The sequence below is a fragment of the Cupressus sempervirens genome, chromosome 9 (assembly GCF_028749045.1).
Source record: "Cupressus sempervirens isolate cs-2001-9-10 chromosome 9, ASM2874904v1, whole genome shotgun sequence".
In the NCBI taxonomy this organism is placed as follows: Eukaryota; Viridiplantae; Streptophyta; class Pinopsida; order Cupressales; family Cupressaceae; genus Cupressus; species Cupressus sempervirens.
In genome coordinates, this window is record NC_143126.1 from 730,514,218 (window position 1) to 730,583,530 (window position 69,313).

At 33.6% G+C, this 69,313-nt stretch overlaps 1 protein-coding gene across 2 annotated transcripts; it reads right to left on the minus strand.

Moving 5' to 3' along the window:
• Positions 1-24,766: 24,766 nt before the first annotated feature.
• Positions 24,767-39,951, minus strand: LOC149540790 (putative prolyl 4-hydroxylase 3). 2 transcript variants are annotated; one of them, XM_089801872.1, is made up of 8 exons: positions 39,602-39,951; positions 35,525-35,606; positions 35,165-35,262; positions 34,954-35,051; positions 34,316-34,445; positions 33,963-34,150; positions 33,605-33,694; positions 24,767-25,036 (listed from the first exon to the last, which is right to left on the minus strand). In XM_089801872.1, the coding sequence occupies exons 1-7, from the start codon at positions 39,826-39,828 to the stop codon at positions 33,621-33,623; spliced, it is 897 nt and encodes a 298-aa protein (XP_089657998.1). In that variant the 5' UTR covers positions 39,829-39,951; the 3' UTR covers positions 24,767-25,036; positions 33,605-33,620. The 2 variants fall into 2 exon arrangements, with proteins under 2 accessions (XP_089657998.1, XP_089657999.1); XM_089801873.1 differs by lacking the exon at positions 24,767-25,036 and adding an exon at positions 33,384-33,518.
• Between the last annotated feature and the right edge of the window lie 29,362 nt (positions 39,952-69,313).

Genomic DNA, 69,313 nt, shown 5'->3' on the forward strand with positions numbered 1-69,313 from the left:
GGAAGTACTTCGCCCAGCAGCCAAAATACCTAAAATTGGTGTGGGGTTTCGCATGAGAAAGTGCCAAAAGCCATGCAAGAAAATCCAACACACCACACAAGCTTTTGCATTCTCGCGCAAGAATGGACAATTTCACGCGAGAATCCAAAACAGCACACCAGAAGATAAAAAGGTAAAAGCTAAGAAATAAAGTTCCTCCACACCTGGGAGTACCAGGTTCACATTTCGAGGCAAGAACACTCAAACTAATAACTGAAAGATGGAAAGCCATAATCTAAACATGTAAACAAAGTAGTGAAGGAAAAAAACTAAAGGCAACATAGCAATGAACTGAAACAATGAACTAAGTGCACAGTTCCTCCCAATTGTAATAGCATCATGAGACCTCAAAGGTCCTAGCCATCCCCACGCGTAACATCCCAAACCGCCAACTAGATAGCCAGAGCTATTTTATAAGGACGTCACTACCAAAGCGTAATAACATCATAAAAGTAGGAAATCTAACATGCTATACAAAAAACAATAAATACTCCAACTAAGTGCAACGCCCTACTCAGGAACCCAAGAGAAATAAACATAACATATAACAATGTTTAGTGAACTATTTTTTTTTAATAATTGAAAACAACATCAAAGTAACAATGCAAAAGTAATATACACATTCACATCAAGTACACATAAGCAATTACAAATACAATTTCAATTCCTCAAGGGTTCCTTTACGTTGAGTCACATTTAAGAAAGTTTATTAATGAGTTTAAGTCTCAATACATTGTTCATAATCAATGAATAAACACAAATATAGGCATCTAAACAAATGCATTAGTACAACTAATAATATGAAAGCACATCTAATGAATAACATCCACTGCACGTGTCACAGTGTATGTGAAAATAGATACAAGTACATCAATATACAATACAATATCCCATAGGATCTCAAAACACATGATACATAGATACATCAAATGAATAGAAGTCTTCAAGATAATAGGAAGAGTGATAATGGCACCATTGTATTAAAGAGCATCCAACAGCTGTCAATCTGAGGGGAACCCAAATGGTAAGAAAACACTCATAAATATTTTTCTATAGTTTTTTCATAATTTTTCTCAGTCAAATTTTCTTGATTAATAAGTTTTTCTTTTCAAAATCTACAACATAATTCCTTATTCAACAATTAATACAGTAAATTAATAAGCAATATGCAAACACCAAAAAGACACAAAGTAGACAGATCTTTCAACAAAATTTTACAATGGGTTTTCAAATCCTACCTCAAAACCATAGTAAAATTTGAGACAATATGTGAACACATACAAATCTTGACCCCTTGAAACTTTCAACAATTCTTTTGATCCAATTTCGAATTTTGCTCCCCAAAACCTGTGTGTGTAGAAATGAGCTTGAATCTTTTAATGAAGAGTTTAACTCTACCTAGGGTTTCTAGTGTTTGAACATGCAAAGACCTCTTCTTAAAATAACCTTTTATTATTTAATCCTTTCATGCACACTTAAAGAAATTTTTAATTAAAATATTATTTTATATTTTCTTTTCCTCCAGTTTATTAATTAATGTAAGCACTAATTAGAACATAGTTTATTATTTAAATTAATAATAATAACCAAAGCTCATTGTTTAAATGCAACTCTAATTTAATTATTATTAAATAAATAATTATAATAAAGCAATATTAAATCTTTAATATTTTGCCAATAGTGGCATGTTGTGATGGCTAAGTTGTTGAGTTGTTATCCTTGCCATCAAAGTTCAAATTTAATGAGGTTGAGGTCCCCCGTTTGTGGCCTCATTGGTTCATAGCTCTAGGTCAAAGTGTTTACCCCTCTTTAAAAAAAAAAAAAATTAATATTTTAATATTTTAATTCTTTTTTTTGTCCAACTTCTTAAATTAGACTTTTAAATTAAATCTTTTAAGATGAAGTACATATTTAATTACTTTATAATTAATAATTAATTAAATATCATCATATTCTAATTTCTCTTTAACCAATTTTCTAAATTTAGACTTTTAAATTTAAGCACTATTTAATTAATTAAATATTCTCATGCTTTAATATTTTCTTTTTAATCAAATAATTTTTAATAATTCTCAATATTATATGATTAACCAAAATATTATAATTAAATCATTTACCAAATAAATTACATAGCAAAATTCACATAAAAGCAACATTACCAAAATAGACCAAAGCTCAAAATCAAACAACACAGACAAAGATAAACTCATGGGTTTAAAAAGAGTGGAAAGTCAAATACATGTCCTCCTTAGGACAAGTAATTAGGCTATGGCTGGGATTGAACCTGAACATTATCTCCCCATTCTTACCATTGAGTTATTGTGATAAGGCATGCTCATCCTAGCAATTCAGGGAAGTCGATCTTCAGTACCTACATTCTGTATAAAAGACGAGCATGTGCACGTATATAAATATATCTAAACGAAACAAGCAATGGCAAGGGAGTGGTATATCGTGTAAATCATGACTAGCAGGTGACTACAACTCCCTCCCTTAACCACATCAAACACGTGAGACAAAAAGATAAAATAAACATGCTCACCATACACATGCAAGTATGGGGTAAGTATCATAATAATCACAAATCAAACATCAAATCCTCATGTATAACAACGCATCATCATGAATATGAAATAGTCATCGTTAACAACATCATCACACATCACTATGAAAGAAATCTCATTTATTAACTACGAATCATTAAATTATCATTAATGCACTAGTAACCACAATCATTAAACAACATATGAAATGTAGTCAACCAAGTAATCATGATTGATATATCACTAATCCAAGTCATGAAATAATATCATAAAACTATAAATCCAGTATCTCTAAAACTATTTAATAAATAAAATTGGCCTAAAAGAATTTGCAAATTAGAACATAAAAGAAAATTACGAGTGGGCATTACATCCACCCCCCTAAAATTAGGCTTACTCCTGGAAACCCAATACAAAGACACGTGAATCAAAAAAAAAAAACTCAAAACTCAATGTGCGGTTCCTCTTGGACCATTCCCTACTGTTAACTCAGAGGTTGTAGGCCTCTAACTTGAGAACTGAGGTGCAAGCTTGGGGCAGTTGGTCGCGTTATGACCATGTTGTCCACAAGAGTAGCAATCTCCACTAAAGCCTCCCTCAAGTGCCCATGACTAATGAAAACTACCAACACTAGCATCCTAATTGTGACCCTGGGGAGCACGATCCGACCTATTGTGCATACTACACTGCTAGTTGTGATAGTTCCCTGATTGTGAACCACCACTGTTACCATGGAAGAACTTTCTTCCCTATTTCTCCTGATTACCCTTAGAGAATTTAGGAGGATTCTTTGAGCTTCTAACTCTCTAAGAATGGTTATCCTTAGATGCTCTTGAATAAGATGACTCTCTAGCTTGAACACCTAGTAGGCCACCTCGACCCAAAGTCACACTCATTTCAACCAAAGTAGCTCACAATATTGCATCCTTTAGGGTTTTAGGTTGGAAAACCTTAACACCCCCAATGATGTTAGCATTAAGTCCTCTAATGAAATGTTGGATCATCAATGGTGAGCTATTAACGATTCTTACATAAGACATAAGCTCGAAGAACTTATGCTCATACTCAACCATAGTCTTGGTACCCTGTCTCAAGTCATGAAACTCATCTACCCTCTGTTGTTTCCACTGCTCTGATAGAAATCGCTCATGGAAGTGTTCGAGGAACAACTCCTACATGACAGTTTGCATATTTATCCCAAGTTTCTTCTCTTCTATATTCCACCAAACCGCTGCAAAGACCTCTAAGTGGGTCATGGCATATCTTACTTTAACATTGGAGTCAAAGCCTTGCATGGAAAAGAACCTATCCAGTGGGATCAACTAGTTCTTAGCATCATATCCAGTACCTTCTCCATTGAAAGGTTTGACTTTGACCCATAGTAGGTCCTTCATCTGGTTGGACTGGCTAGATTGCCTTTTGCTCTCTAGGTTCCCTCTTCTAGGACTATTGGACCTATCTCTCTCTCCATGCTCTAAATGATGAGCTCTATTCTGCAGAGGTAAGTGCTCTAGGATCTGCTTGAACAAGTCTTTAGTGACTGGTCCTTCTATCTCAGCATGTTGCTTAACACTATCATCCCCTCTAGCCTCTTCCTAAATAGGGTCCCCTAAATGGACCGAGGAAGGGCTACGATGACTAGCTCTCACACGACTTCTACTGCATCCTAAGCTACGACCCCTAGGAATAGATCTAGAACTAGAATTCATCTCTCCTATAATACCCAAACACAAGAATGACATCTCAAAATCCATCATAAAACATAAGTTCACAACTCATTGACATAAAGAAAGAATCTAGAAAGTGTTATAAGTTTTATAGTTCCATGTTCAGAGATCGAATCATTTCAAAGTTTGTTGTTCAATTGTTTGGTTTCAAGTTTGATATCAATATAAGTTTTTTGTTTCACAAGTTGTAAGTTTACTAATTGCTCCAGTGATGGTGCACATTATGAGTTCCCAATGTTGAAACTTAGGCTCTGATACCGGATGTAATGCCCCGCTTAGGAACCCAAGAGAAATAAACCTAACATGTAACAATGTTTAATAAACCATTTTTAAAAAAGTTTAAACAACATCAAAGTAAAAATGCGGAAGTAATATACACACTCACATCAAGTACACATAAGCAATTACAAATACAGTTTCAATTCCTCAAGGGTTCCTTTACGTCGAGTCACATTTAAGAAAGTTTTATTAATAAGTTTAAGTCTCAATTACATTGTCCATAATCATGAAATGAATAAACACAAACATAGTCATATAAGCAAATGCATAAGTACAACTAATAATATGAAAGCACATCTAATGAATAACATCCACTGCACATGTCACAGTGTATGTGAAAATAGATGCAAGTACATCAATATACAATACAATATCTCGTAGGATCTCAAAACACATGACACATAGATACATCAAATGAATAGAAGTCTTCAAGATAAGAGGAAGAATGATAATGGTACCACTGTATCAAGGAGCATCCAAAATCTGTCAATATGAGGGGGACCCAAATGGTAAGAATATACTCATAATAATTTTCTATAGTTTTTCCATAATTTTCCTCAGTCAAGTTTTTTTGATTAATAAGTTTTCTTTTTCAAAATTTACAATATATTTTCTTATTCAACAATCAATACAATAAATTAATAAGCAATATGCAAACACTCGAGAAGACACGAAGTAGACAAATCTTTCAATAAAATTCTGAAATGGGTTTTCAAACCCTATCTCAAAACCACAACTAAAATCTGAGACAATCTGTGAACGCATACAAATCTTGACCCCCTGAAACTTTCAACAATTCTTTTAATCCAATTCTGAATTTTGTTTCCCAAAATTTGTGCGGGTAGGAATGAGCTTGAATCTCTTAATAAAGAGTTTAACTCTACCTAGGGTTTCTGATTTTTTAACATGGAAAGACCTCTCCTTAAAATAAACTTTTATTATTTAATCCTTTCATGCACACTTAAAGAACTTTTTAATTAAAATATTCTTTTATATTTTATTTTCCTCCAGTTTATTAATTAATGCAAGCACTAATTAAAGCATAGTTTATTATTTAAATTAATAATAATAACCAAAGCTCATTACTTAAATGCAACTCTAATTTAATTATTATTAAATAAATAATTATAATAATAAAATATTAAATCTTTAATATTTTAATTCTCTTTTTTTGTCCAACTTTTTAAATTAGACTTTTAAATTAAATATTTTAAGCTAAAGTACATATTTAATTAATTTATAATTAATTAAATATCATTGTATTCTAATTTTTGTTTAACCAATTTTCTAAATTTAGACTTCTAAATTAAGACTTTTAAATTTAAACACATATTTAATTAGTTATTAATTAGTTAAATATTCTCATGGTTTAATATTTTCTTTTTAATCAAATAATATTTAATAATTCTTAATATTATATAATTAACTGAAATAATATAATTAAATCATTTACCAAATAAATCACATAGCGAAATCCACATAAAAGCAACATTACCAAAATAGACCAAAGCTCAAAATCAAATAACACAGACAAAGATAAACTCACAGGTTTAAAAAAGGTGGAAAGTCAAATACATGTCCTCCTTCTCAGGATAAGTAATTAGGCTATGGTTGGGGTTGGACCTAAACATTATCTCCCCATTCTTACCATTGAGTTATTCTAATAGGGCGCTCTCATTCTGGTAATTCAGGGAATTCAATGCCCGGTACCTACATTCTACATAAAAGATGAGTATGTACATGTATAGAAATATATCTAAACTAAACAAGCAATGGCAAGGAGTGGTACATCGTGTAGATCCTAACTAGTAGGTGACTATGACTCCCTCCCTTAACCACATCAAACAAAGATAAAATAAACACACACACCATACACATATAAGTATGGGGTAAGTATCATAATAATCACAAGTCAAACATCAAATGCTCAAGTATAGCAATGTATCATTATGAATATGAAATAGTCATCAGTAACAACATCATCTCACATCGCTATGAAAGAAATTTCATTTGTTAACTACGAATCATTAAAGCATCATTAATGCACTAGTAACCACAACCATTAAACAACATGTGAAATATAGTCAACCAAGTAATTATCACTGATATATCACTAATCCAATTCATGAAATAATATCATAAAACTATAAATCCAATATCTCTAAAACTAATCAATACATAAAATTGGCCTAAAAGAATTTGGCAATCACAACATAAAAGAAAACTACAGGTGGGCATTACACCAAGTAAATAACAACATCTATCAAATACTAAACATCATAATAAGGGAATGTGTCAACAACTAACATCATCTAAACATGATATACAAGTATTCCAATGAAAGCATAAATCACAAGAAAGCATACTCTGGAACCCGAAGTGCCAAGTGAAAACATCCAACAATGGTCGCACTGGGACAATAAACTATCTCTGTACACCAGTCCCCAATAGTGGTGAAGGTAGCTATGCCTCCTAACCATGTGGAACCCGCAGGTCCACTCCCACTATGCTAATGGAGATAATGATCCAACCACAAACACACATAAAGCAAACATCCATGACTAACACTCACGCTAGACAATATGATGACTAAAACCAAGAACAGAGACAATGCATAAACTTCAAGTCCAAGTCAGACACTCAATGGGCTACTAAGTAGGGGTCGACATCATGGAGAGTCACTTGGCATCGACAAGCCCAAGCTAGTTTTGGCAACTGCACTCCGCAACAGAAGATGCAAAATACAGGTGGTAACTCTTCCCAATGGAAGGTATGCTTCCTAAATTTTTAAACCACCCAGTATTTTAATTTAGTTATCACTTATATAAAACTTCCTCTACCAACCAATGGGAAATAATCACTAGGTTGCAAGATAGAAGCCCCTCTATGTGCTACCCAACCCTACCCATGCTCATCCAACGATAAGTGCCCATAGGCATGCATATTCTCAACCCAACCCCAATGATCACAACTCCCAGAAGTACCACGGAAGATTGAGCCTCGCAAGTCACTCGATAAATGTACGCACATGTACTTGTGTGTGGTGCACCACCATCACAAAGATCATAACACAAGGACTAGATGAGGACACAATACAAAATATCACTTAACCAAAAATAGTCTCAGGAGGACAAATGTGGCACACATCCTAATGCAAAAACAAAATTTCAACAATGGTCTGACTAACATCCAATCGGATGATCTAGGTCCACGACCAACGTCATGCCAAGAAAACTCGAAAAAATAGGGTCACGCTGAGGTAAAAAACCCCAAAAACTAGAAAACTCTGAAATTAAAACCCATTTGGTCTTTGAGAACAAAAGTCTCAAAAATCCAATAAAAATTGGGTTCAAACACCATATGCAAAAATGATCAGCATAATAGTGTAAAACCTCAAACCCTCATCCCAAAATAGGAAAAATGTTCATACCCGACCAATCAAGTAGAATCAACAAACAGAAACGAAGGGGAACACTAGTTCTTAGCCTCCAAACAAAGAACTACCAGAAATAGATACAGAAACAAAGCTGAAACAGGAAAACAAAAGAGCCCTACCTGATAGCAAAAGGGTTTGAAATGGAAAATAGCTAGGTAAAATAAATAACCCACAAAATACAACCGAAAGTGACAGCAAAGCAAGGTCTTCCCAAGTTGGATCCAATGAGTCTGTCCTCGCGAATATCCCATGCCCATAGCTCCCACAACGAATAGAAAACCAATCCTTCGTAAAAGGATTTTAGGAAAACTCTCAAATTGTAAATTACAAAAGTGAGAAGTGAGGAATTAATTCCTCTTTCCATACTTATTCACTTTTCGAGTGAATAATGGATTAGGGAAAATAGCTAGCTAAACTAGCTAGACTCCAAATTGACCCAAACGAAAACAAGCTATTCCTAAAAATAGGAATTCATCTATGAGAAAGCTACCAGAAATTAAATTCAATAAAAATTAAAGCCCGAAAACCCAAAATCACATAAATTTCTTAACAACTTTTGCAACAATGCAAACCTCTAAATGCACAGACACACTTACTAGTCTAATCACATAATGCAAATGAGTTTGGATTTAATAATCAATGAAAGGTTTTATTTAAATAATTAAAATCAGGATACGTCGACCATATAGGGACGACATTGGTAAAATATGAACAACTGAATCACTAACTCTATGTGCCACTGCCAGGGATATAATTCCTACACACTAAAATAAATGTTCAAGTGCAATTGCATATAATAACATAGTTGAAGCAATGAATGCATTAAATAACTAATTTAACCATTTATTCAATTATACCTAAATAATCCATTTACATCACTCATATTCACACAAAGTATAATGAGACAAATGAAGCAACTATCCATAGCATAAATCCATCACATAACAGAATCACAGATATGTCCATTTACCAAATAACCAGATATCATCAAATACCTACTGTCATCTCAAAATGGCATCAACATGCAAATACGATAAACTAAACAACATAGTAGTATAACATCTATGATATTGAAATCAAAGTATAACATCCAACCCTCAAGTCATCTCAAAGAACAATAATAAGAGTATCAAGTATCTCTCAAATCAAAATATAACAAGGTTAAAACTACAAACATGAGAGGCACTACAATTCAATGCTTGGATAAGTTTCAAATTGGAGATTTAATTGGATGATTAGATACTTTGTTGACAAGATGGGTGGATTTGAAGAACATGAGTGTGTCCTCAAAGTGAATGAAATTGGTATTATTAAAGAAGTGAGTAGTTGTAGATTTGAGTGATGAAGGGATTGAAAATGAATAAGAAAGAGAGTTAAAGGATGATTGTTGAGAAAAATGGATAAGATGGACATGAGAAGGATGAGGATTAGTGTATGCATGTTGGGATGGAGAATGAAATGAAAATTTAAAATTATATTGGGTGGGGCTGATGGATTTATTCAATTATTATGAAGGTGAGTTTTTTTATGACTCATGATGATTGGAAGTAGCATGGTATCTTTTCTAAGTATTTGAACATGGCTACATGATGAGCACCTACAACAGGACTCAACTTTTGTTGAGATATTTTAAAATTTTATATAAGCATTGTGTATCATGATATAATAGACCATGAAGATGATGATGTGGAATACACATAGAGAACAAAATAATAATAATAATTCAAAATATAAAAGAAATCGAACATATACAAATGCATGAAAAACAACAAAGAAGATTAAAATGAACAACAATTTTCATGCTCCAATAATCACAAAGTCAAGATGCAACATAGTTTGTCTTGGCTTTTAGTTTGATCATGATGCAACATAGTACAAAAAACTAAACCAAAAATTTTGCATTTTTTATTGAATAATTACTATAAATGCAAAGGGAAAAAAGAAGAGACACAAAAAAGACTTTACCCCTGATCAAGCTAAAAGCCAAAAACTAATTGATTTGATAGTGATTATAATGATATTGATGAGATAACCATATATCCTAAGAACAGTACAAGATTGAGAAGGATATATCTCTAAGATGGTGAGTGGTTGTTTTAACAAGGTTTAAATTTCAATGAAAAGAAGGTGAAGCTCATGGATAATTTTGATCTATACACTAAGTTTATGGATAGTCTTGACAATATTGTTCTTTGATTCTAGTTGGCATGTGGATAAGTAGGATCTTTGGCTTAATGAATTAGATTCAATGTGGGATTTAGAGGCTATTAGCCACATGAATTGGGTACTAGACAGGGGATCCCAATATTTAAGGTTTGATCAACAATATGTGACTGTGGGTCTTTTGTCAATCTTTGGATGACACTTTGATTGTTGAAGGATAGAACTTGTTATAGTACCAAGTGTGAGTTTGGAAGGATGAAAAGAGTCAAAGAGAGTGATGAGGGATGTAATGTGAGATAAGAATTGTCAAGAGATTCAAGATGTGGTTTCAGCGAGAGATGCAAGATGTGGTTTCTTAAAATTAAATCAAATATAAATAATAAACTCCAATTAGCTGCATGCCACTTATGATGCTCTTAAATGCTTCCCAAAGAGGTGAAACTTTATCCATTAGTTGTTACAATATAATGGAGTGTGTGGTTGTAAATGAGTTGACATAAAGAGATGTCCCAAATCATGTTTCAATATTTTTATCCCATTTTCAAGTTCAACAATAATGGACGGGTATGATATGGATATGTAAATGTAATAAATATATATAGATTCAATGATTGTGGCTAATAAAATGGTTGTGATACAATACCATGGACTGTGAAGGATCAATATCATATATAGGCTCTAACAATAACATACCCTAAATTTAGAAACCATACAATACCAACCCTCCCCAAAATAAGGGACAATCACCTAACTACCAAATTAAACTACACAATAAGATGATTGGAACAATGGGATTTGAAAAGGCTACCATAACCTTCAATACATCTACCAACCTAAAAAATATACACAATAAACTAACTATATAAATAGTTTTTGAAAAGGATCCCATAATCTTCACTTGATGCAAAAAAATTTCCAATCAAAGACCTCCATCTCCATCTTAATAGGAGAATAAAGAAATTGAACAAGAGCAAGGGAACAACAATCCTCTTGCAACCAAGATTTAGAAAAAATGGTAGCAAAATCCACCTTGCAACAACTCCAAAAATCTCTCACACAACCACTTTCAACCTCAATAAGAGAAAGCTTCACTTGAGTAGGATAATCAATAGGAACCATAAGGACCAACATAACCCCAACATCTCCCATACTATTATTCTCAACCTCCATAGACAAAAACTCCACTTCAATAAGAGTATTATGAAAAGAGGACAAGAAAAGACAAGCAAAATCTCTTCTAAACACTATAAACTTAAAATATAGGGCTCCATCATCACTTGCCAAAATAAACTTCTCCATACAACCTACAAAAGAAACCTCCAACCAAAAACAAATAACAAATCTCTCAAAACTTAGGGGCCACCAATATGGGCTCAAAGAGATCCACAAGATCCATCTAAACAACATCAATACAGGGAGCATTAAGAACTTCACTAACTACTAGAAAATTATTGAAAAGAAGTAGGATCTATAATAAATAAGATCTAGGCAATGAACATCCCCTTTAAAAAGTACCAAATGCAACAAAGAAAACCACTTCCAAAAGAAAAACTAGGAGAGGTCCCTAACAAATAGATCAAACAAAACATCAAATTCCTTACGAAAAGAAAGGTGAAAGTTAGAGAGAACCTTAGCCTTAACCATAAGCTTATAAGATAATACAAAAATGCACTCTTCAAAAATAATCTCCTCTATATTATTCTCCAAAGGAAACTCGCCAAAATTAGCGATCTGTCAATCTCCCTAAAAAATAAGTAGAGATTTCTCACAGGATAAATCACTAAAAGGAACAAATGAAATAGGAAAAATTAGGAAATAAAATAGAGTACAACTATCTTCCTTCCATACTCTTGGTGGAATGGTGCCTCTTTTCAATATTATATGATGAAAAGGAATGGACAAGATCCTCCAACTCCTTTGGATCCTACTACTAATAGCATACCTAGTGATATTGTGAATGTGGTTGTCCCTCTACTGGTATGAAAGCCTCTATCTGTTTCATTTGTCTCCCTTGGGAGATCAAATGCTTATGTTGGTACTACCCCTTTTGTTGACAGTGATAGCGCCCCTTAGGCTGCCTCTACTGATGTTGCCCCTACTACTGCTTTCCAATCAAATTCTACAAGTCAGACTGTTGATACTATTAAAGTTGTCCCTAATGTGACTAATGTTTTCTTCCAAACATGGGATGATAGTTTTGTTTTTATTGTACTTGTTTTATTTTATCCTATTTCTATTACACCTATTACAAATGTTGGCCCTTCTAGAGAACATATTCTTAATGTATAGCTCTATCAGGTTAAAATTATTACTGAACAAATAAATATATTGTTGTAATATATTATCAAAATATTTTTAATATATATCATTATTGATATATAATATATTAGAGTGTTATATATAATTAACCTATATTGCTATTGTATTATATTATACATCATAACAAAGCATAATATCACTGATTGACTTTAATAATGGTTTGAGTGACTAACTAAATAAAGTGACTGAGTTTGGTCTATGTTTTAATTGGTAAAGTAAAACATCAGGAGCCACGTCCTGATAAGACATGACTCTATAGTGGAGTCATTCAAGGACATGGCTCCCCATACTCATATTAATCTTGCACTTCGATTATAGAAAATTCGTTGAACACACACACACACACACACATATATATTCTAAGCCAATAAACACTTTTAAAAAAACCAATGTTCTACGTGAGTAATGAAAGGGTCACTCTGTCATAAATTATAAGTACGAACTTATATATAATTGTGAACATACATCTACAAAGATACATTTGCAACAGTCTTCGGTGAATGTTATTTGGTTAGCATCTTGTAACATATTCAGTCTACCATTGTATGAAGAATATAAATTTAGTCTGCACCAATTTTAATATATTCAGTTTATTAGCATACTTTATCACTGTGATATATATTAAAATTATAGTTTGTACTCAAACTCATAATCAAGTGCATTATATTTAAAATAGAGAAAAGTATATCAACCTCATATAGAAAATAAATATAAATCTGATCAACAAATTTAACATAGTATCAAAGCCAAGTTTATCAAAGCCAAGTTTATAAGATGATCTTATCAGATTTATTTAGTGCATTCAAATATTCTAAATTCCTTATCTATCAAAATGGTAAGCAATATGAAGGTAGAGGATAGACTTGAAAATTACCTAAATTACATTGGGTGGAAATTACAAATGAAGTTAACCCTAAATGAGAATGACCTAAAGCAATTCACTAAAAAATATGAGAAACCACCAAAGGGAAGTGGTGAATTGAATAAATGGGAGAAGGATAACACTAGAGCCATGAAATTTATCGTAGATGGTGTTAAGGATCATCTAGTTGCTATTATTTTTGAAATTAGACACATCGCATGAAATGTTTAAAGCACTTCAAGAAATGTTTGAGATAAACAATACTGCTCAAATTCTTACTCTGAAAGACAATCTCTCCAACATTAAGATGAACAAAGGAGAATCCATCACTTCATATTTCATGAGGATAATAGAGCTAAGGGACCAACTTTCTATGATTGGTCACATCTATGATTAGAAATAATTAGCCATGATTGCTCTAAAGAGACTTCCACTAGCATGGAAAACTTTTAGACAAGGAGTATGCGCTCATTCCAAGATTCCTAAACTTACTCAACTAAAATTTGATTGCTTACAAGAGAAGGGCATAGCAATGTCTCAAGGTGATACTTCTACTGGATGTGATGTTTAGGCTCTCACAACCCAAGTTGATAAAAGGAAGAAACCTAAATTCAAAGGGAAAAGGAAACATACATATTACTCTAAAATATAGTTCATTAGATGTGACAACTATGGTCAACTAGCATCTCAATGCCCTAATAGACTAAAACATCAAGCATCCTTTTCTAGAGTCAACAATCTAGATATAGATTCAGAGAGACGTCTATTCTAAAAGAACTTCAAAATGTCCATAACATTGGATTAAGAGGGAGTTCTCTATTTGTCTTATCATCTTCATCAATTTGTGACATAAATGTGAGACGCTTTCAAAGTGCACTTGGCATGGTTACAATTTCTAAGATAGAGTCTCAGACTACCAAACTAACATAATATTATTTTATAAATCTAACTTTAAAATTACATTTATTTGTTTGTATTTTAAATTCATACTATAAGAATGATGTGCCTTGATCTTGTTATTACAGGAAGAGGAAATCTGATACTTCTTCAAAGGCAAGATATTCACCAAGTATTATCAACACTTGATACTCAATACTTCTAGAGACCATTACTCAAAGTATTTGGTGAATGTCATCTGTTGGTATTTTGAAGGCCTCATGATATCTAATGTGATATCAAATCGATGGAAATATTTTGATGAAATATTTCCTTAAAAGCATGTCATTATCAATGTTACAAATGGTGTAATATTTATCCTTCTAAACTAAGAGGGAGTGTTAATGTATAGTTCTATCAAGACAAAATTATTATTAAAAATATAAATATATTGTTGTAATATATTACCAAAATATTTTTAATATATATTTTCATTGATATATAATATATTAGAGTGTGAGATATATATATATATATATATATATTATATTGCCAATGTATTATATTATATATCATAACAAAGCATAGTTTCTATTCCTGCTCCTGGTTTTCCTGTTGTTGTCCCTATTTCTGGGGTGGATTATGCTTCTGTTTCTTTTCTTTCCCCTCCTCTGGCTCCTTCAATGGTGACAACAGGTCCATCTCTAGACCCGATTTCTAGATTGGAATCTGCTCCTGTCTCTATTGATCTGCTCTCTCATGAATTCTTGTCGATGGATCCACTTATGGCTCCCTCAGTTGTGGTAGCTAGTCTTTCTTCTAGTATTTCCAAGGCAGTTCCTCCTGTGATACCTTTGCTAGGTGCCACTATTCTGTCTCAGGTTTCTACTGTCACTTCCTCTTCTTCGTCCTTTTCCCTAGCATCTGGGGTTTTAGGCTCTGGCTGTGAGGGTGCTGATTTTTGGTGGCAGAAGGCTTCTAGTTTGGTGGAAGATGGATGGACTACAGTAAAAGGAAAAAAGGAAAAGTCACCCACTCCCTCTTTTGACATGGCACTGAGGTCTACCAAGAAAGGCTCAAAAGGGAAAGTCTGACTCACCTGGCTTTTGGCCAATTGTTCCTTGGCTATTTTGGCCTTTTGCTCTTGGCAGTGTGTTTCATTTTGGGGTTTTAGGAGCCCAATAAAAACCTATTTTTGTGGCTGTTATTGTCTTTTTTTATGTTTTGCCACTTTGGTCACCTTTTTTTTGGTGACTTGTTTCTCCTTTGTTGACTCATATAGGGTTTTAGGCACCCTTCAAAACCTGGTTGTGTGGCTGATGTGTATTGTTTTATTTGTGATGCCACTCTGGTCACTTCTGTTTTGTGACCCATTCTTCCTTACGACTATATTTTGTTTGGTTTGGGCTTCATTGAAAAATCTTGATTTGTAAAGGGTTTCAGGGTCCCTTCAAAGCCTATTTATCTTATCAAAAACAAAGCATAATACCGCCAATTGACTTTAATAATGGTTTGAGTGATTAACTAATAAAGTGACTGAATTTGGTCTATGTTTTAGTTGGTAATATAAAACACCAAGAGTCACATCCTAATGGGACATAACTCCATAGTGGATTCATTCCCATCGGAGATGTGGCTTCCCATACTCATATTAATCTTGCCCTATAACTGCAAACATATATCTATGAAGACACATCTGCAATAGTCTTTGGTGAATTTTATTCGGGTAGCATCTTGTAACATATTCGATCTATCATTATATGAAGAATATAAAGTTAGTCTACACCAATTTCAATATATTCAGTTTATCAACATACTTTATCTGATATATATTGAAATTATAGTTTGTACTCAGACTCATAATCAAGTGCATTACATTTAAAATAGAGAAAAGCATATCAACCTCATAGACATACAATATAAATTTGATAAACATATTTAACACATGCCCTCCTAGGGAGGGGTACTCTAGTATTAGATACAATTCTTGGCAGGATGCTACTACAAGGGTGGAAGAGGGATGGATTAGTGTAAAAGGAAAAGAAAAGAAAATCTCCTCAATCCTCTTTTGACATGACCCTGTGTTTCCATAAGGGTAAGATAAACATGAAATCATAGATGGCTAGTTTGTTATGGGTTGCAATGTGGAGTCTATTATATAATTTTCTACTTGCAACATTTTGTTTTGGTGGGAGTGCTTATTGGATTGCTCTCCTTATTTCTATTGGCTTATGTCTTTTTGCCAGTGTCTCTCTTATTTTTCTTTGTCAAGGTTGAGCTTCATTGCTTAGTTTCTCTTAATCTTTTGCAAAATGGGTTTCATGGTCCCTTCAAATCCTTCTTTCCCTTAATAAAAAAAATCTTCCTTACATAAAAAATAATACCAACCATCCTAGCAAATTGAGCTCAGAAGAAGGAAACTCCCAACATGAGAGAGACCCTACATTAAAAAGGGGAGTCCCCAAAAGAAATAAAAATATTGGGGAAGACCAAACCTAACAATAATAATGAAAATAAGCAAAATAAACATTGATAAACCAAGCCTAAGATCCTACACACAAGTTATAGGCATCATAACCTCTAAGCCTATGCCACATTAAAAATGCCCACACCCAAAAAGCTCCAAATGTAGAACCCCTAGAAGAACTAGCTAACTCCACAAAAAGAAGGCCATCGAGCAACAAAAACCTAAAACCAAACTCCTTAGCAATTAATGCAAACAACCTTCCAACAACAACTTAATAAGTAGCAAAAATTTAGCAAAAATAGAAATAGAATTGATAACACCTATAAAAAGATCCAAATGCCCACACTAACCAACATCAACCATAGTTCTTACACATCCTTAATATTTAATATCCAAAGAAAAAGAAGAAAGAAAAAATTTATGCCAGAAAGGGGCAAGATAGTCCTTCCAACTGGGAAAAAAAAACATGTTTATGGGTCTCTCTTGTCCTCAACATTTCCATCTTTCCTCTTTGAAATCCTATTACATTCTCTCTCATTCCCAATCTTGTACTCTACAAATTCATATGGATACTTCGACTTATCCACCACCCCTCTCTCCCATTCTCCCTTTATCATAGGTATGTACATGTAAGTTCATACTTCCAATCAAATTGGGGCTAAAAATAGTGTTGTAAACTATAAGCCTTTTATAATTCTACACTTTCTTTTGGGCCCTTTCTTTAGTGTTCCCTCTCAAAGATAATTTCAATCCTTAATCTAGCCTTCTATAATCAGTCTTTTGTCACAAACTCATAAGCTGACCAAATCCCATATATGCCCTAAGATCTTCTACTTTGTAGGCATCTTTCTCTACACCTATTTTAGGTGAGCTAGGATGCATAAAGCTATAATCTCTCCAAAAGGGCCCAAATTCAAATATGTCAAAATGTTGCTTACTTCTATTTGTTATCTAATCCTAATATTTTGTATACAACCATTGGAAGTAATCCTAAAATAGGAAATACCTTGAGAGCCCTATATAAATGCATTCTTCCTCATTCATTTTCATCTCAACACATCCCATACATTACAAGAAAGTTCATAGAGGAAGCATAATTGAAAAAATGTCTTTAAGTTTGATCATTATGAAGCTTCAAGCTACAACAACCTTTACATAACTATGTTTTCACAATTGGTCCTTTTATGTATTTTTGTGTCACATTACTAATCAAAAATTAAGATATACTCATTTCCTTTACTTGAAATAATAATATTTAAAGGAAGCATAATTTCAACTTTGCAATAATTAATTCTACATCTATTTCATTCTTCTCGTTTCAACATTATACACCAAATAGAGAGATTTCACAAAAGATAAGGCTTATATTCCTAACTCGTTAAAGTAAAAACCTTTATCAACTATGATCACAATAAACCTTCTTTTTATTTACATAATACAATATGATAAACAAGGCACAATAGAACTCTTCTTCGTTAGAATGGTAATTTTGAGATTAATACAACTACTTAAAGCATGGAGCATACCACCCCCTTTTCCTTCTTTCATCTTGATCTTAAATTGACAAATCTACAAATAACAAAAGATAACCATGGAGAGCTTAGCTCCCAACCTAAGTCTCTATGAGACCACCCTTGAGCTTGGAGAACCAAGGCTAAATGGGATACATGCAAATAAAAACCTCAATATGCAACATTCACCAAAACACAACATTAACACCCATCCCTTTCAAGCTTTTGCAAATGGGTCACCCAAGAACCCATTAAAGATTGTAAAGGTGGAGCAATCCCAAGAGGAAATGGCATACATAAAATGAACAAAGATCATTCCTTCACAAGACTTCACAATACACATACATTTTATGTCTTCTCACAACATCGCCCCTTATAGCCCCAAAATGAAATGTCACAAGGGTAACAACATGGAGCCCATACTCCATGTTAAATCCCTCTTCTCCAAGAGAAGAGATTCTACGCTTCAAGGGAAGGCCCAACTCACTCCTTCACCCATAAGGCCACTACTTCCTTCCCAAGGGTGAGTGATGCCTTAAACACCCATAACAACATAGAAAGAAAACAAAGTAAATACAAAATACAGAAGGCATACAAATCATAACCATTCTAAGCTACTTTCATGAATGCGAGAACAAATCTTCCTTGTGGTAAGAGCACCAACCTTAATCTAAAGCAATGCCAAAATTAGTTTGTTTAAGTTTGTTGAAGAGCCTCCCTCTCCTTCTACTTGCTAAGCCTTCTCCAAATTTAACAAGTCTCTAAAACTAGAGAGTGGGTGAACAACACCTAAGTGTCACCAAGTCCCTCTAAAAGGACCTCCAATCCATTACCCAACATCTTTCCTTAATGAGAAAATAATTCAAGTTCTTTTCTCTTGCACCCTTGTTCCCCGAGATTAATGTGAGGTAAACCAAAAATGTGGAGAGAGGAAATGGACTTGATCGCTTCCTATGCTTGACAATTTTGAAAAGTGGTTATACTTTTAGAGGGTCATAAATGTGATTTGGACACTTCAATGGTCAAAAAATAACCCCGAGCAATAGTCCATCCATTGGGCTAGTAAATTTTGACCTAAATATCTCTTAAGGTCACTTTTAACCCTCTCTAAAGTTTACTTGAAGTTAACCTATAGGTTTATCTTGATGAGACCTCACACAAGGCTCTCTAATCAAGTGGGTTTTCTTGGGTAGGTCATTGGGTCCTACCCTAGGTTATGTTTCTCTTTGTCAAACCCTAAGTGGACATGTCACTACCACATAAACAAAATACAAGCATCAAGTGACACTACAAAATTACACTTTACAATTACAAGTGGCATGTCAAGTTACATAATGAATTTTATTCTAATAGCATTCATCCACATTACATTTACAAATAAAATACAATACAACAAGATTTCAATCTCTTCATTAGATTAAACCTTGGCTTAACTTATTCACATAGGTCTAGCCTTAATTTTCTAATTTAAATTCCATGGTTAATTTCTTGCATGCTAAATGCGAACATTAGTAATCCAAGAAAATCGTACATATAAAATTAATACTTCATAGTTTAAGTCAACATTAAAATGTATAATACATATTCAAATAATCTTTTACTTTCGAAGAAATATTTATAATTCAATTATCATATAAAGTACTTGCAAAATTTAAAAACATTAGGTGCTAGTCTATCAACATAAATTTCAATTTCAAAACTTAATTCATGTGTTAGTTCCAGTACCAGAATAATGTTGGAATGTATAATTTCCCCTCAAATGAAATTGTAAAAAACATACTAGAGGAATCTAGAAACTCCAACTGGATTAACGAGATTACCTAATAGGGTTAGGTAAAATTAATATTTAGTTCTGTAAAGTTCTAGAAGTCATTTATGTGTAAAATTAATATTTAGTTCTATAAAGTTCTAGAAGTCATTTATGTTTAGATAGCTCTAGAAAAATCTATTTTTTCTATGCCGGTTAATTTAGATGTTTCCGAAAATAATCAAAGACCTCTATAAATGAGGCACAATGTAATGGTTTTTTATTATCAGGCAATGAAATTATTCTATAATTTCTATAAGTGTTTGTAGTGTGTATTTTGTGTTTAATTATCATTGTGGATCCAATCCATCCACCTCCATCAGTTTGGTATCAGAGCCAAGTTATGAAATTCATATGGTGAAGATAATATCTTTTGAAACAAAGAAGTGTATGATTGTTGTTGTCCAACCAATGAATCAAATCATGTGGAAGTTCTAAAGAATTGTTGGTGTGAAGAAATTTGTTTGGAGAAGAAGAAAATCATTGCTCCCGTCAAAAGAATGAGTGAGCAGTTTGTGGAGGATATCTTTTGTTTCCATGAAAAAGACTATTGTTGTGAAGAAAGCATTGAAGTGTTTGTAGAGCGCATTAAGTCTATGAAAAGAGATCACAGTCGCTATCATCGAGGAGTGTCGATATGAATCATGGTAAGCATGAAATTTGATGTTAATAGTTGATGTTGACAAAAAAATTCAGCTTTGTATTTTAAGAGGGAGCTTGGATTTTCATTTGAGTTTATTAAAATGGGAAAACAATTTAAAAGAGTGTTAAAGGAAAATATAAATTTGACTCTTGAGATGAATTGTTTAAACGAAAAATTATTGAAACTAGAGACAGAAAAGTTTGCAATGATAAGAGAGAGGTCAAAAGAAAAATGTAGACATTTAAATGAAATTAGTGAACATAAAGAGAGAATGGAAGAGCTAGAGGATAGGCTAAAATTTGTGGAAGAAGTACGTAATTGGTAGGTGAAGGAAACATGGAAGCTTAGAGAGAAAAATAAAGAATTTGAAGAAAAGATAAAGTTGTTTGATGATGCTGAGAAAAAGAACAAATTTTTAGAAGAGAATGTGAAGAAATTGGAAGAGGAAAATAGTATGTTAAAGAAAGAATTGTCTACTCTAAAACAAGAGAAAGAATGTTTGAATGCGAAACCATTTGAATGTGATGTATCATATGACAAAAATGATTTAAGTGATTATACAATTAAGAAATGTGATTTTGTTGAAGCTAAAGGTGTTTATGAAAAGTTTAAGAATGAAAATGACAAGAAGTTTATAGATTTTGTTTGTTATGATAATAATAGTATTGGTTTGAAGATTATGAAAAGAATGGGTTTCAAAGGTAAAGGTCTAGGAAAAGATGAACAGGGATTAAGGAATCCGATTGAGACTATTGGTAGGCCAAAATATGCAGGTCTTGGATATGACACACACAGTGGAAAGATAAATAAAGGTTCAAGAGAATTAATTGAAGGCATAAAGACTATGCAATGTTCATGTTGTAATAGGAAAGGGCATACAAAGGATAGATGTTGGGATTTAAATCCCTTTAATATTTGTGGTTTGAAAAATCATTGTGATAAGACATGTTGGAATAGAGAGTGCAATAAAGATTTTATAGCACGTTGCATCAAAATGGATTGTGGATGGAGCTATGGATCAAATTGGCAGAAAATTGTAGGAATGATTAGAGATTCATTTAGGTACAAATGTTCAAGTGTAAGAACGAACGCAGCAACATTCAGAAAGAGATTGGAGAAAGGCATCAAAGAGGCAAAAGGTTTCAAAGTTGTAGGCTTGGATGTGGACACAAGAAATAGGCAAAAGTAAATAATAATCATGGCACAATGGAATTTTTATGCAACAACATTTGAGGTTGAAATTAGGGGGGAGTGTTGGAATGTGTAATTTCCCCTCAAATGAAATTGTAAAAAACATACAAGAGGAATCTAGAAACTCCAACTGGACTAACGAGATTACCGAATAGGGTTAGGTAAAATTAATATTTAGTTATGTAAAGTTCTAGTAATCATTTATGTGTAGATAGCTCTAGAAAAGTCTATTTGTTCTATGTCGGTTAATTTAGATGTTTCTGGAAACAATCAAAGACCTCTATAAATGAGGCACAATGTAATGGTTTTTGATTATCAAGCAATGAAATGATTCTATAATTTTTATAAGTGTCTATAGTGTGTATTTTGTGTTTAATTATTATTGTGGATCCAATCCACCCACCTTTGTCAAATAATTCAACTTTAAAGCATATGCAAGAATCCAATCATTGTATACCATCTAACATCAATCTCCACATTAACACACATTTCACCTATTTAAATATATGTAGATCTCAACATATGCAATTAACATTAGAACCCTACATCTCTTATAACCCTAATCACATTTCAATATAACATGCATTCCCTTATCATTTTCAAAATCTTCCTATCCAGATTACCAGTTCGTAATAATTATCCAAAACAATTAAGTATAATGTAATAATACGAGTATCCAATTAGCATCATGTAGTGAATTAATAATAAGCTAAAGCACATAACCATAAAAATCACATAAGTTAACTAATAAAAAAATTATGTATAACTATGTTGACATAATTTTAGTAACTATGCATAAGATGAAACACATTACACCTTATGCTTCCATTCCCTATCAATGCAGTCTAAATCCATGAATCATTGAAATATTAATTTTTAACTTCTCACAACATATTATCCTCTTATTACTACATACAAAACGAGTCATTTATAACCTCGAGCACTTCTCATCCTACTACATAACACATCTACAATTTCCTACTAATTTTATCATGCTCGAGAACTATATGTATATTAAATTATATGAAAATAAACATAATTTACGCAATTTTAGCATTTGATTACCATGTCTACATCATCAAATCATAACTCACTCAAAGGAATAAATTAACACTTTCCCAAGGTGACTTCCACAATAAATAACATGTGCATATAAATGACTTTTGAGTGTTTAACATTCAATATCCATTATGGTCACTGCTAATTATAATACAAATTCAAGTGTCATCTTCAAATAGATTTTAGTAAAGATAATTATTCAACTAGATCACCAAAATAAACCCTTAAGCTAACTATTCATAATGCATACATAAACATAGGAGATGATCAACCTTAAGCATATATCATTTAAGTTACATCCACTCAGTCATTCTTATCTCATCACTTATACCCAAATCAAAATTTCACAAAAGAAATCCACTTGAATCACCTATAGGGATGTGCATTAGGAGAAATTCCTTTAGTCACATATCACCCAGTTAGCCTCCAATCTCCTCCCAAAACATACTTCAATATTAACAATTCAATGAAATTCAATACTCCTATTGTATCAGCATAGTAGCCGTATAAACTAACAAACCATGGTACATGAAATAATGTGTCACAACATCATCTTCATAAGTACAAGAATTAACTTAACACAATAACAAGCCCATGTTGATTTAAGTCTAAAACCATAGTGTATTGACATAGTGTACCTAATAGAAGGTCTATAATGAGAGTAAGTGAACTATAATATCATTTTTTTAAGGTCATTACCAACATTAGTGCAAAGAAGGAATACCAATTGCAATCCTAAAAAATAAGAAACCTCAACCCTTTTTGTAATTATCAAAATGCATAATCATCAAATCACCACTAGGATAAAGATATGGTGCTTGAATAATTCCTATCAACTGTAGCAAGGGACGTATAACAATGTACTCAATTAAACACTTCATCTCACTCTACTAGTCCATTCTATTCTCCTATAGGGAGACATACTGAAGGGCTAAGATTTAATTAAATACACGAGATGAGGTTTCTAACATGTTGACTCTTCTCAGGATGAAAAGTGTATTTTTCTTATCATTCTTATTAGCCCTACAACAAGTCACTCCCAAGGAGTTTTTTCATGTCTGACATGAATTTGTTGATGTGGTCTCCTCTAGATCCTTCAACTCCTATTGGTGACTCCCACCCAACTCTTGATATGAACTTGACTTCCCATTTTCACTATTCCTAATACTCCTTCAACTTTAGCACAAAATTAATGATTGAGGTAGTTGACCATTGGTTGACATCATTTGAAGGGACATCCCCTCCACCCTTCTCCTAGATGCAAGGACTTGGAAGATAACATTTCTTAGGTAATTGTGCAAAGCAACAGGAAAGGTCTTCTCAAATACTTAATAAGCCTATGAATCTTATACATAGTCTATTCTAGATCTTTGGGTACCATTTTGTACCTAACAACATGCTTTTAATTGTGTTTAGATATTGTTTGGGAGCTTGGTTGTCCCATCTAAACTTTTTTATATTGTTATTCTATTTGACGTATAAGATTTATGATCCTTCAAAATGAATGTAACTTAATCAATCAATATTATAAAGAAAAATATTATTTGATATGACAATATTTTATTAAATTTCGTGAAAATAAATTCAAAAGTTGACATGACTTGAATTGTTAGTTACTCTGTAGGCTCAAAGGCAGTGTATATATAATATCCCCATTTTACAGAGTGGCTTCTATAGTTCTTAATTAAGAAAAATAGATAGTGGCATGAATATTGTCATGTAGCATTCTAATTTCTTTACTATGATACAAAAACAAGCAACACTAGTTTACTAAATTGACAACAACAACAACAAAAATTGGTCAATTATTGATTGATAGAATATAAATTATTTTTACATTGAGGACAATGAATATTGGTCAATTATTGATTGATAGAATATAAATTATTTTTACATTGAGGACAATGAATAATTTTGTGGACCATATGAAAGAATAATAAAAAGTGAGAAGCATTTGTTCATTCTCGTGCTATTAAATTAGGCCCCTTCATTTACATTCTTGGAGATTTACTTAAGAATCAAAATCATGTGACGTGAAGTTGGAGATGAAAATACAATATAGATGATCCATACTGGCAGGTGAAATGATGACTTACTAAAGAATTCCAGAAAATCTGCAATAACAGAGACAAACAAGAGAACGTCTATAAGTGTAACAATTTTTTTCAAAAAAATATCGGAGGTAATCAATATAAAATTAATAACAAAAAAATGATCATTTCCAAGTTCCAACTCCAAAGAAATATAACTTAGATCCATTTATATAAGCAATCTATAGACAAAAACAATTGAAAATTTTATAGATTCAATTTCTTTTTGTGGTCATTATCAATTCATTTCCTCAGTATTATACTAAGAAGACCTCATTATTTGTATTGAATAAGCAAGGCATGATACCATTTTGTCTGTTTCTTTCTTTCCTCTCTATAAGAAGCAGACAAAGCAACGGTTACAAAGCACAGATTGGTCATTTTTCATATACATTTATATAACTTAGTACAAAAACAGAGGGAAAGACAAAAAACTTTCTTTTTTGGTCTCCCACTGGCTTCCATCAATCATCCTACTAGAGTATATATTGATGCTCGCATTCAGAATAACAATAGGAGAGTTCATAATAATCACATCTAGAATCCACAAAAAAGTTTATGTTATATTGAAGAACTAATTCTAAGATGATTCTTCATGCAAAGAGGTTAAAAACTTGTTACAATTCCTAAAACCCGTTTTATCTAGTGTAAAGTACAAAACCAAATTATTTGGTGGAATCCTAATAAGATGTTTCAAGAGATTTCCCCATATTGTACTTTCCCTTTACTCAACTACAACTTTAATGTTAATTTGACACTTCATTGTCATTCCTATTTATCTTTTTGTTTGATTCATTTTATGGATTGTTGCATGATCATGTTACATAAAAAAATAACAAATCGTTTGCTACTCTCTCCTATCTTTTTCTCAATGTTACTTCTAGTTTCTCCTATATTTTCATTTTCTACTCTCTCATATCCTTTTCTCAATGTTATTTCTAGTTTCTCCTATATTTTTTCATAAATCAGATCCTTAAAAAATGTTAGCCCTTTCTTTCTCCAATAATTGAATTGAGAATAATTATCACATGCCATTCAATATTTTAGCTCAAAGCATTTTGCAAGTCTTACTATTTTAGCCTACTTTTCCTCACCTTCAGTTTTGGTGGTTGAATACTAAATTTGCCTTCAAATTTTCTTGTGGCTTGACAATGTGATGCCACATTTCTATAGTAAAGAATAGCTCCCATGTTTTATGGTGTGCCTTCTTAAGTGAACACATACTTTTGTAAATAATCTAAAAGCTACAAATTTGGATAAACAAGCTTTTGCTCAAATCAAGGTTTGCTCAAATCAAGGTTGGGGCCCCCATCTTTCTACACTATTTGAAAGAAAGAAAGGGATAGGTTTAGTTAAATTACCCCACCCTAAAATCTGACTAGCTCAATCCAGAAAGAAGAGCAAGGGGTGAGGTTATCAAGCCACCACTGAACATCCATCCTCTCCCACCCACCCATACCCCCTGATTAATCATTTTTCTAGAATAACAATTCTAGTTGCTTCCCCCCCTCCCCTCACCCACCGCCCACCCCCCTCCTCCAACTATAGTTGGAGAATAAGGGGGCATTTATGTATAGAATCTAGCTCTACTTCTACAAGTGGCTGGGTGGCACATCTCATCCTTTCAAGAAAACTTCTCGTGGGGATAGCACAGAAGTCCCCAAGACCTCGCCATTATAGGTGCACCTAAGAACCCAAGGGACATGTACCTATGGAACATAGAATTGAAAAATGATCAAATGATATTGTACCCTATGACCGAGTATGTATGCATGTTCAATATGTATTATAATTATGTTTAAAATTCCATTAATTCTTCTGTTGTCCTTCCTTGTTGTTCCTATTCACTTATGGTCTCTCACTGTAACTTTTTTAGGAAAGATTTTGTACTCACATGGTTATTTGACTTGAACATAGGCTTTTGATATATCATTGGAAAGATATTTAGGATATGCTAACTCTGTAAATGACATAAAATCCACATGACTATGTTTAGAACTTCCATATAGACACGGTTTGATCTGAAATGGATTAGAAGCACAAACTAAAAAATGACATCCATAAACAGGTTTGAAATAATTATCTTAAGTTATTGGCAAGCAAATTGCTTATAGTAACCTACTTGCACATCGAATTTCAACTTGTTTGATTTACTAGATACACTATACTGTTAAAATACACTTTGTCCACGCAGGCATTCATTGTTTATTTTAGTGATGCAATAACACCACATTAGTTATAATTGGCAAGTAACTTACAATTAAGTCACAACTATCTTGTGACTTCCTCATATAGTAAATAGAAGTAAGTTAGCAACACAAATTAAAGTGCGTGACTTCCAATTCACTCAGATTCTATACATTCATTCTTCCAAAATTTGATTTTAGAGGGAAGAAGCCTTAGCAAGGGTACGTTTATCCAGAATAGGAATACCCTTGAAGGGTATCTTGAATGAGAAGAATATTTAAGGGAGTGATAAAGGACACCCGTCCAAGCTCTATCAAATCGTTGTTCAAAGGAGCAAATATATTAAACTCGCAGTCCACTGAAACAAATTGTATTATGAATGAACAACACCATAAAATTTAATAGTACATTTTCCAAATAAGTAATTCTGATCTGTTTTGCTATGTTTCCATAGTTGAAGAAAAATAAACTTCTATCTACACCTGATTTTCACAATGAAGTTCTTGGGTTTTGAATTTTTTGAAACCTTTTGGAATGGTTTTCTTCAAACAAATAACTTTTATATTACCATTTGGGGGTGGGGGGAAGTGTTTCTCTCAAATATTTTACTACATAGTTTTTCCTATAAACCCTAGGCTAGAGTTGTGACTAATATACATGATCTTGTTCAACTCGATGCCCAAAAATTGATAGGCCACAACTAAGATCTTTGGAGTCACAAAATAGTCACCATTGCTAAGTACATGAATTGTGATCAAATTGTGCTACAAACAAAGGGGAATGGTTTAAAATCTTGAAGATATTGATAACTCTCATAAAGAAGCCTTGTTGTCAATAAAATTATTTCTTTCTACTACTTGATCCTAGAAGTTCAAGATGCCACTTGTCCTAGTGATGTTTGGGAGAGTTTGGAAAATAAATGTTAAACTTTTTTTGAGAAAGATAGCCTTGTATTTGAAAAATACGTTGATTTCAAAGTGTTTGAGAGAGAGGGAATCATTGCCAGAGCATCTTGGAAGAAGTAAGGGATGAACTCTCTATTATCAATGAACCTGTAGATGAAGATAATATGGTGGCTTTGGTAATCAATAGTTTGCCACTACTGCTTGAAATCTTATAGATTCTTTGCATTTGTTGGCACCATAGTTACATCACCCTGGAGGACGAGGGGACGACAAAATAGGGGGACAAGTTTATGGGACAGGGGGAGAGGGGCCTTTATTTGGGGATGGCAGGGGGACGATGTGGGAATGGTGGCGAGGGATAGAGGGCTTGTATAAACTATACATATGGTACTTACAATGCTAGTTATGAAAAGATGTATTGCAATATAAGATATAAAGATGTAAAGGAGTACATACTTGAACATTGAATTGAATTGGAATATTGAACATTGAACATAAATAGTTGAATCAACAAATAGTCAACACCGAGACGTCCTCCCATCCTTGACATAGGTGGCAGAATCTAGTGGTGGCATTGGGGATGAGGGGACGTAGTTCCCAAGTCCCTGACACATCCTCATCTCTGAGATGTGGGGTAAAAAGGGGGGATGAGTCTTCGTGTTACTATGGTTGGCACAGAGTAAGAAGGGAGGGATGTGCAAATAGCTAAATCCACTTCTAAGCAGTCGAAAAGTGCACTTGTTGCACAAATATAAAGGTAAGGTGAAGAAAATCCCTACTTTTGATTCACAATCTAAACAAAAAATGAAGTGTTATTACAGTCATAAATTTAAGCATATCAAAAGGGAATTGTTAAAAATAAAATTATGATCTATTTCATATAAAGGTGCAACTCTGACTAATATAGCAGTTTAGGGAGAGTAATACTTAAGGAAGAGTAAGGTTTTATAGTGTCTTCCCAAGATAACAATGATGTAACAAGTAGTTGACTCTTTGATTTTATTGTATCTTGACATTATAGATTATGCCTTGCTTTTTCAGTTAACATTGTTATGGAAGTTTGTGGAAAGAGGTGCATTGTGTCTCGCATAAAGCAAGACAAGTGGTTGCTAGATGCAATCAAGGGTGCATAGCCAAATGAATGGTGACCTTTGCAGGTTATAAGACATCACAATACCTCTCCAAAAGGCTTGTTCTGTTTTGGGGTCTGTAATATGAATACAAACTGATTTGGGAAATAGAAGCACGAGCTCAACATTTATAATAATCTTGGAAAAACTAATTTGACAGACTTAATCCAATCAAGCTGAAATTTGGATCTGAATTTCAAACAAAAATATTATTGATCTATAATAGCTCCAAAGAGCATTCCATAACCCTATATTGCTGATCTAAAGTCTGAAACAAAACCAAGAACATTCACTTCACTCTTGAACAAAATCCCGCCTTGTAAAACTGATATATGTTGATGTTTAGTAGCTCCAGTCGGATAAATCTATGAGACAATACTATTGTGTGTGTGTGTGTATAATTTATATTCATTATATATGAGATATAAATTTATATATATCTAAGTATTATTATGTGGGAGAAATTAATATAATAATGATTCATGGAAATCATATATAATATATAAAACAATAATTAATATTTTTTCCTTATATTAATTACCTAATAACAAATAGGCATGTCCCATGAAGGGATATGACTCTTCTTGTCTTATTCTCAATATAAATAAAAGAGATTGTTTCCTTTGGAAAACACATACGGAACAGGCAGTGTTAATACATTTGCAACATTTTTTCCTCCTTTAACATGGTATCAGAGTAGGAAGATTCTTGCCTATGATGAGTGTTCAATTAATGAAAGCTACTGCAACTATGGGGATATCATGAATCCACTGCTACATGTTTTGGAGAAACAGATAAGTTGTGAATTAAATCTACTACTGCTAAGAAAACTATCGAGAGTGAGCAATGTTCGTTGTGTATCCACACTAACATTTACCATGAAAGTCTTTACAAACTAGTTGTTCCCTCTTTTGTAGATTCCATGATGTAACGTGGTAGCACTAATTAAATATTTGAAGTTGTCATGTGATGATAGTCAATGGGGTCTGGTGGTTCAACGGTTGTGCTATGCACTAGAAAAGCATAGCATATCCGATATGGAACCTTTTTTGTGTCAAAGTGTAGAATCAATGTCTCCTATTATCGAGAACACATAATAAACACACCCCTCGCACACGATTGTGAAATCAATTGCGTTGAACAGAGGTTAAGGCATCTGGTGTGAGAGTAGGGGAGAGATGATCTTCCACATTTGAAGCAGACACTGCAAAGCAACCACCAAACACTATGAACGATCAGAGAGGAAGGAGACCAAAATATATTGGAGGAACGAGACAAGGGCATCACTGAGAGTTTGGACCAATCAATGACCCATGACAAATAACTTGATGAGCGATGCCATCCAAAAGGAGATTCACAACAATCATTCTTAAGGGACACTGTGAATTCCATGGTATGAATAGGCGAGCCACATAGACCGATAATAGTCATTGAGCAGAGGAAATATTAAGTGGTCATACCCAACCATTTAAGTGCTTAAGACATATCGAGGAGTTGGTTAAGGAAGTGGGGTATTGATCCCACTAAAGTAAGTATATAGGGTGTAATATATAGTTTCTTTTCATACTATTATGAAATATATTGTTTAAGTTATGTGTATTAGATGGTCCCCTTGATGAAGGAAATAAAGGGATCGCTAACAAGGTAAGTATGAATATGTTAAACAATATAATTTATTAGTGTTATTGGGAGTTACTAATATTATTTTTGGATGGAATGAAATATGAAATATAAGTATAAACAAGGAAAAGAATTAGTAATGAATAAGGAAGTGATCAAGAGGGCATTATCCTTTGACTACACGAGATAAGTATTTTTACGACAGTTTCTAAGTATTGTATTCCTAATATTGTAAATCTCTCTTATTTGTATTTCTATATGTGCTATAAGAGCTATTTGCTTTGATCTTTTCCTTTCTCTCTAGGGATGTTCTTGAAGGAAAAGGAAGGTTGATATTAGATTCAAAGGGAGTCTGACACTTCATTAGATGCACCATTGGATGAGGAGCTCAAAATATTGATATTCAGAGGGAGTATGAAAATCTATGTGTGTAGCTACATGATTTTGGTGTGCCTACCCCCTGTGTACATCATGAGGAAGTGACCACTTCTAAATGATCATCACTTGTTCTTGTAAAAGTTAGTGGAAGGCAATGATCTTTCAATAACTTGACCTTCTATTATGATGGGCATCTTATGATGTCTAAGAAGATCATGATAGATTATAACTTGCATATGAGATTTAGTTCCTTAAATAGACCACAACCTTGTACTGTGATGGACATCTTATGACGTCTAAGCAGATCACGATAGATGATAACTTGTATGGTGGATTAAGTTCCTTAAACAGACCATGGCCTTCTATTGTAATGGACATCTTATGATGTCTAAGGAGATCACAATAGATAACTTGCAAGGTGGATTGAGTTCCTTAAACAAACCATGGTCTTCTATTGTGATGTGTCATGCCCTAAATATAGGGCAAAACATGATGGACATCTTATGATGTCTAAGCAGATCCCAATAAATGATAACTTGCATGGTGGATTGAGTTCTTTAAATAGATCATGAATATTTCTATGGTAAGTATCATTTAGGATACGTGTGCACATACCTTATGAGCATTTTTAAGTATTTGGTAAATGTCATGTGACTTGACATTCAGGAGGTCATTACTCTTGATATCATGAGATGATATCTAACAGTGGATATCTTTTGATCAAAGATATCCTTAAAACTTGTCATTCCTGATTTTACATTGAGGTAATTATATCGTGTGTTTATCCTCCCTAGCTAAGAGGGAGTGTTGATGTTTAGTATCTTCTGTCGGATAAAACTATGAGACAATACTATTATTTATATATATATATATATATATATATGAGAGAAATAATTTATATTTATTATATATGAGATATAAATGTATATATATCTAAGTATTATTATGTGAGAGAAGTTAATGTAATGATGATTCGTGGAAATTATATATAATATATATATATATAATTATAATTAAAAAATCTCATTATATTAATTACCTAATAACGAATAGACATGTCCCATGAAGGGACATGTCTCTTCTTGACTTATTCTCAATATAAATACAAGAGAATGTTTCCTTTGGAAAACATATACCGCACAAGCAATGTTAATACATTTGCAACAATTTCTCCTCCTTTAACAATATCCAACTGATCTACAACCTCTCAATATCACACAATATCAAATCCAAAACTGAAGCAACATATATATGGAATACTGACTCTAATCCATAACATAAGTCTTCACCTTTGAGCTCTCAACTTGCAAACAAACTCTTCTTCTCATACCTTCAACCAGCAAGTAATTTATTGGGAAGCTATGCGAAATCCCTTCGGCAATTTCTCCAAATATGTGACTAACTAGAATGTTCTAGTCAATTGGTTAGTAGGTAACTTCCAAATGCTTCTACCTCCATAGGTCACGCCATTCTTCCATAGTGGTCAAGTAATCGAGTCAAGGAATCAACTTGTAACTCCTTCAATAGTAACTTATGTCAAACATAGCCCTAATCAACAAGGATTAGTTACAAGTGAAGAATTCAAGTGTGACTTTGACCTAGGCAAAAGAATCAACACGTGGCATGCAAGAATCTCTTCTCAAAGTAACACCTCCAAACACAACTGCTTCGATTAGGATCAAAGGCAGTATATAAAATTCAAACATGCAACTTGAATATATATCATGTATGTAGCCAACCATCCCAGCTGTCCTTATGAGCCAAAAGGTAAATGAGAAAATGAACAAGTGACACATGGATCACCCTCCAAAGAAGATTCAAACCAAATTTGAATTCTAAATATGAAGGATAACATTTGAATTTGAATATTTGGAGAACAAATATTGCTTCTTGTACTTGTAAGCACAATTTTAGACAACAATAATCTAAATTGATACGTGTGTTTTCAACTCATGTTGATGGCACAATAATCCACTATTGATAAAAATATGTTTTTGATTCATGCTCATAGTGCAATAATCCAATATTAATAAAAACATCTTTTGGGTTCATGCTGATGGCACAACGCTTGAGATGCTCCTACATTATTGCTCTCTACCAAGGAGAGGCAGGATATATGTAGAGTATGGATATATGTAGAGTATGTTTGACTAGTAAGCAGAAACAGAAGTTGTTTCTACTAAAAGTGAATGGCGTGCAAGGCGGGCTTTAGATCTGATCCAATCAAATCAAGCCTCTGAGCTCTTGTAATGGGGGCAAGCTCATTAACTAGCAGTTTCAGAATTGCTATGAGAAAGAATGTATTAAAAGACACTCAGCAGCCCCAAATTATTAAAAAAAAATGCTCATAATTTACAAGACAAGAAACTTACCTTCAAACATCAACTATCAAACAATATACTTGTTAAGACGCATCCATTTAGTTGCTGACCACTTATTGCCTTGAATAACTGGACAACTACCTGCAGAAAAAAATAACAACCATAAGTTGATGACACTACCATGGCAGGCAGGCATTTCACAATAAAGTGTATAATCATTTCATTGGTAGAGCAAGCTCCTAAATATATTCTTAAAAAACTTGTAGTCTGCTGCTAGTAGCTAAGAAACACAGTGAACTTTGGAAGAATCATAAAATTACAGAGTCCTGCTGGCATATAACAAATAAAATTTATGCGTTGGCCACACTTGAATTATCTATTTTAACTGGTTAATAGACTGGATACAAACCATGCAAACTAGAAGGATCCAACGAAGCATCAGGCTTTACACTCCAGAAGAGCAAAGCATCTCCCATTTTTGGTCTCACAGACAGGCCAGATCTTCCACATTCAGACAACTCATCCCACCATGGTACACTACTGCTGTTTACCTTGAATTGTGGAAAAACGGTTTCCCCACCTTTCTCCACATCTGAACTGCAGCATAAAATAACTAAAATTTATTTATATTCTAAACCTGCTGAAACATATTTCTGAAACTGAAAAGTTCAATGTTTCATTTCCATAATCAACATGAAAATTTAAATAGAAGTACTGAACAGATATAGCCATTATGTCTTGTAAGAAAGAGATAGCACTTACAGATACATTAGCATTGTAGCTCCACGCTGGCCACCATTTTTTACATTAATTGTATCATAAAAATAATCATAGTGTGCATCATACTTCTGCTCAACTTTGTAATGCAAAACATGAATTCCTTCTCCATGTTCTGTCACAATCATAAACATTAAACAGTTATTTACACTCCCAACTGATTCATTCAGCCCATCCACTAGTATATAATTATTTTCAAGTTGATGAATCACAGCTACACATAAAATGCTATACCATGTACTTTTTCATCAATAATCCTACCACATTTTGTGTAGAAAAGTGCATTGCCATCAATTCCTGATTTTCAGTCACCATCTTGAATCTTTAATATAAACTTGATTGTCCAAGTAAATAAAGTAAACAAACAAAGGTAACTATGAGACTACAGACAAATGCCTAATTTTGGAATTACAATACAAATGTGCAGTTAAAAAAATATGGTATAGATATACAGATACTTAAAAATTTCCATAAAGTTTCGAAAAGTTAACACTTTGAACATATGGGAAAAAAAAACCGTGGAATGTCTAAGAAGTATCCAAGTACAAACATGATGATATGACTGGAGCAATGAGTTCAAAGTATCATCACAAATTCAGAAGGAAACACAGTGCATTACACACCTTCTGGTATATGTGAAAAAACTGCAATCTTTTTCTCAATGTGTCTTATGATTTTATCTTGTCCTCGTTTAAGGAACCAACCAGAGCTTGTCCGTACACTGCAATGAATATAAGTTTCAATCACTGCAGATCTATAATAATCAACTACTAAGTAGTGGTGGGTAACATCAATTAAAAAAAGGTTGAGCAAATGTTCTTTGAAGCAGCATACTTGCTATCCATGCTTCCCCCTGTCTTGCTATCCACAACCATTGACTTCACCATGTGTGGTTTTGCAATAGATATTAAGTACTCACATTCATCCTTGGACTGCTCAAAGGTCATGTATCAACAGTAGAAAAAAAAGGTCATAACTTTCATCACTTCAAGACTTAAAAGGATGCTGCTGATATAAAAACCAAATTGAATCTATATTAAAAAAGTTTGACAAAATGTTCACTGTATGAGCAATTATATGCAACCTACATTAATTAGGATGGGCGCTCAAGGTTAAATAAAAAAGAAGCAAATCTCAGTTGCTTTTAAAGTTTTAACATAAGCAAAAGCTAAGGTCTAGCATTTATATTCTAACCAGAAAATTATGATACAAAAAGGCCCGTGGCTCCCATGACAGAACTTCCACTCGTTCTTTTGGTTCTCCCTTTCCATCATTCCTACATAAAACAGAAATTTCTAGTTAGCCTTGAAAATAATGTCTCTAGTTCAATCTGTTCAATATGGTTTTGTGCCATTGCAAAAAAAATTATGATTTAAAAAATAAATTAAATAGAGTCCGAATGGTATGATCTCACATATTTTGCAGTATACAAGGTGAATATATGTAATTATTCACTACAACATACAGCCTGATAACCATCTTGTCTATTGTTAACTTTGTTTTACCTTGGTCAGGCAGGGGGTTATAAGCAAGGATAATTTCACATTTAAGAAAACCACAGGCACCGTATATTTGTGGCGAATACTCACCAAAATGTGGTTTGATTGTCAGTATGGTATTCAAAGAAGGATGTGAAAATCTAAACTTTCAATGTAAATAAATTTCAATGGCAAAAACTAGTTTTTTCCACTGAGCATCATTGATCAAAACAAAAAAATTCTAAACCATGAAGTTTTTCTAAATTTCAAGTTAAGGGAAATTTCTTCCATTCCTTCAAAGTATGATGTGTATAAATAATATTATAATTTGATAAAAGCTACCTTAGCACATAAATTAAATTTAGACAAAGATGATAAAAAGTTTTAAACCAATGTTAGTGGTAAACTTAATGATATAGCGCAGACTCAAAACTATCTTTGAAAGAATGTTGAAAAATTACTTTCTTGAAAAAGATAATGACCCAATAACCTTATGAAAACCTGTCTTTAAGAATTACTCTGGCCCTTGTTATGAAATTCAAATAGGTATCATTGTGACTTTGTATTGTTGCCCAGTACTCTCATAAGATGGAAACAGTTTCCGAAATTGGAAAACTTCAACCTAAGCCATGAACTTTTGGTATTGTTTGAGCAAATGTGAAAACATTTTTAGCAGTGTCTGAAGCTTAAAATGTTGCCAACATCCAGATCAGCTTTCTAGGATATTCCTTAGTTTCTAATTTCCTAAGTTTCTTAACAGTTTTTGTTGACAATTTCCAAGAATATAAGGAATGAAATGATTGTAGATAAATAATTACTTACAATGTGCTTTAATTCATTATGATTTAGCTACTATGGCTACACTTAATGGTGCTAAAAAAAACCATTATTTAGAAATACAGAGCTATCTTAATTGTAATCTGTAATTTGAACCTTGGTTGGGTGCTTCTAACTGATTACTAAAAGATAGATCAGTTGTTATAACTACACTGAATGCTAATACAGTCATCCCTCCTCAAATGCTACTATATTCAACCCTCTTAGAATAATAAGTGACTGACAGCGAGACGAATTAGTTGCTATGAGTCATGAGCACCCTAAACGGTACTACAATCAGTCATTTTCAAATGCCACTGTAATTAACCCTCTTAGAGCAGTATATTTGGGATAAAATGAGAACTTTTGTGACCTGAACCTCAAGTGGGTGGTACAGTGTGTTTGAACATTCTAGAGATGTGTGGTAATTTCTACCACAGAAATATAAAATTATAAATTAGTTATGAACAGTAATATCTAGAGGTTTCCAAAGCCCTCTATAAATAGAGGCACCTTGTAATGTTATTGACATGGGCAAAATGTAATTGATATGGGTAATGTAATTGATATGGGAGAGTTAATGAAATATATTAGTGCAGCAGCACATTGAGTATTTTTCCATTTTAGTTTATTTTGTCCATCCACCTTTCACAAGGTGTATTAGAGCTTTTGTGGGTTTCTACAAGTGGTATCAGAGCCTGGTTAAGAAAATCCTGTCACCATTTGTGACAGACGAATGGGAGAATCTTGTCACCATTTTTGATAGAAGCAGCTAATCAAGGGATAGCTGAAGAAAGAAGTAATTTGTTTCTCACCATTTGTGACAGCAAAGAGATTTTTTATTTTGTAGAGAAAGGTTATTTGGAGAACCCTGTCACCATTTGTGACAGATGAAGCTAATTTAAATTTCTAGTGAATCCTATCACCATTTGTGGTAGATGTTATAAGCAGGCTATCAAGAGGTAGTTGAAAGAAGACATGAATCTGATCAAGGTTATTAGTGAATCCTGTCACCATTGGCAATTGCTGACAGATGAGGCAAGATTACCGGTGGATCTTGTCACTATTGACAGACATCAAGAGAAGAAGACCCAACTATAGCTGAAAATAGAGATTATTGGAAAAGAGGAAATCGTTGGTAAAAGATTCTACCAATTGCTGACAAAATGTTTGTAGAAATTAAAGGCCGCAGCCTTGGAAGACAAAAGGAGTGTCACACCTTGGTAGATGAGGCAAACCGCAGTCTTGTATTCATGAAGGCATATGAAACACATTGTTTGAATAGTAGAGGTAGAAATTAGGGGGGAGTGTTGGAACATTCTAGAGATGTGTGGTAATTTCTATTACAGAAATATAAAATTATAAATCAGCTATGAACAGTAATATCTAGAGATTTTCAAAGCCCTCTATAAATAGAGGCATCTTGTAATGTTATTGACATGGGCAAAATGTAATTGATGTGGGCAATGTAATTGATATGGGAAGGTTAATGAAATATATTAGTGCAGCAGCACATTTAGTATTTTTCCATTTTAGTTTATTTTGTCCATCCACCTTTCACAAGGTGTATTAGAGTTGTCGTAGGTTTCTACACAGTGTCTTGTGGCCTGGATTTGATCAAGCTGCTTGTGAGTTTCATTCAGGATTTTCATTTGGTACAAATCCAACACAAGAAGTATGGTGGGCCGTGGTCTTCTGGTGAGGCAGAGTAATTATTGTGATGATAATCCTGGTTCAAGGCTCCTAGACATGTTCATATGTTATAGTTAAGCCAAATAATCATGTAAGCCTGTGATGCCTAATTGCAATGTAAGCTCGGTGCATTCTATGGATGTCATAAGGATCTCAGTTTGATGATAAACTCCCTGTGTATTAACAGATAATGGATGTGTGTTAAGCCTAATCTTTATCCAACCTTGATGGTGTTTTCTTATAATGTAAGAAAAATGGTGGAGGTGTGTTAAGCCTGAACAACATCTATTTTGAGAGTGGTGTCTGCATGTATTAAAATATGGTGGGTAATTATTATGCCTAATCATCAGCTAAGTGCAATGATCCACTTCATATACATTGAAAGACAATTTGTAGTGTCAAGCCTAATCATCATTTTTACTTGATCATGATTTAATTGTAGTACTAGGAAATGGATAACAGTTAAACCCGGTCGTCAACTAAGCTTGACATTGCGTTTCCAGTGCATTGAAAGAAGGTGGCTGAGTGTTGACGCTAATCACCATTCAATCTTGATGGAGCATTAAAGAATTCCCTGTGCTACCTGTTTATCTAAGGTTGGTTGTGTATTCTTCATGTGTAATCTAAAAAGTATGGTTCATCCTTCGCATTACAGAATAATTTGCTATAGTAACTGCTTGAAACTTTAAATCAAGGAAAAACAAACGAAGCCAGGTCAATTTTAATAAAAAACTGGCTGATCATAAGAAGCAATCTTGTAAATAAGCCAAACACTCTGGTAGCCTGGTAGGTCAATATACCAATTTCGCTAGACAATGTCACAACTCATCTCATCTCATTAAAATATTTTAAGTCTGTAGGTGAATATTAACACTAAACCAAAACTAAGTAATTAAACTTAAATTCTACCATAGTATAATCCTAAATGCTCAAAACTTAGCCATTGCTGCAAATTTCATCTTTGTACCAGACTTCATCAATGCTAATATGTCCAGGTTCAACATTCTTAATTTTGCATCTCTACCGTATTTGTTGTAACATAATCCTGTAAAATTTATCATTTAAAACCCCGCCAAAATTTAACATATTTTGATCAACTTAACAGAGTGAACCCCCATCAACCAAAAAAAAAAATTCAGCTAAGCCATGTGAACTGCATTGACACACAGACCAAAATTCAAATAATATTATGACGACTCACAGATGTTTCCATATGTAGTTAAAACTATCTATTATGATAACAGTGAAGATAGGAAAAGTTCTGCAGGCAAGGCTTATAATGTACCTCTCAGTGATACTCTCTGACAGCTGACGGGAAATTTCGCGAGGCGTTCTTCTGACGGGAACAGAGAAAATCCAAATTGCGAGCAAAAACAACACAAAGAGTGATAGTAATGTAAAGCGAAAGAGGAGAACAGGAAGAGTGTCGTTCGTTGATTTGTTCCATTTACGAATGCGAAGCATCTCTTTTGCCATACTTTTTTCCCCCGTCAAATGAAGCAAAACGGTCATTACGATTTGTTCTCCAGGCTACCATTAACACAGTCTGTTCGTGTAAAGGAAACATTGATATCGTTATATATTCGTTGCAAAACAATTGGCTCCCCTTGAATTTATCAAAACCCATGACTTAAAAACCACTATTTTGAACTTCTATGTTACGCGTTTTGAAGGCAATAGGTCAAACAATAGAAAATTTGCAGACTGATAAGGTCAAGCTGGTTTTTTAATTTCAGTGTGCCGGATTGATTGAATGAAGAATTACTGGTTTATGTTCATGGATTTAAAACTCAGGGGGTCAAATTCCACCGTTTTTTAAATTGAAGACATCTGTTTTTAAAATTAACTTGAATTTTTATAAAATTGGGATGTATTTTTAAAATAGAATAATTATTAGAAATTATGTGGTTTAACGGCAATAGGAATTGACTGGTTTAAAAAAAGTTGTGCTAGAGGAGGGGATTCGTCTAATTTTGATCATATATTTTATTAATTTTAGAATATTTATTATATTCTTAAAATTCTGTAAGATCGTTCAATGAGTTAATGTTAAAAAAAATAAGCTTTTTTGGACATTTATTTCATTCTCAAAAAATGTTACCATAGTTTTTGAGTAGTGGTTATTTTATTTTCAAAATTCTTAATTTTTTTAAAGGAATGGAATTGTTTTTTAGTAATGAAATGATTTTACTTATTTTATTTTATTTTATGTGAAATAAAATTTATAAAATCAATAAATCAAATGTTTAATTTTTTTAATTTTATTTTAAAAAATTATTAAATCATTTAGGTGCTATAAGAGCTTATTTATGGATTTGTAAAGGCAGACAATTTTTTAGATATTATTAAAGGTTAATTTATGTTACAAATTGTCTTGTAATATTTATAATTTTTTGTAATAAGTAAAAGGTTGGAGCCAAGAATTTTATTATTATTAAATTAACAAAATTACAAAGTTAACTTTGTTTGGTATGGGTACTAGTGCGAAAGAATAGAGTGAAGAAAACATCTAGTCTAGCCAAGGACTTATTATGTCAAGATTAATAGAGTACAAAAGCTAGGGAATTGTATATGAGACCAAAAGCTAACGAGGATCATTAACCCTTTTTTCACAAATATATATTCCTTCAATAGTATTTGCAATTGTCATCATAGTATGCAGGATCAACTTAATCAAATGTGCATCCTCTTTTTGTTGCATGTTAGCAAATATTTCAACAAGCCTTCATTATTGAAACTTCAAATAAAATTTAACATATCAGAAAAGAAAAAAGAAGACATTTATCTATAGTCATTAGTAGGTATAATTCCATAGCGTTATGCTTGCTTAAGCATGATCATAATCTGCTAAGAAAATTTTTTTATTGATATTTTAATCTATACCAGTAAATAGCCACGTGTTTAATCATCATGTCAAAAATTAACAATAGCATTTATCATATTTCTAACCTAGGTTAGATATCATAGCAAAGTTAGTGTGCCAATATAATGTTCTAAGAGATAATCAAACTATAAAAACAATGAAAGTTCATCAATTAAATTGCATTTTTATGTAAGACCTAGAGTTTAGAATATTCTTCAACACATCTCCTTAGCAGTCATAACCTTATAACAACCAATTTGTCATCGGAAGAGTATACCTGAAGTATTCTACTAAGCTTAACATAACTAAACAATATATCATGCAAAAGGAAGGAATCATAGCTATATTGAAGCTATCTCTAATACCTTATGTAAGTCAAGAAATATAACCAATGGATGAGCCAAATGAAGTAGAGATGACCTTGCCAATCCTAGCCTGAAAAAGTTAGAGATATATATATGACCTTGCCAATCCTAGCCTGAAAAAGTCATATATATATATATATATATAGAGAGAGAGAGAGAGAGAGTCTATATATAACTACAGATTTCCTCAAGGAGAGAGACATAATCTATATATAACTTAAGAGAAGGAAAGAAAGAACCAAAACAAAAATACATTTGAACTGATATCCTATGATGTATATATTAAGAAGGCATCCATAGATATCCATTATACTCCATAGAAGAGGTATGAGAAACCACCAAGATTGAGTTCTTTTGTCGAGCCAACACTCTAATAAAACTCAAAACAAGAATTTCCCTACAAAACTTGGAAGTCAAAGTATCCTTAACCAAATACCCTAACAAAAAGGTACTAATAACTTGACCTATTAGAAGTTCATAGTTTAAACATTGTATATTAGGAGGATAACAGGTATCTCTTGTTGGCATAATTGACCAGTAGACAGATCGATAGACTTGGTTGTCAAAGGTGTTGTCATTGATGTCAATGTATACTAAGGAACTAAGATCAGTAGAGAGAAATGACTGACAAAGCACATTGATGTACGACTCTAGTCCATGAGGGTGATCTAAGAAAAAAGAAGTGTGGACCCAACATAGGTGATGACATAGGTGATCAACCTAGATGAAGTATGCTAAGTGAAGTTTGTATGAGTAGAAGGATGCCAAGAAGAAAGGAAAGAAGATCAATCAGCAGCCATGCAAGTTGGTCTAGACAAGTCAACAAGGAAAACATGGAGCAAGATACCCATGACTACTAAGTTATGAAGAGGATAGGAGTCCACTCAACATCGTTACATTTAATGGTGATGGTTTAATATATCAAGGAACACTTGAAAGGGCAAGTCATCATGGACACATGACACCTGTGATTCCTATATGCTAGACCTGACAAGAGCGATGCATTACTATGATGGAAAGTCAAGGTAGTAGTAGTTCAAATTTTGAATTCAGAGATTAGGGCTTCTAAGCAAAGCTAGAAGAAAGTATAAAAAGAGGTAGAGTTTAAATAGAAGAGGTTAGATTTCCAAGTACTTACCCAAACAGCTAGCAGAGTCGAGCTAAATGGGATCTCAAGGTGTGAAGGAGAGTGATAAAAGAGAGGTCATCTTTGAAGATTTATTGTGATAAGGAGAAGCAAGTAAGCCCAAACAACACAAGGTTCATCGTGTGCAAGAGAAAGGAGAGCCAAGTACACAAGTTGTTGATCTTGGACTAGTTTCGACTAATGAGTGTCTACATACTTAGGTCATTTACTTAGTTCATGGTGAACAAGTAGTACATGCCGAGAACAAAATGTATATAAAAGAGCATGCCGAGTCCATGGTGAGTGTCGACCCACTCGTGTGTCGAGTCACTCAAGTGTCGAGCAGACAATGTATGCCAAGTGATTTAGGAGCTAAGCAGAACATACCGAGTGATATAGATGTCGAGTCACAGTAAAGAAAACAATATATGTTGAGCATCAGAGACTTCAGATGCCGAGTAAGATAGTTTTGTCATAGTTGTTTGTAATGGCACAAACAACTATGTAAACCATTTTTTAGCAGACTTAAAGATTGAATTGCAATATTTTGGAGATAAGGATGAATCTTAAGTTGGATTCCCAATGCATTACATGCAACCAATCAGGTAAAGGGAAAGATTAAGCGACAAAATGGATGAATCACAGCCATTGATTCATACCTAAACCTAAGTCTTCTTAAGGAGGACAAACCCTAAACTATTGAAAAAAAAGTGTGAAAGGAGTGAATTGAGAAGTTTGCATGCGTAAACAGAGCATTCATGGTGACTAAGGAATTGTGAATTGAGATTGCATTGCAAAATTAGTTAAAGGAGAACATAGGAAGAAGATAACATACAACAGCAAGACATCTAATCAAGAAGGATCAAGAGTACATTAGTATAGAGGTAATCTATCATCAAGCAACAAAGTACTACCTGCTGGATCAATGTTGAATCATTCTAACAGGTGAATCAGTTAAATCTCTTAATAGAGTAGTCCTAACAGGCTATATTGAAATCCTCTAACAAGGTGCTTACTTAATTGTGAGTTGAAGTCCTTTAACAAGGCACACTTCTAACATGGTGTTCAAATCCTTTAACAAGGTGAGACCTAACGATCTTTGTAAGCCTTTAACAAGGCAGACCTTTCACAAGGTAGATCATGTCTCATGACCAAAACATTGCAACCTTCATTGGATACACTTAATTACTGTAGTAGTGAAGATTTGTGGGTGTCATCCCCACCCCAGTTTTACCTTCTCGTTGAAGGGTTTCTGGGTAATCATATCTGGTGTCATATATGTGTGAATGTTTGCTTGTTTACGTGTTTTAGATGTACATGCTTTACACAGTATTTCAGTTTACTTATTAAACGTATGGGATGGATGTGTGGTGAATGTTTTAAGGGTCAAAGTTTAAACTATTGATTCACCCCCACCCCCACCCCCCTGAAACCCTCTTAGAAGTTTACCTTTCCTATTGTAATTCCAACACAAGCGATCAAGTTCTAAAGTTACAGAACCAAGAGAAGGTAGAGCATTGCTCCAAATAGGTCAAGAGAGATGAAGAGGGATTTATTCCAAGCTAAGCATAGTAGCCACTTGGTAGATCATTCCCTCTTCTTTACTAATCTTTACAACGATAAATCCTGTTAAGGGTGGACCCTGACAGGGTGACACATTAACTTGTGTTCTAAAGTCCTTTAACTAGGTTGCTCCTAACAGTGCAAGACTTCAATGAGTCTTATCAAAGTTCATTAATCAGGTGGAACCTAACAATGTCTTTGTAATTTTCTAACATGTATAAGATCTTGATCGAGGACACTCTAGGATACTGCAAGCTTTGTGAGGATTGACTCACACATTGTGATTTTTACCCTAGCTGGGTTTCCATGAGATAAGCATTATGTTATGTGTTGTTATTTTCATAATCTTTGTTTTTTATTAATCCTAACTGGTTAATTTCTATCTAGCACAAACTTGCAGACTAGTGTGAAGTGTAATAAAAAGTAAAAAATTTCAAGCAATGAGTATATTGATTCACCTCCACCCCTCATCTTGGTATCAGATATTGGGTCCTCAGGAGAAAAGATTTTAACAACTCAGGGAAAAGATCAAGATGTTCAAGAGAGATGCACCAAAAATTTCAAAGGAAAGATACAACTCATGGTGTAGGAAGATGCATTTACATCTAAGAACTCTTGGAGATGCTTATTGGACCCATGTAGAAGTCAAATATGTTGAACCAGCTAGTCAACTCATCCCAGATCAGTTGAAGGAAAAGGAGATACACATCCATAATGGATTCTCTAGAAAACACCATGTCCTACTTTGAATACAAAGATGTGGAAGACTTGGAGACCACATGGGAGACGTGGGAAAAGTCAAAAGTTATCTATGGTGGTGACAAGCATGTCCTAAGGGAAAAAGATGATAGCCTAGAAGGAAATTTTGGCAATGTTAGGATGCAAGAAGGTGAAAAGATTGAAGCATATGGTGAGTGGATGAAGTAGTTCATGCTAACCATCAGAGCATGTAGAGGATACTACAAGAAGAAGAGCATGTGAGAAATATATTGAGAACCCTACAACTCAAATAGGCCACAGGGATGTCATCCATTCAAGAGTTGAGAACAAAAAACAAGATGGAGGTATCTCTTGATGCCTTGGTAGGCAAGCTCACTACATTTGAAATAGCAATTTTGACAGTAGTCAACCACCTAGGGTTGAAACTACATTCAAAGCCTCAGTTACATCGACTGCAACACAAAGAGAAAAAGGGGAGGAAAGCACAGCTAGATACAAGAATGAACTAGAAATCTTGTATGTTGAACAAGTTGAACATGGAGAGTTGGAGGCTATGTTTACAAAACGAATGATTAGAGGCAAAGAGAAGTACTAAGGTAAGATTCCATTCAAATGCTTTAAAAGGAAGAAAATGGGACATTATGTTGTCAAATGCCCAAAACCTGTAAGGAAGGATACCAACAAATGGAGGGGGAACACCAATTGGAAGGAAACCAACAAAAGGTGGTCAAATTCAAAAGCAACAAAGAAGAAGCAATGCTACATTTTTTAATAATGTGTGATTGATGAAGACTCAACCAATGATGAGGATGAACTATCCTTCATTGCTATCACAAAAGAAAGGGTGGATAGAGCCCTAGTAACTAGTACCAATATCCACAAGAACTGGACTTTAGATAGTTTTTGCGCACACCGCATCTAGTGATAAAAGAAAGTTCCATGAGGTTGAGGACCAAGATATTTAACAAAGGGTCTTGCAAAATATTTAACAAGACATACACACTCTTAGCTACAGGAGAACAAAGTAGAGATAATATTTTCTACCTCAAGATTTTTAATAATACTTGTATGATAGCTGAAATGACAATAGTTGATTGTGGCATATAAGGCTATGTCACATGAATTCTCAAAGCATTGTAAAAGTAGGAAGAAAGAACTATGTAAGGGGTTTGCCCCCTATTACCAAACCTGACATTGTTATGTGTAAAGATTGTCAACTAGGAAAGTTGGAAAGTAGTCCATACTAACTTGTGTGGTATGAGGTTGAAGAGTTTATCTTGTGATAGATGCTTTATGTTGTTAAGTGATGAGTTTTCTATAATGATGTTGAATGTCTACTTGAAAAAAAGTCAGAAGCCTTCCACATGTTCAAAGTCTACAAAGAAAGAGAGGAAAGTGAGATCAATAGAGCATTAAAGTGCTAAAGATCAGACCAAGGAGGTGAGTTCACATCACAAGAATTTAAAATTTACTATGAGAATCATGGAATCAAAAGACAATTTTCAACTCCCAAGACACCTTAGCAGAACAATGTAGCAAAAAGAATAAACAAAACCATCATAGATTATGCTAGAATATTGATGATAAAAAACAATGTCGCACAGATCTACTAGAGAGAAGCTAAAAGTACAAATATGTACACATGGAGCATGGTACAAATGAATAAGGGGACAAATAAGACTCCTAATGAACTATGGTTTGTTCACACACCATTCGCCAGTTATTTTAAGGTATTTGAAAGCAAATGCCACATGAAGAGACATAAATATTAGTGCAAGAGCACGTAGGATGGATCATTAGGAAACAATAGGAGTCTTGATAATACCTAGTAGTAATAAGGATTCATGCATGGGGAGAATCAACGTAATACATGATAGGCAATTAGATGTAATGTTGCATTTGTTGTCAATTAGGGGCAAAAGTGCAAAAAGCTGATTTATTGGGCTAAATAAGCATAATAGGGTAGTTAGGAATGTAAATGGCATAAACATGGACTAAATACCTTCCATGATTGATTTGGAGTCTTAAGGTGAATTTTTTCAAAGTCTAAGGAGTCATATTGCAAAAGTTGTCAATTTTGCAAAAAATGCACATTTACAATTTTTGCAATTTTTCTTGTCAAAGTTGCAAAGTCAGTTAAAAGACACTAGGAAGTTACCAATGAAGAAAATTTGGTTCAGTTAATTGTAAGATGAGTATGTAAAGCCCTCAAAGTCATTTTTATACGGTTGAGAGTTCTGGCATTGTACGGATGTATACATCAGTTTAGAAAATCCAAGACAATTTGGAAGAAAGATTGAGTTTTTTATTAGTATGAGATTGGACCAATGTTTTTGTTTTCATTTGTAGTTTCTACATTGTAATTACTTGTTCCTTATTTTGGTTAGGAGTGTGTAGCAATCTTTTCGTGTTCGCAATAAATGTTTTGCTAAATTGTCTATTTGTTGGCCAGTCCTGGGGCAAACTTGGAAAAATGGTGTCTACTAGCAATCCCCATGGTTGAAACACCATGAAACCTTGAGGAATGCTAGTAGAAACCTTTCACACTATGTGTTAGAAAGGATGGATCCAGAAGAGAAGGGCCAAGTCATTTCCTTGGAAGCCCTGGGCAAGATAGTGTTGTACTCAGCTAGTGATTAAGCCAAGAAAAGAATAATTCTTGCAAACATAAAGCATTCTAGATTGAATGGGTGTTATTGTAGGATAGAGCATTAAATGAAGTCACTCTATGTGCAAGGAAAGGTATTAAAGATCCCTAGGGAAGGAGCAAGAGTACGTTTGTTGTTGACTGCTCCAAATTACTAATAAACTCTAGTAAATCCTCAAAAATAGGGTTAGGACATCTGGTATAAGTTGGGAACCTAAGACCCCAAGAATATTGAAGACCTTGGAAAAGGTTATTTCAATATAGAGTTTTTTTGGAGCCTTCTTAAGGAAATTTTTGCACAAATCCAAATTTAGTCCATTAGGAGGGCTAATTGAGGGCTACTAGGGCTAATTGAGGGCTACTAGGCCTAATAGGATATTTTCATGAGTTTGAGGGGATCATATAGAAACCAAATGAATGGATTTTTGGAAATGGTTGAGAAAAAGTCTAATACACCCTAGGAAGAGCCTCCAACCCTTGCAAGATCAATTCATCCATTAGGGACTCCTAGAATGAAGTTCAAGTTAATGAGCAAGCCTGAATAGATAGGTTAGCCAAAGGGAAAAGTTGTCCCTAGTTTATTAGGGTTATCTTGCATAAGTAGGGGATATCTGGGATTGTTTATCCTCTACCTACATTACCCTAGACTACTCCTATCAAGTACTAAGGAAAGTTTGAGCCTAAAAGTGATGAGAGTATCTTTCTGGGATACTTTACCAAGAGCACAACATACTAGTGTATGAGCCACCAAACAAACAATATTGTGGAATCTTCCAATGTAAAGGTGCCTGGTGGATTAATTCTCATAGAAAAATGAGGAAGATAGCAAGAAAGAACCATTGTATTGCAAGAAATTTGAATACATACCATTAAGTGATTAAATGGAGAAAATAACAGTAGAGGAGGAGCCTATACAAGGAGTTGTACGTACTAGCTCAAGTAGAAGAAGTTCAACATAAAGAACAAAGAGTAGAAGCAACCAAAGGGGAGTCGATGCTAGAAAAGTACGTGAAGAGGCATCACTCAGATGATCAGATTATTAGAGACAAGGATGTTGGAGTGATTACTGAGAGAAAACTGAGAGAGACAATGTGTCTACTCTTACGCATGGAGCCCAAAGCTACAAAGGAAGCTATGAAATATGAAGACTTGAAAAATACCATGGAGGAGTAAATTAATCAAATAGTGAAAAATGATATACGAACCTTGGTTTCTTGACTAGAAGAAAAGAATACCATTGGTATAAAATGGGTTTTTCGAAACAAAATGAGCAAGGATGGAGAGGTAGTTAGAAATAAGACCATACTTATCTGAAAAGGAAATGCACAGGAAGAAGGCATAGAATATGGAGAAACCTTTGCATCAATTGTCAGATTGGAAGAAGTTAGAATACTCCTAGAAATTGTAGCCTACAAGAAATTCAAAGTATATTAGATGGACACCTGCATTCCTAATTGGAGTTTAGGAAGAGGAAGCATACATTGAGCAACCCAAGGATTTTGAGAATAACAAGGAAAAAACCAAGTATATAGATTGAGAAAATCCCTATATGGATTGAAATAGACACCAAGACCATGGTATGAGAGATTGCACTCATACTTGATAAAAATTAGGTTCATAATAACTAGGGACAATTGCAACTTGTACATGAAGCAAGAAATAGAAATGAGTTTCTTGATTACAAACATCTATTTTGATGATATCATCTTTGGAGGAGATGACACACTAAGTGTTGAATTTGTTGAAGCCATGAAGAAAGAATTCAAAATATCCATGAGTGGGGAAATTAAGCTATTTATCAAACTTCAAGTATCCCAACTAAAGGAAGGAATCTTCATAGGATAGAGAAAAAATGTGAAGGAAATACTAAAGATGTTTGGTATGGAGTAAGCAAAACTGGTAGGCACTCCAATGGTGATTGGTTACAAGCTCTCAAAGGAGGATGAAAGCCTTGAAGTGAATGAAACACTCTAGTGATTCATGATTGGTAAACTGTAATATATCATGCACAATATGCCAGACATAGAAAAATTGGTCCGAATAGTAGCTAGATTTTATGCCAACCCAAAAGAATCACACATGGTAGTTGTAAAGAGGATCTTCAGGTATCTAAAGAGTGTTGAAGAGTGTGACCTATGGTATCCTTGCAAGGGAAATTATTGAACTTAGTGTCTTCGCCAATGCTGATTGGGAGGGGAACATAGATGACAAAAAGATCACAATAGGTGGTGTATACTTTCTTGGAGGAAGGCTGGTGCATGGGCCAAGAAGAAGAAGAATTGCATGTCAAAGTCAACAACTAGAGAAAATTATGTTGTTATAGAAATGAATTGCATTCAAGTTTTTTGGATCAAATAACTAATTGAAGGAATTCAAGAGAAAATGGAGGAACTGATAGTTATCAATTGTGATAACACTAGTGCAATCAACATATCAAAAATCCATTGATGTACTTAAAGACAAGCCACATATCCATTGAGCACAATTTTTTGAGGGAGAAAGTGGAAGAAAAAGAGGTTAGGTTGGAATATGTACCAACCAAGGAGAAAATAGCTAATATCTTTACAAAGCCTCTTCAAAAGGATAATTTCATGTATCTAATAAAAAACTTAGGGGTCTTACCTCTATCTAGCCTAAACTAAGAGCAAACAAACAAGCATCAATCCATGATCAAGGAACATAGAAATCTAATAGTGGATTGAATATAATGAGGGGCTAACACATGAGAGGAGCACTAGAAAGAAAAAAGGAGAAGAGACTATGTTCTTGTTTGGCATTTTTGTCAAAGGAGAAGTTGCGAAGAACACATGAACATAAACAAGGGGAGCACATGAGTGAAATAAGATGAAAAGGGCAAGTGTGAGAAGAACACAAAAAAGAAGATGAGAGGATCTATAGAATGGTCAAAGCACATGGATGTATTATCTTAGGCGGGACATGTTAAAAGAAGAAAAGAAAGTGAAGGCAAGGCACCAAAATAGTTAATGATAAAATATCTAAGTGTTGTTGTCAATGCCAAAATGGGAGATTGTTGGCATAACTGATCGATAGACTCAATTATCAAAAGTGTTATGATTGATGTCAAGGAACATTAAGGAACTAAGACTAGTAGATAGCAACGACTATCAAAGTACATTGATGTGTGACTCTAGTACATAGGGGTGATCTGAGAAGAGAAGAAGTGTGGGCCCAATGGTGATGAAAGAGGTGATCCACTTAGAAAAAGTGTGCTGAGTGAAGTCTGTATGATCAGAAGGATGCCAAGGAGAAAGGAAAGAAGATCAATCAAGGTGCATACAAGGTGTTTAGGACAAGTCAACAAGGAAAACATTGAGCTAGATACATGAAGAGGGTCAGAGTGCACTCATTGTTGCATTTAATGGTGATGGGTTAATATATCAAGGAACAATCAAATAATTCAAATTTCAATTCTTTTCAATAAAGGAAAATCATCAAGGGCACATGACACCCTTGACTCCTATACAAATTGCTACACCTAACAAGAGTCATGCACTACAATGACAGAAAGTCAAGCAATAGTAAGGGTGAGAATTCAAAATTTTAATTCACAGATTAGGGTTTCTAAGTGAAGCTAGAAGAAAGTATGAAATATATAGAGTTGAAAGAGAAAAGTTTAGATTGCTAAGTGCTTAGCTAGAGAACCAGAAGAGGCGAGCTGAGTTGGATCTCAAGAGTAAAGGAGAATGACAAGAGAGAGGTCATCTTTAATGAGTTACCATGCTAAGGAGAAGTGGATAATCCTAAAAAATACAAGGTTTATCATTTGTGAGAGCAATGAAATCCAAGTACACAAGTGATTTAGGTTTGAAGTTGCAGAACCAAGAGAAGGCAGATCATAGTTCTAGACAAGTCAAGAGAGATGAAGAAGGATCTATTTCAAGCTAAGGGTAGTAGCTACTTGTTAGATAATTCCTTGTTGTTTACTAATCTTTACAATAGTAAATCCCATTGAGGGTGGACCCTAACAAGGTCTTTGTACAAAATCCCTGAATAGGGTGACACATTAACTTGCATTCTAAAGTCCTTTAACCAGGCTAACCCTAGTAGGGAAGGACTTTAATAGGTCTTATTAGAATCCCTTAACCAGGTGGCACCTAACAATGTCTTTGTAATATTTTGATAGAGATAAGTTCTTGACTGGGAACAATTCAAAAGAGTGCAAGCTTTGTGAGGATCAACTCACATGCCGCAATTTTTACCCTAGTTGGGTTTCCACGAGATAAACACTATGTTTTGTATTCTATTGTCATAATCTTTATTTTTGCTTAATTATGATCAGTTAAGTTATAGCCAGCACAAACTCGCAGACAAGTGTGAAATGCAATAGAGAGTAAAAAGTTTCAACCAACGAGTATATCAATTCACCCCCCTCTCACTATACTGACCAATGGTAGAACCAACATCTCCAAACTAATCAAAGCATAACAAAAGAAAAGAAAAAAATATTGGGTACACAAGGTGCATTTTCATAGAGCTTCAATGTGTTCACCATGGGTTATATCTTCTACTACTCCATCAGCAACAATGTAGTCTTTTAGCTAGTTCCTATTTCTTGGAATGTGAATCTCAAATAAATGCATGATAAAGGCTAAATTTATTATAATAACCAACCTTTGAGCCCACAAACCCTTCATGTCCTTTGAAAAGAGAACATGTAAGTAGAGACTGGTAGGTTTCTAACCATAAGCATATCATAGTCACTAGGTTGAGGGATTATGAGGTCATCCCTAATATTAACCATAACCCTATCAAGGTAAACAAAAAGCAATGCCTTTAATTCCTTCATGTAGTGTAGCAATATTTGTTCAATTGTTATATGTGTGTGTGTGTGTGTGTGTGTGTGTGTGTGAGAGAGAGAGAGAGAGAGAGAGAGAGAGAGAGAGAGAGAGAGAGAGAGAGAGAGAGAGAGAGAGAGAGAGAGAGAGAGAGAGAGAGAGAGAGAGAGAGAGAGAGAGAGATTGCAATGGGAATTGTTGGGATACTAGGATTGGTCCTAAACGTGTCTTTACAATTCAAAAACTAGTTACCTAGACTCCTAAATACTATCTTCCGAATAAATATATTATTAACATCAATAATCCACCTGATTCTATCAAGCTTTATCTATGTGTCAAAAGTCATCTATTTATACCATTCACCCAATTTGGTCAAAATATCCATGACTGATAAATTGAGAGCCTTTAGAGAGGAATTATATAAAATTGACAAAGGATCAAATAAATAAACGAGAATGAGGAACAATTTTTTTGTCAAAAAGCATTTGGTTAGATGTTTAAAGAAAGTTGACACTCATAAATGCATTATTGTTGTGATTAAAAGATCATGTTGCCATTCTCAAATATCAAAGAAGACACTTTCTTTGATACACTCACTAACACATTTGTGGTCAATTTTTAATGAGTGTTCATAAAAAAATTAATGGGCAATTGTCAAACTTCCAACAAACATTGGAAAAGATGCTCATCGCTAGTTTTTGTCAAAATTTTGACGAAGACATATCGTTGGAATATCAAAGACATATTTGTTTAAAAAGATCCATGCAAAAAGGGTATGTGGTCATCAAAAAAGTGATGACAACTTTATGTCTTTCACCAAAATTTTGATGAGAAGACCAAACACACGTACCAAGAAGGTTGTTGTACCTATGATGAAAATAAATGTCATTGGTACAACAACCTTGTCGATGCAATGATGAGATTCATCAAAATTTCAATTATAGGGTTTGTTTGAATTGTGATAAATGACATTTATTTTGTAGATTTTTGTTACCATATCAACATATTTTTTTTGATGAAATTTATTGACATAATGTGTAATGTCCCCATTTTAGCAGTTGACCAAGTGTGTGTGCGTTAGCCTTGTTCTACATGGTCCCGAGGGCTAACGAAGGGTTTAATGGGATCTTGGAGTGTTTTGGCCTAGTCATTTCCAGTTTGGGCCAAAACGAAGTTGATTTACTCAGTTTTAGGCATACTTACTATTTTTAGTAAGTCGACAGGACACAGTGCAGGTCAATTTTGGTGATTGGATTCGATACTCCTCGGTGAGAGCTTTTCGATGAGTTATCACTCGCATTATTCGGAGTCTGATTGCTAATACATTTTAATGCCTGAAGTTTTATTAAAGTAACGTCTAATTTAATTGTAAAATATTAAAGTGTTACTTTAATATTTATTTTATGGTGATGTGTACCCAAGGGAGACATAAGGGGTATTTTAATATATGTTTTATATTACACATCTTTTATCCCACATTGCCCATATGAGTTGAGCAGACCCGTGGGAATAGAATAAAAGGAAGCATTTGTGGCTTCATTAGACAGGTTGAATATGAGAAGAAATTGGTGTGTGAGTTGCAGCTTTGTTCTTGGCATTTGAGGACGTCTATCCTCTCTTGTAACATTCTAGATGTCATTCCCTTGGGGTTTGGCCTTTGGAATTCTTTCTTATTGGCTTCATTATCAGGCAGTTTAGTTGCATTTCCGGCTACAAGCAGATTTGATATTTTGCTCATATCTTCTTCACTACTTGTCTGACGCTTATGTCGCTTGGAGGGAATGGTATTATGAAGGTAGTGGACTGATTGGAGGACAAAGTATTGTAGCAACAAGTTCGTAAGCATGGGCTGGAGTATTATGACAATATTGCTGAAGTAATTAGTGAGTGGATAAATCTGCCATGTATTTGGTTTTATGAATTCTGAAAATAACATTTTATTAGTAGTAGTTCATTCCCACTTTGCATATTATTGTAGTTTCTTTCTTGTTTATGTTGTATGATACCAATTCCATGCACGAAACACAACAAACAAATAAACGTTTGATTTCTGAAGTTATAAGGGGTTTTAAGAAGTTGAATGCAAACTGTTTGACATAATTCCTTTCAGCAATTTGGTTTAGTTTTTTGGGACATCCAGGGGTGCCCATTACATAATGAATAAGGTAAGTGTAATTTTTTTAATATCAATTTCCTGACAATGTTATCATTATAAGCTATGCCAATGACCCTATCGACATAGCTTTTCCCGATGAAATTCATCAACATAACTAATAAGGTTGGTATAACATTTTTTTTTCCTATATCAATTCCTTGATTATGTTATTGTTATAATTTTTGTTGATGACCCTATCAATATAGATTTTATGAGTCCTTGTAAGATAAAACACCACGAGAAATTGAATAACATTTGGTCCTTTATTGAAATGAGTACAGTATAATCAACCGGTTGCAAACTGTAATTACAACTCTAGTAGAATTTTTCATTGTGACATCAAGTTTTGATATGTGTAAAATTTTCAATGATTTCTACAAACCAACATGTCTTATATACATTTATTTATTATAACATTTTTTGGAAATCAAGTTGACATGACAATGGTCACACATCAACATAGGGCCTCTCAACAAAGTTACTCTTTTTGGCACCATTGATACAATGTTTTAGAGAACTCTTTTGGTATGTTCATCAGTATAAGTCAAGTCAACAACTTCATGTCGACATGACTGATGGTATAATGAGTGATGATTAGTAATGTCATAGTGCAGACTTGCTTGCATGATGATCAGTTGTTGTGTTGTCATTGATATCAGCTATTGACCTAGTGTCCTAATATGTTACCTAACGTGATTACGGTGAGTAAATTGTTGTAGTAGTAAGAATTAGTGGTTGTGATCACTGAGAGAGCGTTGGGAATGCCTCTTAAAGTACACATTATGATCATTGTTGCTAAAGTAAAGAGTATGATGATCAATGGATTAATAATGCAACTACAAGAAAAGTTAGTGACAAGTGATAGGTTTTTTGATTGGTTTTAAAAATCTATGTCAAGTGAAGTGGAGTGATCACAAGATGATGTTAATAAGTCAGTGAATTTGATGTGGTTATGATAGAAACTCATTATCATTACAGGTAAAGCATTTCCAAGATGGAAAGATGATCGATGAAGTAGTGATAGGCAACTAGTGAAGAAATGGCAGGCTTGATGAACAAGTTAAAGAAGAGTAAGTTCTTGAGTAATAGTCTATTAGTTGGTGATTGATGACCAGTGATAAGCTTTTAGTGACTTTAGATGATTTAGTAGTGATCTAGCGATGTGGATGAACATCTAGAGGTGATTCTATGACATCACATTGATTAAGAATAGTGTATAGAGAAGATTTTGTAGGAAGCAAGTAGTTGGTCAAAATGTATTTGACCTCTGGCACAAATCTTGATGAATTAGTTGGTGCAATCATGTAAACATTTTGCAGAGAATAAGATATTGTCTTATGCTGGTTGGATCTGAGAGAAATATTTGAATTTCATAATTGTAATACATTTAGGTTTTGGCTAAGTCGATGAAAAACAAAAACCAGTATAAAAAGGTAAAAGAACAATTTTGTGTTGTTGATCATGGTCCATTAAGTGCGATAAAGAAGTGCAAGGTGTGCTCCAACTAGGAAGAAGTTAAGTGTGTTGAGAAGTTTGTTTGAGCTTAAGTGGAACTGATCAGGTAGAGGTAGTTTTGCTACACATATCACACTTTTTGTTGTTCACTAACAATTATAATAGTCTAAATCCCTTAACTAGGTGGATCCTTACAAGTCCTTATTGTAAGTTCTTTAGCAAGATGACACTTAAGCTATTGTTCAAATTTCTTTAACAAGGCTACCCCTAATAGCATGAAGCTCCTACCAGGGATAGACGTAAATCCCCTAATAGGGTGACACCTAGTAGTGTCTTTGTAACTCCTAATAGGGTTAAGCTCGTCACAGGGTATACTTCAGAAGAGTACATTATTTGTGTATACTAATCCCCACCATAGTTTTGATCCAAGTTGGATTTTTCGCATAACCGAAATATATATGTCAAATGTGTGGATAATTTTGTGTATTGAATGCTCTTATATTAAAGATTTAAGAAGTTGAAAATGTTGATTACTTGGTTGATTATTGATTCATCCCCTCTTAGTAATCTAATCACTTAGGAGCCTGCCAAGGGATGCAAAAGAAATAACCTAAAGTTTTACTAAGTTTGCCAAACATTATTATTTTTTGAACAAGAATGACATGAAAGATAAAACATACACATCAAACATAAAGTAGTGGAAGCAATAACATATAGTCATCTATGAACATACATAATAGGTTACATTCCTTGAGGATCCCACGACATTGAATTACATTTAAATTTAATTAATACTAGGTCTAATAACTACCACATCCATATGAAAGAATAATTATAAAGTCCAATGCCCATTTAATATACATTTGTTCTAAATGCCTCTTAGCAAATTAATTCAGAATGCTCAATCATCCACCATACATGTCACAGGGTATGAAAGGCTAAAAGAATATACATATGTAAAAATAGAAATACATCATTCTCCTTGGATCCATGATACAAGTACAAATAAAATAAATGAAACCATCCACCGTACATGATACAACCATCCATCATAAAACATAACTAAGTACGTGGTTCCTCCCAACCATTAATAGCATCATAAGACCATCGTGGGCCCTAGCCATCCCCCGCGCATAAGATCCCAAGCCAGCGATCAGATCATCGGTACTATCGTAATAGGGATGTCACTACTAAAACATGCTACAACCTAAGCATTAGGAATTCTAACATGCTAGAATAAAACATAAGATGATCCTACAAAGTAGATAACATAACCTATCACATGCTAATCATCAATATAAGGAAATGTGTTAGTAAATAACATCATCTAAACATGATAAACAAACATCCCACGAAGCTCCAACCATGGTGACTACGGATGGATCTCAATGGTAAGAGTAAAAAGCACTACCACCCGACCATGTGGGACCTAAATGGCCCACTCCCACCGTGCTGAGGAGATAGTCTCAAGTCCCAAACAGGATATCAAACCATATAACACAAATACTCTATAAGTCCAGGAAATCCTAAAAGTATACTAACTCAAAGGTTCCAAAATAGATCGACATCTAGACCCAAAGGCACACAAGATATGTAGGAAACCTACTATGTAAGTGGGCAAGTGTCATCGTACGAATCATGCTCGAAGTTACTTGAGCAATTCCTTAGGACCCCCAGGTCTCTAGTGATCCCAATGCAGCCACTAGTATCCTCTCGTACTGACAAGGCATACTATGGAATGGAAGGTCGCAACCAAGCGTTCTCTCTACTCCCATCCTAATCTGTACTAGCACTCGAGGCATGGGCAAGAACATATAAAGACTCTTATTAGGTTCATTTAAATCCCCATTTAGTGTAATGTTTTCACTTATTAAACAACTTACAATGAGTTACCCTAGCAGCCACTTAGGGCCCCAACCCCCATTGCAAGCCACTTCTCGACACTATAAGTAGATAACCTACCCTAGGCTCAATAAATCAATAATCATATAAAAATCACCTCAGTCCTATACAAGCAACTGGAAAGCATCAGAAGATAATCATAATAATCACATCAATTCTCTGTGAGCAATTGGAGAGCATCGAAGATAAATCACAACATCCATCGGTTCTCAACGAGCAATCAAAAAGTATCCCACAATAAATCACAATACCCATCGGTTCTCAATGAGAAACCACAAAGTATCCCAATAATACTAATCAACGACTCAAAATGGTTAAATCAAACATGTCACAACATGACATCACCAAGATGAAAGCAAACACTTCAGTCCCATCAAGGCAACTGGCAAGTAACCCAAGTATAACTAATCAAGGATTCAAAAATGGTTAAGCTAGATATCTCATAAACATACACCTCAGCTTCACACAAGAAGACTGAAAAGCAATAACGAACAATAAATACAAACATATCATAGAACATACCATCACATTACCATGGTTGGATATAAAAGATCGAGATCAAATCAACATGACATCACAATCACATAACCCTCGAGCCTCTGGTAACATCCTAAGATTGGTCAACACTAGGTCAAACCCCAAAACCCCAAATCATAAAATACGCATCACATACAGAACACAATCCAAGTAGCTTTCTTAATACATTATGTTTTGAAAACACAAAGGTTTAATTTTACTGTAGGTTTCATAGTTGAAATTGACCTTGAAAACACACTGTTGAGTTAATGTAAAATTTTGGTTTCCAATCTGACGTATGATTTAAGTAGATGAAGTTTGTAGTTACCCTTATGAATTACCCCATTCTTATTTTTAAATACATATTTTGTTCAATTACGCCTACTTGATTAAAGTAAATTTTCCAAAATAATCAAAGGTAATAATTTATTTAAGTTATTAAATAATAATTAAATAAATTAAAAACTTTATTTTATAACATTCTTTATTAATTAACCTTAATTAAACTAAATTTAATTAAGTTAATTACCAATTTTAAATATAAAACTATATTGATATTATTTAATTAATTATTAATAAGAATTAATAAAGTTTATTAACAATATTAATAATTAATAATTTAAATTAATAATAATTCAAATTTAATAACATTAATAATTAATTATTTAAATTAATTACAATTACAATTTAATAAATTAATATTTAATAAATTATATTAAATATAATATAATTTTAATAAATTAATAATTAAAAATTATAATAAAATTTAAAAACTTTTAAATAAATTATATTAAAATCTTATTAATTAAAAAAAATAAAAATTTACCTTTTTAAAAGCCGACAGCCTTCCCTTTAATGGGTCGGCCGCGACGGCGTGCCTGCGACCGTAGTGGCACGTGCCATTGCTGCTGCAGTTTGCGATAGCAGTCACAGGCTATCGTAAGGCAAAGGTGGGGGTGTGGTCAAACCACCCTCCACAACATTAAATATATATATGTAAATTTATATATATACTTTCCAAAAACAAGACCCCCCCCCCCCCCCCCCCCCACAAAACCCAATTTAAAAAAAAAAAATTATATTATTATTATTATTTTAATAACATTTACAATATTAATCTGATAAGAAAAATAAGTTTAACCATTCAAATTTCTAATTTAAAAATACTATGTTTATTTCAAACCCTTTGCGAATAAAATACTAAATTCTTCAATCTACAAAATGGGGATTTTTGATTACTTTTCTAATCCCCACATATACAGTGGGTATTGACAGACACCCAGTAATTTATAACATTGAAATGTTCAAGGGTTTATCATAGAGAATGTTGATTTTACAATTCATAGGCATGAAGAAGACAGGAAAGGAAATTGCATAATTAAATTGTGCGAATAATCACAAGTGTCTACCTGGACACTAATGCTAATCGATATGCCCAAGAAGAGTGAAGAGAAATCCCTCCTCTCAGAACCCTCTCCTTTTCAAAAATTCCTCCCTCTTCCCAAAATTTTGCTCTCCAAATTTGCATCCCCCAAAAATGAACCCTTCAATTGTGATAAAGAGTTCTCTCCTTAAATCAGGGCACTAATTGTGCATTCACCCGGGAGAACTCAGTGCTCACCAGACTTCCACTCCTATTAACTTTTCTTAATCTTTTATTTATCTCCTCCTATGTACATTAATTGCATTATTAAATAACTTCATTTAATTTTCACTAGACTTCTTTTTAATTGATTTATTAATTTTCAATCTCATGCGCACTTTATGCAATTAAAATATCTTTATTAAATTCACTTGTTTTATCTTTTAATTAATTTCTTATATTTTAATCTCATTCGGGCATCATGCGAACTTAAAACTTTTATCTTCAAATTTAATTCTTTTTATTTAATTAATTTTCCAATTAATTAAATATTATTAAATATTAAAATGTTATAATAATTTTCCATTAAATTAAATCATTGATTTAATCCTTTAATGAGACTAGATTGATAGAAAATTCACCAAAGACTCATAAAATAAAATATGAAAACCCATCATAGCAAAACACATACAAAATCAAACTAAAGGGTTATAATCATGAATTAACGTCATCCAACACATTCAAAGGGTACTCGACTCAGATACTTGTCCTAATTTCCTAGGACAAATGGCTTAATAGGTTAAGGATTTGGACTTAAGAATTTATCTCCCCTCTCTTACCATTGAGATAATGCGATAGGGTATGCTCATCCTAGCAATTCAGGGAAGTCGATACCCGGTACCTACAACCTGCATAAAATCCCCACATGTACAAACACAATATTCTAAGCTAAAAGGCCAATGGCAAGAAGTGGTGAATCGTGTAGATCTCGACTAGCAGGTGACTATGACTCCCTTCCTTAACCACATCAAGAACGCCATACAGAAAGAAAACAAACACGCACACCATACACATGTAGTATGGGGTAAGTATCCATAAGAAAACACATAGGATAAATAAACCATCTAACTAATCATCATCGATAACTGAGAGCACTGTGATAATCATCATGCATACATAAAATATAGAGTACCAAGTAATCTCATCATAAATCAACTAAATATAAAACAATATTTGATAATCTGAAAGTAATGCTACTAAACATCAAGCATAAAACTGGCCTAAAAGAGTTTGGCAATGATAACAGAAATGCGAACTAGGGGTAGGCACTACACAATTGGTGTTAGAGCTCTGGTCCTTTATTGTGGTAAAATATTAATAGCTCAGGGGAAAGATCCAAGACAATGAACAAGGAAGCTCCTAAGTCCACAAGAGTAAACTACCCAATATGGTGTTGGGGGATGAATATCTATCTCAAAGGAATGAAAGAGCAATATTGGAATCATGTAGTCACACAATATGTCGCTCCTATTGGAACTCTTGATGTTGATCAACTGAAGATACAACAAGAACACACAATTACTATGGATTGTATACTAAGTACTATTACAGATGTAGAATACATGGATATTCAAGACCTAGAGACTGCTCATGACATGTGGAAGAAATTAAAGACAATCTATGGAGGAGGATTGCATTTGCAGAAGTCAAAGGAAGATAATCCAAAAGAGAAGTTTGACGGAATGAGGATGATGGAGAACGAGAACATTAAGTAGTTCAATCAAAGAATCAAAGATGTAGTTGTTTCTATAAGAGGTGTTGGTGGAGCCCTCGGAGAAGATGATGTACTAAGTAAGATGCTTAGAACCATATTGCCTCAATATGCTATTAGAGTCTCATCTATCAAAGAAGCCAAGCATTTAGGCACAAGTGCAATCACTTTGGATAAATTAATGGGTAAGTTGACAACCTTTTGAGTCAATTAACTTTGATAATGAGATGTCTAAGATACAAGATGGATTTAAGGCATCTACGAATCTTGCACTTGCAAGAAGAGGAAGTGATATTCTAGATTATTCACCTATTTATGGTTTTAATGGTTACACATTATTGCAATACCAAGAGAAAGAATTTATTCCTTTGTCCCACGAGCCCTTCGATAAATTTTGGGTGATCCTCTACTCTCGTTTGGTAATTCAGTTCATGTTCTTTGTACACAAGTATTTGTTGAATCAACATTTTTTTGCAATTTAATTAATATTGAGTATCTACCAAAGAGTTACATCAGGTCTTAAAGTTAGGAATAAAATGTCTCAAAAGTATTTTAGTTGTTATAGTATCATTTTTTTTAAAATAACTAAAAGATGTACTGATTATACATCTGTTTTCAAAAATAATACCATAGTTTTTATATTAGAAGAGAGAGTCTATCTATAGAAGAGAGAGACTATGTGTTTAAGCTACTCAATCCTAGGCTCTAATAATACCATTGGAGCATTCTACTTCATTAGCATTGGCTAGAGGATCAAGAGGAGGTCTATTAGCAATAGCTCCCATATCAGGTGCATTAGGGGCCTGAATTTCTATGATCTCCTAATTCTTTTAAGCTACATTGATATTATCCTTAGCCATGAACTATTTCAAGGCATTTGTTTTGTGGTTTTTGTAAAAACTTTGTAAAAAATATGATCTGGCTAGTTCTTAAGATGGTGGTAAGAACGGTTCTAGTTTTTTGAAGATACAATCTTAATGACATAATTGTAAATACCAATTTTGTTTGAAAGCAAAAATGGGTTATAGTTTCATTAGTGGAGTGGTTAGGGTAGGTTTGAAGCTCATTTATGATGTCATTGTACTAAGGTGAAACAAAAAATCATTTTGCAATGATCAATGAAGGTGTGTGGGATAGGTTTGTGCTATAAAGAAATAACTTTCTTCTATTGCATAACTACAAATGCTAATTTGTTTGTAATCACAACATGGTATGGTTTTGGGGGATGGTAAGGGCATGGTTGAAAGCCCTATGTTGATGGCAATGTATTGGTTTGAATTATACGATCATTTTGTAATGATCAAGAAAGGAATTGTGGGGTAGGGTTTCTCTACAATAATCGAGGAGGGTCTCTTGGGGTTGGATTATTTTTGTTTGAAGAACCATCATTGCAAGTTTGAAGCTACTGTTGTAAATTTTATTTTTGTAATTTATGAAATTTCATTATCTATTAATAAGATCAAAACTTTTAGCCTGTTAATGGCCTACAAAGGGTTAACCCTTTGAGGAATGATAGGTCAAAGTCACTTTGGCAAACACTTGAAAATGGTTATAGGGGGTTAACCCTTTGAGGAATGATAGGTCAAAGTCTCTTTGGCAAACACTTGAAAATGGTTGGACTAAGGTGAATTTTGATGGCACTTCTAGAGGAGACCAAAGGTAGTCAAGAGAATGATATCCAACAAGGGATGAGCATGGAACAATTTTGGCAGTCGGGGCACCCCAAGGGAACAAATAACGAGGTTGAATTCCTAATAGTTGTGTAGGCAATACTTCTTGCCAAGAAACTAAGAGCACAAAAAACTTCATGTGAAAGGATATTCCTAATTGGTGGTGAATGGCAATATAAAAGGAAAAATGGACACCTGGTACGGTACCTGAATGAGCATATTAGATGAATTAAAGCTTTTTTCATGAATTCAAGACTTCAAGGTAATTCACATATTCCAAGAGGCAAATTCATTAGGGGCCCATTTGGTAGCTGGAATTATAATGGAATTGGCATTTAGAATTCTAAAAAATTTCTAATTCATTGTTTGGGTCTGCACAATCAGAATTAGAATTGGGAAAAAGTAGAATTCAGTATCCCCATTTGACCCCCAAAACAAGAATTCCAAATTCTTCAAGGGCCCATTTGGTTGTTGGAATATAATTTGAGAATTGGCATTCGAAATATTTGATTTGGGATTCTAGAGCTTGGAATCCAGATTATGGTTTCAAGAGTTTAATTTGGGATCGTTTGTTTCAAATTCAAAAAAAATTGATATTCTAAATTTGGTATTCTAGAACTGTTTGGTTCAAACCTAAGAAGATATAATTGGATTCATAAATAGTGAGTATAAATTTCAGATCTATAGCAGTACTAAATTTAAAGTGATTACTTTTCCCTTTGTGAGTTAACCATGTGTGAATAGAAGAGTTTGTTGACATGATTGGAATATCGACATAGGTGACTTGATTGTAAATCTACTTCTAAAGTGGTTATTACTGTGAATGATACTTTCCTTGTAATGACAAAGAATCGATGGTGTTTGTGTAAATCATTGTTTTGCAGTAGCCGAAACTTTTCAAGAGACTCTGAATGAAGCTAACATTGCCAAATATATTTTAAATATAATATTGGCTCTACTAATGTTGCATATAAAATATTATTATGTTGTTCATAATATCAATTCGACACATGCCAAAAAAATGTCAATGTTCATTGCAAAATAAAAATTCAAGAAAAAGTTAAAAGAAACACGAAAGAAATTATATATGTGCAATACTAGTTATTTTATTTAATCCAAACATGTGAGCAAGTAATAGTGGAAAATTTTTCCCCAATTAAAAAATAATAATTTTCAAAAATTTGTGCAAAAATAGGTGCCCCCAAATAGGCATCCAAAAGTCAAACCCAATTAAATTTTATTTTAGTTGAAATCCTCATTTTCAAAAAATGGGATTTAAAATGGGAATTAAAATGGGAATCCCAAATAACAAGTATTTTGGGGCCCATTTGGCAATGGGAATATAAGTGGAATAGGCATATGTAAATTCTTAAAATTTATAGCTCTTTGTTTGGATTCACCAAATTAGAATTAGAATAGGAATAAAATAAGAATACGTATTCCAATTTTAGCCCAAAAATGAGCATTTTCTATTCCACCTAAGTAGGTGGAATTGGAATATGTATTCCTATTCTAGTTTTATTTATTTCAGAAAACATAAATTTTTGGGTCTGTGAATTCCCCATCAAATTCTGGCTGAACCAAACAAGAATAGGAATATGTACCCCCCATTTTCTATCCAAGAATAAGTATTCCTATTCCCATATCCAAACAAACTATAAGAGATTGTTGAAGCCAGGATAGTTTTAGACAACATTTAAAACTTTAGATTTGCACAGCCAAGCAATGTCATTTGGAGTTCAAAAATAGTTGCGAAGAATGAGTGATGGAAGCCAACTTTTCTCTTCTGATGTCAGGCCAAGCCTCAACTTTCAAGGGACTGATTTCCATTATCTGCATGCACCACATTTTCAAGTTTGATGATATCAAGTTTTGGGAAGCAATTGTGGAAATTGTAGGGGATAAATATTTCAACAAGGATCTTAGACCGAGGTCAGACCTAGACATTTCCTCACTTTTCTTGGGTTTGGCACTCATGGAAGGCTCATTATAGGTGGAGGTATTGTGGGTGTCCCATGTTTGTCTTGAGCCAAAATGGGCATGTGGGGTTAAAGGGATCATGGATTGAGCATAAGTAGGGATAGGACTGCACATGTCCTAGGGCACTTGGAGGTTGATTAGAGGAGGAGATGAGGAGTTGCAATTGCTTGTCATTTGGACATCCACCTGTCAGTAGGATGGCCAAATGAAATAGGTGAAGAGTAGGTGGAAGAATCTAGTCAAGTTTTTGCAAAATCGTGCCACTAACAACATGGGGAGGTCAAAGGGTAAGGCTTGAAGGAAAGTCACACTAATCAAATCTTCTTCTCTATAGGATGAGGGAGGATGCCCTCTACCACGTCATCAATTGTAGAGGAAGCTCAAGGAGGGTGGTGTGAATGTTTCTAGTGTGTAATAGCTTTTACTTTGGGTTCCGTTGGTGGGATAGATGTGGGTGGTGCAATTTTTGGTATGTGTCATGTCTGGGGTAAGGCTGTATGCATTGAAATGGGTGGTAAGGGAGGTTCTCTTTTTTGTTGGTAGAAGGATGTCTAGTTCTTTACTTTTATCTACATTATTACCCTTCTTAGTCTTCTTACAAACCTAACTAACTTAATTAACTTCAACTTTAGATGACTTTATTTTTTGTCTCATAGGTGGACACCCTTAACTTTAGGCCTCTCTTAGTATCTTCATCATTTTTTTTCTTTTTATTATATTTTTCTTTTCCTTCTATAGGGCTATAGGGAGTATCTACTATGTCTAATTTATATTCATCGTCTCTTCTTAAAGAAATATCTTCTTCTAATGATTTGTATCCATCTCCCATCAACTTATAAGAGAGTTCAACTCCTTGTGATATTAGTTTTGAAGTTTATGTTCCACATAATTTTAGTCTACCTAGTTATTGACTTTAGAATTCATCAACTAGTTGCCATTTCCTTGTACCAATTAAGAGGTGATACATGTATCGAAGTCTCAATTTCTTGATACCCTGTGTGTTGTGACAGATCACCATCATTCATTGATTGTTCCAAAACCAATGCCTTTTTGAATTTCTTGGAAAATATGATAACAATCTAGAATATAGTCTTCTCCTAACTTCACTCTCATCTACACAATTTTCCCAATACTCTTTAAGGCATGTGTCTCATTTTTGAAATAATTCCCCACTTCTTTTCTCATTTCACATTAAGGGTCAAATTAATCTCTATAATCATGAGTTTTAAAATTAATTCTTGCCACTGTGCTTCAATTTATAGAGTTGAAGGAGTAGAAGGAAAAACAACAATTCCATCCTAGAGATGGATTGGATAATACAATACAATTCAATGCATGTATTAAAAAAGCTTATGAGAAGCATAAAATTGCCTCGTTATTTCAATACTACCAACATGTGGGTAGGATACACAAGCAATTTAATTGTTGGAGATGTAGGGGCAACTTTGAATACATTTCACGTCATGTTGCTTTTGAAGTTGTTTTGATTTATTTTGAACAAATAAGGTCATTTAAGACAATTCAAGGTCATGGAAGACCACTTAAGAATGTTTAGGTGGTTAGTTGCATTGATGTTGTTAAAAAGGTGCAAAAAGTGTCATAAAAAATGCAAACAATGTTATCAAATTTGTCATCGTTGTGAACTAAGTGTATATGAGCAATGTTAGTATGCTAATAGAAACCAAATTTAAATAAAGCTTCTACAAACTAAACAAAATTCATAAACTTCAAGATAGACTAAGATGAGCTCTCAATTGAAAATATGAGCCATTAATGGGCTCTCTCAATGAGAAGCTCTCTTGTTGAGTGGCTTTATCTAAAAGGATAGGATGTATGCTCAATATGCTTCCAAAGGCTTCAATGGATGATTGTGGATTTTTGGTGTGGATAGATGGCTTTAGTATGGATTTGGCTCTCAAAATAGCATTATAACTTTACTTCATGGATTGTGTTATTTTGCAAAGGGGAAGGATCCAATTTATAGGCAAGAGGCTTGAGGGATTGAGGGCTAAGATGCAAGGATGAGAAAAAGGTCATGGAGGGCTTAGATTGCATGAGAGGAGAGCACATGGATTGTGCTTCCTTACAACCAATCAAGGAGTGACACATGTCACATGGTGAGAGGATGGAGGAAAGGGGAAGGATGAGTCAACAAAGGAGGCTCAAGGGATAAAATCTTCATAAAGACCCTTCATAAGTGCTTTGTAAGAACATTTATGACTTTGTGGGCTTTATAAAGTTTTGTGGTTGAAGATATTTGTGAGAGATACCATGAAATTTGAATTTGGGGGTTTAGGGGGGTTTTAAGCTTGCTTAGGGTTGTAAAAATGATTAGAGGAAGGGTTAGAGATGGCTTAGGACTAGGCAAGTGGATGGCAAGTGGATTGAAATTAATGAGGGTGGGTGAAGGAGGAGATATTTGTTAACTTTTCCTTGAGTTAGCAAGTCTTAACCCATGTTTAGGGAATGTGACAAGGTTAGGAGGGGATTAGGATTAGGGTTAAAGACATCTTCTAGAAGAGTCTAGACTTTGGATGAGGATGAAGACTTTCTAGAAGAGTCTAGAACTTCCTAGGATAAGATTTTATGAAATAAATAAAGTTTTATTTATTTCAAGGGTTTGGGTTGAGGAGATATTTATTAAAATATTTTAAATAAACATGAGGATTAATATTTAATCTTGATTAAATATTTTGAGTTGGGATTAGGGGTAGGAAATGACGAGATTAGCCTTTAATCGAAATTAAAGAAGGATTAGAAGATTTTGGAAGAGGTTATTGGTCTTAAGGAAATTGGCCAAGTTTTGGGCAAAAAATAATTTTTTAATTTATTTTAGGATTTTTGGTCAATTTATTAATTAAATAATTACTAAATAAGGAAATAATGTTTAAATAAGATTTAAACATTTTTGGGAGGGATTTCTTAATTAAATATTTTTAATTAAGATAAAGGGATTTAATGGCATAAAAATAAATAAATAAATTAAATAATTAATTAATTAATAAATGATGATGTCATCAGAACTTTTTCAGAAAATAAAAATACTTTATTTTCTAAAGGTTTTTAGGTGTCTACACTAAGAAGTTAGAAGGTGGTTGGGAAATTTGTTATGTTGGAAATTAAACGGAAAATAGATGCATGCACATAGACCAAGTTTGGAGAAGGAATAAATGAGGAAAAGCTTCGTTTCTCCATATTATATCTAGCATTTTTTGTTTGAGCCTATAATTTGATTGGTACACACTTGTACAAATTGATATGACTCGTGAACCAAATTGGAGAAGTTTAAGAAAGTTCTTAACTCTCTAGTGCTCTTGGCTTGAGTGAATTTTGTTATTTTTTCTAAAACATATTAAAAGTGACATGCCACGATAAGAAAAATGACTACTAACAATCCCCATTACCATTCATCCCCAAATATTGATAGTTTAATCCCTTCATCTGATTCACATCACATTTAATTAAACTAGTGGGTGTGAAATTGACCTAGGTTACTTTTACAGTAATGGTCTTGATTTTGACATTTATTTTTCAAAATTAAGTTTACACCCCATTTTATTTTTCACTAGCAACTAAGAATTGAACTAGTTCGTGGGCATATTGACTACTAGGTTATTAAATTTAAAGATATCAACCTATTTAGTTGACAAAATACCATAGTAGGAGAGATTGTCTAAGAGTTTTTGAGGAGCACATCCATATTTCAATTTGCTCAAAGAATGCAAAGTTTAGAGCATTATCATAATTGCACCACAAAATACCATGCTTCCATACTATTATAAATCTTCATTCATTGTTGTTAAATATGTCTATCTAGGGGTTTGATTATGAAGAAGACCCTCACAATTTAATAGATTCACAAAAAGATGTTCCTAAAAGTCAGTAGTCTTTGTACAGATTTATTTAAATATGAGAAAATTGAGAAAATTGAAGTGAGTACAGCACAACAATCCACTCTTTACAAGATATATGAATTACAATTTTATTATGTACATCACATTTATGATTGTAAATTTAAACTAAAAAAGCAAAAAGTTATCTTATAATATTTAAAATTTCACTTCTCAAAATTCCAAAATATTATGAAATAAATCATTAAAATTTT

Coding starts and splice junctions, on each gene's coding strand:
- LOC149540790 (XM_089801872.1), bottom strand. CDS start 39,828: ATGACCGTTTTGCTTCATTTGACGGGGGAAAAAAGTATGGCAAAAGAG. Junction 34,446..34,953: donor TTTTTCACATATACCAGAAG/GTGTGTAATGCA, acceptor TGATTGTGACAG/AACATGGAGAAGGAATTCAT. Junction 34,151..34,315: donor GCTACAATGCTAATGTATCT/GTAAGTGCTATC, acceptor TTTATGCTGCAG/TTCAGATGTGGAGAAAGGTG.